We start from the raw sequence: 72,089 nt of genomic DNA, 5'->3' as shown, positions 1-72,089 counted from the left end.
CTACATTAAAAAAAACAGAATTGACCCTCAGTCTGGAAGGCAAATAGGAGAGAAAATATACAAGTAACTTAAAAAAAGCAGTGAGTGGGGTTCTATTTAAGAAAGACGTCCTTCCCCCCAGTCCCCTAAAACCGTATTGGGCTTCATGGTTAATGCTTTGAAAATGTAATGTTCTGTGGGAACTGTTATCCTCAACTCTGTGCAGGGGCTAAAGACCCCTTTAGGGCTGGGGCCTCCCAGCTCCCCCTCTAGCCCACCCTACTCACTATTTTCCCTTGGATGTGGCCCACGACATCATGATTCCGCCACCATTTGTGTCCCAACCAGGGTCGGACTAGCGCCCCACCAACCCCCCCCCCGCAGGGTCCCCCACCCTATGTCCTCCCCTGAGCGAGCATAATTGAACACGTCAGGGGAGGAACGGTAAGCAGGGGGAGCGCTGCCAAGGGTCGGGGCCCACCGGGGTTTTTCCCGGTATGACCCTGGTCACAACTCCTTCCCTGATGTCTTGGACCCATCCCCACCCTGGCCGTAAGAAGGGAGCCAAAGGGTGGCAGCCCTAATGCTGGGTGGCTTATACGTTAATGGAGACATACGGCATCAATGAAAATCCCCCAAATCTTGTAGGCCACAATAAATACTATATGGTGCTGGTTTCACTCTGGGCTAACATCGATCATTATCTGCAAAAACTGCCCCTTTATTGGACGCCTGGAAAGCCTGGGAAAGGAGGCAGCAGGAAGTGGAACACGTGGGCGGGACAAGTAGGGTTTTTGGAGAAATTCTCAATAAATCAGCCCAAAACAGTTCTCAGCACGTTCCTTCTATATTTAGAGGAGAATAATGAATGGGCACATTCTTGTTTTTTAAATATTATTTCTACTTAAAAACATAGGCAAGTATTCCACCATTTTTTACCTCTAGACCAAGGGTCCCCAACCTTTTTTTTACCCATTAGCCACATTCAAATGTCAAGCGAGTTGGGGAGCAACACCAGTAGGAAAAACGTTCCTTGGTGGTCCCAAAAAAGGACTGTAATCAACTATTTGGTAGCCCCTATATGGACCGACTGCCTACAGGAGGCTCTGATTGGTAGTTTTAATGCAACCAAAACTGGCCTTCAAGCCAGCAACATCCAAGAGGTGGGGGAGCAACGCGTTGGGGGTCACTGCTCTGGGCTATACTGGATCTTCTACCTCTCCCAGTGTAGGATAGTGTCCCCCTTTATAATTATATATATATACACTGTATATAATAGAAAGTTAACCCTTGTCATAAACAGGCTGTATAACTAACGACCCCCCCATTATCCCGTTACCCCACTAGGCCCATAGGAGCTAAGTGTACAGCATGGTGTTTATGGTGTGTTTGGGTGATGGAGTCCCCAAATAGTATTCCCAGCAGTGAGTGCGAGGCTCCCATGCAAACGGCACGTTCTCTAATAAAGTCTCTTCCAAGAATATCGTTATTGTCGCTGTAAGGGATTCGTTGCGGTTCTTTTAATAGAAACGTGAACGGCAACTGCTCATTGGGGGAAACAGAAATATGAAGTTCAGGAAAAGAATTCTAACGCTAATATCCAACGTGAACTCCCTCTGCAGCACAGAGAAGCTCTAGGGCCGTGTGTGTAACATATAAATGCACAATATCCAAGGCTAATGGGAAATTAAAGGGGAACTCCACCCAAACACAACATCATTTCAAGCAACTTTGCAATATACATTGATTAACAAATATGCAGCCTTTTCTGATGTTTAATGTAATAATCTGGTTTAGAACAGTTCCCTAAGCCCCGCCCCCTGTTCCCCTGCTGGTCTGGCTGGCTACTTTGTGACTCAAATAAAATGTAACAGTAGCCGCCTGTCCCTCAGCCTGCCTCCTCCCAATCCCACAATTCCCTGCTGCACACGTGATGTCAATAAGGAAAGGAACATCCCAGTGCAATGCATTGTGGGTTATGTAGTTCCTGCATGCTATCTGTAAGCTGTGGAGAAGTTGTTACAATATGTAACATCAGTGTTTTAGTCCCTCCTCCCCTGCCAGGATTTCAAATGATGTAGAAAGAAAAAAACTTTTTTGCAGCTGGATTTCAGCATATAAAAATATAACATATTTATTAATACTTTTGGAAGGAACAGATTGCAGGGATAGGGATATTAGGGGTTTCTGTGTGGGGCTCTTTAACACATTTTGCTTTGGAAGCTGGAGTTCCCCTGTACAATTAGTATAGATATTGGTATAAACAGTTATATATGTAAGTGTATAGATACAGTAGGTCTGTATAGGTGTGTGAATATATGTACATTGGGGGTCATTTGAAGGGGTTGAACTTGATGGACTTTGGTCGTTTTTCAACCCAATGTAACCATTGAATGATATTCTTTGTAAGTAATTACACATTGTAAAGGATTCAGGAGCCGTCAGCACCAGCAATGTGACTCCCAGGAACATGAATGTTCTCTATAACATACTATACTATATTAACATACTATACAGGTATGGGATCCCTTATCCGGAAACCCATTATCCAGAAAGCTCCGAATTACGGAAAGACCATCTCCTATAGACTCCATTATAAGCAAATAATTCTAGTTTTTAAAAAGTACTTCCTTTTTCTCAGTAATAATAAAACAGTACCTGTACTTGATCCCAACTAAGATATAATTACCCCTTATTGGGGGCAGAACAGCCCTATTGGGTTTATTTCATGGTTAAATGATTCCCTTTTCTCTGTAATAATAAAACAGTACCTGTACTTGATCCCAACTAAGATATAATTACCCCTTATTGGGGGCAGAACAGCCCTATTGGGTTTATTTAATGGTTAAATGATTCCCTTTTCTCTGTAATAATAAAACAGTACCTGTACTTGATCCCAACTAAGATATAATTACCCCTTATTGGGGGAGAACAGCCCTATTGGGTTTATTTAATGGTTAAATGATTCCCTTTTCTCTGTAATAATAAAACAGTACCTGTACTTGATCCCAACTAAGATATAATTACCCCTTATTGGGGCAGAACAGCCCTATTGGGTTTATTTAATGGTTAAATGATTCCCTTTTCTCTGTAATAATAAAACAGTACCTGTACTTGATCCCAACTAAGATATAATTACCCCTTATTGGAGGCAAAACAATCCTATTGGGTTTATTTAATATTTAAATGATTTTTAGCAGACTTAAGTTATGGAGATTCAATTTACAGAAGGATCCCTTATCTGGAAAACCCCAGGTCCCGAGCATTCTGGATAACAGGTCCCATACCTGTACTATACTAACATACTATACTGTAGCTCTGTGTGGGGATGAATCACTGAAGTATTTAGAGAGTATTTAATGAGTGCCCTGTATTCCAGAACCTGCTTGTTTTCATTGGTCCATAATGTTCAGCTCCGGGAAACCCTAAATCCCTTCATCCAGTCTCATAGTTGTGTTTACGGCTGAATAAACAGGAGTCTTAAATGTGAAGGGAATCTCATCGACAGGACTAAATAGAGCAAGGGAGCATTCTGTTGTATGTTTAATAGAGGAACATTTTGTTGCCTGTCTGTTACAACACAAACTGGCTGTCAGCGCGTTGAAGTAATAAAGTAAATGAATAGTCTTCCCAAACATGTCACCCAGGACTTTGCCCAATGTTCCTGTAAGTTTCTACCCCATAGACATTACCCCACTATCCCTATGCCCATGGGCGTCCGCAGAAAATTTTCCAAGGGGGGGCAAGTAAGCTAGCATCATCCTGCAACAGATAAATATATATATATATATTTTTTTTTTTTTTGCAGGATGATACTAGGGGAGGCTAAATATGGCCCATACACAGACTGACCTACAGCTAATGTGACACTTAGTGGATTCGCTGCTGACGTAAAAAGATAACCTCCCAACTACCTCTTGCCGTTCCCACTGACTCCCAGGGATACTGTACAAAAGTGCGGGTGGGGGTGCTTTTTTTTTTTACCCTAAAATGTTTAGTATTAGTAGTAAAAGTATTCATACGCGCACTTCTGTTAGGGGATCTGCAAACATTTGTGTTTGGGATCAGTTAGCTTAAAGGGGTAGTTCGCATTCGAATTCACTTTTATTTTTAATGGTTTTTCAGTTATTTAGCTTTTTGTTCAGCAGCTCTCCATTTGGTATTTCAGCAGCTATCTGGTTGCTAGGGTCTTATTTACCCTAGCAACCAGGTAGTGATTTAAACAAGAGATGGGAATATGAATAGTTAAGGGGCCTACTTGGAAAAATAAGTAATACAAAATTATATTTTTTGGCCCCCATTTGAAATCTGTATAGAGGCAGAAGAGAAAGGCAAATTATTCAAAAAAATTAATTAGGAAGACCAATTGCAAAGTTGCTAGGAATAGGCCATTTTATAACATACTAAAGGTTAACTTAAAAGTGAACCACCCCTTTAGATGTGTTTATGTTAGTTTTATAGCAAGAAAGGCAGTGGGTACTGACTCCCCATTATATACAGTGAGACGCAGTCCGTAGTTACAAACCCAGCACATTATATGCCATGAGGAGCAGTGGGTACTGATGGCAGATATTCAGGCCCTGGCACTATAACACTGGCACTGATACACAACATTGGCCCCACTGTAACTTACTATAAATGAACAAAACAATGACAAAAAAAAAAAAAAAATAGTGCAAAAAACAACAACACATATATAAACTCACAATGAGCTTTTTCAGAGGGAAAGAGTTAACTTACCCTCCATGTGTTAGGGTAGGGGATAGATTATAAATTAAACAATTTAATGTCAGCTAGTGATTCTTTAGAACTGTATAGTACCTGTGGGATGAAAACTGCAGCAAAAGTTGAGAGTTGGTTCTCAGGTAAAGTTACAGCTGCAGATTCATCTTTTCAGTCTTTATTTCTATTTCCAGTTTGCAAAATCTCCCGATCCCTGTGTGCATCTGTGCTCTGATTGGTCAATTTTACTGTCTGTCAAGGAAGCTGTGCTCTGATTGGTGAATCCAGAAGAAGAAAGATCCAATCGGAGCACAGCAAAAACGGGCTTGAGGGGAAAGTGCAGAAATGGAGTAAGATTTTTGTTTTTTTTGCTACTTTTCCAGGGGGGGGCAAGTGCCCCCTCTTGCCCCCTTCTGTGGACGCCCATGCCTATGCCCCATACAGGGACACAAAAGCCGGCCAAGCATTGGCTAAATACAACTCGTTTAAGCCTTTGGCCCTGTATCCTCTGTCATTGACCAATAAGGGCTTGAGTTGGCTGGATGTTCTACTTCATTATCTCTAAAACTTTAAGCAGTTATTTAATAGTATTGAGTCAATCTGTCCCAATTTAATTTGCCGAAAAATTTTACCAAATGCATTGAAGCCAATAGTCTTTTTTTTATGGCTACTGTATCAATTCAGTACAAGGCAGTGGGGCTCATTTAAGAAGGGCTTAAGTACTATGTAGGTTATTGCCTCCGATGTGCTTCTGTATGATCTGGCTGGCTACGTGAGACTTAAATAAAATGTAACAGTAGTCGTCCCAATCCCACAATTCCCTGCTGCACACGTGATGCCAATAAGGAAAGGAACATCCCAGTGCAATGCATTGTGGGTTATGTAGTTCCTGCATGCTGTCTGTAAGCTGTGGGGAAGTTGTTACAATTTGTAACATCAGTGTTTTAGTCCCTCCTCCCCTGCCAGGATTCCAAATGATGCAGAAAGAGAAGAACAATTTTGCAGCTGGATTTCAGCATATAAAAATGGTATTTATTCCTACTGTTTGAAGGAACAGATTACAGGGATAGGGATATTAGGGGTTTCTGTGTTGTGTGGGCTCTTTAACATATTTTGTATCAGAAGCCGGAGTTCCCCTTTAAAGAAGGGGGTGAATTGGTGTAAATAACCATGTGCTTGATTTCCATTTGTAGCACCCAGTGCTATTAAGTGACTCTGGGACCAACCTGTACTTGCTGTGTATGCCTTAGACATAGAGGCAGGGCAGGCAGTTACTTTAACTTTCCTTTCAGAACTTCTTAGATGTCACTGCCCTCCTCACATCCCCCCCCCCCCCCCACTTACCACCTAATTGGGAAGCCAATTCATGGGCATCAGTTCCCCCCATACTGGCACAAAAACATTATTTTGGCAGGATGCACAGTTTGCCTTAATAACAGTATCCACAAAATGGCGCCGCCCTGCTTGCTGCAGTTGTGAATTCCAAGGCTGAAGGGAACAAGATTAAGATAATTTATACAGTGTAAAGGTGGCCATACATGGGGCGATTGTAGCTGCCGATATGGGTCCCTTAGACTGATTCAGCAGCTAATCAGCCTGTGTAGGGGCACTACCGACGGGCCTGCCCGACCGATACCTGGCCTGAAATAGGCCATATCTCGATCGGGCAGGTTTAAAAATCTAGTCGGCCCCTGGACCGACTTTGCCTATGCCCGTCGTGATAAGTCGATAGTTTGGCCCCAGGGCCAAATGACCTAATTAGCCTGGATTCTCCCGATATCGCGCACCCGTAGGTGGGGGATATCGGGAGAAGATCCGATCGCTTGGCAACCTTGCCAAGCGAGCAGATCTGAAGGTGTATGGGCACCTTAAGTGAGGTTTATTTTGCTTGACAAACTCAATGGAAATCAATATGGAATTATTTCTTAGGGTGACAGGTCCCCTTTAATTAAAAAGCCCTAGGCACGGGCGCACAACCCTGCTGAGCAACAATGGCTGAACCAATTTGCAAGAGATCATTTCTCTTTCCTCCACTTTATTCAACTTTTTGTTCGTCTAGAGATTTGGTTCTCAAGGTCATGGTTCTACAGTCACTGATCTATGTTGGGGAATATTATTGAAAGAAGAAGAAACCCATGAAATCATTTATCCATAACTTGTGCTTCATGTAACCCCGCTGTTTGTCTCTGACTCCTTTATTGATCAGGAGATATTCCCGTATTCAGCCTCTTAATGGCCTTTCAGTGAGCTGCTCCCTATAGATGTCGGGCATCTTGGCCAGTAAATCCCCAGGATTGATTTAATACAATTTGGGACTTTAACACCACATCTATCAGACAGTAAGGGCTTGGTATCCAACCTCAGTGCCTGAAACATTACGGAATGCCGTATAGTTACCCGATCCCATAAATAATTCATTTCATTGATAGTGTTTATTGTATTCCCCAAAAGTATTACTCAGGGAAATGTCATAAAAATACGTGCAAAGGAAACATGGTAGGCATTGTGGGTAATTTTATTACATGTTCCCTATGAATGAATCAGCCCCGGAGAATGAAAACAATAACGGGAAGGTTTTTATTCTATGTATGAAGGGCAGCTGCTTCTCAGCCGATATATAATAACCCTATAGAAATAGGGGCAAAATGGGCCCAATAGCCACACTGGACCCGGCGTGCCAACTTCCATGGCTACAACGGAGCTGGTTTCTATAGACTATTTCAGAGCTGCTGAATTAAATACTATACAATTTATACAAGTTTGGTAAATGATACAGTATTTTTAAAAGAAAATGAAGCTGTTTGTTGTATTTTCAGTTCAAGGTTTATCTTAAATATGATAGAAACTGAGTGGGAAAAAATTTGCAATCGTGTTTATTCAAATTTTGATTGGATTTTTTTCGGCTTCTTTTTCTAGTTTCCCTGGTACTCTGGTCCAACAATAAACTGGAGAGGCCAGACACTAACTTATATTTAACTTATATATATCTTTACTTTTATTTTTGGTGCATAAATATATATATGTATATATATATACAGGTCCTTCTAAAAAAATTAGCATATTGTGATAAAGTTCATTATTTTCTGTAATGTACTGATAAACATTAGACTTTCATGTACTTTAGATTCATTACACACAACTGAAGTAGTTCAAGCCTTTTAGTGTTTTAATATTGATGACTTTGGCATACAGCTCATGAAAACCCAAAACTCCTATCTCAAAAAATTAGCATGTATCAAGGCACCTCAGTGGGAAGTCTGTGGGAAGGAAAAAGTGTGGCAGAAAACGCTGCACAACGAGAAGAGGTGACTGGAGCCTGAGGAAGATTGTGGAGAAGGACCGATTCCAGACCTTGGGGGACCTGCGGAAGCAGTGGACTGAGTCTGGAGTAGAAACATCCAGAGCCACCGTGTACAGGCGCGTGCAGGAAATGGGCTACAGGTGTTGCATTCCCCAGGTCAAGCCACTTTTGAACCAGAAACAGCGGCAGAAGCGCCTGACCTGGGCTACAGAGAAGCAGCACTGGACTGTTGCTCAGTGGTCCAAAGTATGTCATTCGGAAATCAAGGTGCCAGAGTCTGGAGGAAGACTGGGGAGAGGGAAATGCCAAAATGCCTGAAGTCCAGTGTCAAGTACCCACAGTCAGTGATGATCTGGGGTGCCATGTCAGCTGCTGGTGTTGGTCCACTGTGTTTTATCAAGGGCAGGGTCAATGCAGCGACCTGGCACCTGCTCACAGTGCCAAAACCACTGGTAAATGGTTTACTGACCATGGTATTACTGTGCTCAATTGGCCTGCCAACTCGCCTGACCTGAACCCCATAGAGAATCTGTGGGATATTCTGAAGAGAAAGTTGAGAGACGCAAGAGCCAACACTCTGGATGAGCTTAAGGCCGCTATTGAAGCATCCTGGGCCTCCATAACACCTCAGCAGTGCCACAGGCCTCCATGCCACGCCGCATTGAAGCAGTCATTTCTGCAAAAGGATTCCCGACCAAGTATTGAGTGCATAACTGAACATAATTATTTGAAGGTTGACTTTTTTTGTATTAAAAACACTTTTCTTTTATTGGTCGGATGAAATATGCTAATTTTTTGAGATAAGAATTTTGGGTTTTCATGAGCTGTATGCCACAATCATCAATATTAAAACAATAAAAGGCTTGAACTACTTCAGTTGTGTGTAATGAATCTAAAATACATGAAGGTCTAATGTTTATCAGTACATTACAGAAAATAATGAACTTTAACACAATATGCTAATTTTTTGAGAAGGACCTGTATATACAGGTGTGGGATCCCTTATCCAGAAACCTGATATCCAGAAAACTCTGAATAACGGAAAGCCTGTCTCCCATAGACTCCATTTTAATAAAATAATTCAGATTTTTGAAATTGATTTCCTTTTTCTCTGTAACAATATAACAGTACCTGTACTTGATCCCAACTAAGATATAATTACCCCTTATTGGGGCAGAACAGCCCTATTGGGTTTATTTAATGGTTAAATGATTCCCTTTTCTCTGTAATAATAAAACAGTACCTGTACTTGATCCCAACTAAGATATAATTACCCCTTATTGGGGGCAGAACAGCCCTATTGGGTTTATTTCATGGTTAAATGATTCCCTTTTCTCTGTAATAATAAAACAGTACCTGTACTTGATCCCAACTAAGATATAATTACCCCTTATTGGGGGCAGAACAGCCCTATTGGGTTTATTTAATGGTTAAATGATTCCCTTTTCTCTGTAATAATAAAACAGTACCTGTACTTGATCCCAACTAAGATATAATTACCCCTTATTGGGGCAGAACAGCCCTATTGGGTTTATTTAATGGTTAAATGATTCCCTTTTCTCTGTAATAATAAAACAGTACCTGTACTTGATCCCAACTAAGATATAATTACCCCTTATTGGGGCAGAACAGCCCTATTGGGTTTATTTAATGGTTAAATGATTCCCTTTTCTCTGTAATAATAAAGCAGGGGTAATTATATCTTAGTTGGGATCAAGTACAGGTACTGTTTTATTATTACAGAGAAAAGGGAATCATTTAACCATTAAATAAACCCAATAGGGCTGTTCTGCCCCCAATAAGGGGTAATTATATCTTAGTTGGGATCAAGTACAGGTACTGTTTTATTATTACAGGGAAAAAATAAATCAGTTTTAAAATTCTGAATTATTTTATTAAAATTGAGTCTATGGGAGACGGCCTTTCTGGAATTTGGAGCTTTCTGGATAATGGGTTTCTAGATAAGGGGTCCCATACCTATATTAGAGGAAGAGCTGTGTCCCCTGTAGACCATGAGTTACAAGAGGAGTCCTTGCCAAACAGATGTAAGAGAGGAATAACTGCCCAACAAATGTTGGGCCCCATTGGATCTCAAATATTCCTTCTATTTAACAGCCAGTCAAATCAATCTGTCAACAACATTTAATATCAAAAGTCAACAGAGCATTGGCTTTCTCCAACACTCCTGGGTCTTATTAAAGGGAAACTATACCCCCCAGAATGAATGTTTATCCAACAGACAGTTTATATCATATTAAGTGGCCTATTAAAGAATCTCCCCAAACTGGAATATATATATCAGTAAATATTGCCCTTTTACACCCTTTCCCTTGAGCCGCCATTTAGTGATGGGCTGTGTGCTCCCTCAGAGAAGGACAGATTTTGAAAGAATGCATATTTGATCTCCTTGATACTCTAAGAAGCCCATCTTGGAAGTCAGTTAGAGCAAGGTTTTGGGTGTACACTTCTGCGATGTCACAGTTATTTTTGGAACTATAGCTGAAGGGTTCATACAGCGATGCTTTGATATCTGTAACCCTGTTATGAGCTAAGGGGGACCCTGGACGGACCTTGCCTACAACTGAATAAGTTCCGCAACCACTGATTTAAGGGAAGTTGCTCTACCCCCCCCCAAACTCATCCTTTGGGTACCTGTACTGGTGATTATAACAGGGGTATGAGATAGAAGCTGGAAATCACCAAAGTGTAGGAATGTAGAGTAGTACAGGTATGGGGCATTCCATATTTCTGTAATTTGGATCTCCATACCATAAGTCTACTAAAAATCAATAAAACATTAATCAAACCCAATAGGGCTGTTCTGCCCCCAATAAGGGGTAATTATATCTTAGTTGGGATCAAGTACAGGTACTGTTTTATTATTACAGAGAAAAGGGAATCATTTAACCATGAAATAAACCCAATAGGGCTGTTCTGCCCCAATAAGGGGTAATTATATCTTAGTTGGGATCAAGTACAGGTACTGTTTTATTATTACAGAGAAAAGGGAATCATTTAACCATGAAATAAACCCAATAGGGCTGTTCTGCCCCAATAAGGGGTAATTATATCTTAGTTGGGATCAAGTACAGGTACTGTTTTATTATTACAGAGAAAAGGGAATCATTTAACCATTAAATAAACCCAATAGGGCTGTTCTGCCCCCAATAAGGGGTAATTATATCTGATGGATGAATTGAATTTTCACACAATAAACCATGAGATAACTTTTTCTCACTGAATCGAATCTGGCCCATTATACCTTTTAATAATAAAATGTGATTTTTCATATTAACCTCCCTGTACATAGAAAGACCACGGATTTGATTTAAGTGAGAGTAACACCGACGTGAAACAAGAGAGGCCTTGTAGACATATTACAAAAGCCGTGACCTTCACTCCAGCCTCAGACTTCCATCTAACATGTAGAGCTGACAATGTGTCAAAGTCGCCCGGTGAAGCAAGATGCCGAGGACAGATCTCTCGATGACAGATGGACGTACATGATCCCCAGAATAGAAGCAATGCGGGGGGCGACTAAAACTCCATTTGGCTCTTTTACTAGTGACTTTGCCGGGCAGAGAAAAGCAATAAAATGGCATCCCAACACTGCCGGTCACAATTAACATGCAATATTTTCAGACAACCTATGAACTAAGGATCAGGCAGCCGAAGGCCCACCTGTGTCTCGTATATCTTTCACCAACGGAGACTTCTGTAAATTGAGTAAAGGGCATTCATTTAATCCCCATGTTAGATTATCACTTTGGGATTGGATCTCCTCTACTGATACGTACGCTATGAAATGTAAGCAATGCTTTCTGGTGATGGAGTAACGCGGCTGAACATGTGTTATATCCAGCTCTTCCTCAGGTGGGACCGTAGCATTGGAGGCATTTCGTGCCGAGTTCTCACACGCGTTTCACATGACTTCGATAACTTGGACACCGGCAGTTCTTAAAAAAAGCAGCGCGGCTTAATTGGTGCTTAATTGATTGTCAGGAGTTTTTTCACAAAGTGCAGTCAACAGAAGTACTTACACAGATGTCCTAGAGAGCTATGCCCTTGGGAATTAAAGGGGTTTCTATTTACCCTGAAACTATTAGATTGAATCCCTGCACTGGGAGGTGACACTAAATTGTGCCAAACTATAAGTTCCATGCAGGATGCTGCCGCTTTGCAGATTTGACAAAATTAGAAAACTGGGCAGCAAACTGGGAAATGAGGTTCAATGTTGATAAGTGCAAAGTTATGGCCTTTGGTAGAAATAAACAGTAAATATTTGCATCCTGGCTGGCTGGTATTTAACAAGCCCAGCAGGTAAATCAGCACCTATGGCCGGCACCAGTATTATAAACTTACCGCCAATATACTTGCCAGTATATTTGTAATACCCTAAAAATACCCCCTCTTTCCTCACCTTCTACTCTGATGATCAGCCTTTATATTCACATTCCCACCCCTGCCCCGCCCAGTCTGTCCATTTCCCCTCCCATTTAGCTGTCACATTCACTCTTTCCCTGCCATTTTCCGCCCCTGACATCATAGCCCGCCCCCAAATTATGTCACGTTGTTGAGTCATCACCTGTGAGTCCTACCCGAAGGCATGGGCTCCGATGCTCATGTGTCCAAGGCTTTTGCCAATGAACAGCATGTGCGGGCAGATCCAACTTCGCCGAAGCTAGGGTGAAAACCACCAAGTCTTGGCCTAGGGTCAAACCCAGAGGACTATGACACCTATCCAGGGTGCAAAAATCAAACACAAAAAGGGTACAGATGTGTACGGGTGCAATGCCATTAATCACCTTGGTATGGCTCCAGCTGGCAGCTGGAAGGAATAAAAAAATATACCTCCCGCCCGCCTAATGGCTATGGCAAGGAAGTGAAGCATGATTAGGCATAATGAGCATGTGCAAAGCCCCCGACAAAAAATAAGCCAACAGCTCTTCCCTAATGGGAACACAGCCCCTCCACTTTCATCAAGCTTCAGCTTCATCACAATTAGCAATAATCACGCCTCGGTCTGACCTCTTTGGCTATGATACCGCCACTGCGCAAAGCTCCTAAATTATGTCACGGCCCACCCCCAAATTACATCATGGCCTGCCCCCTGACCCAAAGGCCGGTATCATGGAAAAAGGTGGCAACCCTAGCAATGAGCTCACAGCAGGGGGTTATATAGGGAGAGAACTGTGGCCGGATTCATATCATCTGAGCAAACCTACCTGAAAACCCAAGCATAACAATCCATTGAACCAGAATCCCAATAATCTGTGTATTCAGTTATTTAATAATAGCAACCTGCGGGTCTCTGGTTCAAAACCGGGCAGGATTAAGTTTAAACAGTGTAAGTTTTAATACAGTTCAGTTTATCAGAGAGTCTAGTGGCCCCTGATCCACATCTGTTATCATTTAACCTATGGGCCATTTATGTGTATGAAGCCGTTTGAGCTATATATGAACGTGCCAATCAGAACACGCCATTTTACCGGGTATCCAATGGATATTAAATGAGCATTTATTTGAAAGGTTTGAATAGTATAAACATATGTCTCTCTCTGTATTATCGGCGTGTAATAAATGGTGATATAGCATGCTGGGTAATAAACAGTGCCAGTTTTATGGATGGAGCCCTTAGTGTTCCCACCGACATATAAACGCTAGAGGTTTGTCTTTGCCTTGAATATATCAATATAGGAAATTAACTATTTGTGTAAAATCCATAGTTATTTACCTTTAGTCTGTCCGTGTGCTTTTACTTTCTATATTAATAAGATTTGGAGATCCGTCGGTTTATTTTCCACCTCCGTCAGGCTGCCTATGTCTGCTCTGTGTAACCTGCCTTTATATACAATGGAAAAAGGGCACGTGAGCTGCTCTGAGCCGAGCGACACATGGCCAGGAAAGCAATACTGCAATTATCCACCTTTCCCCTTTAGTACAGAATAGAAATGGTTTCTCTGAGGTTTTCCGCTTGGTGTATCTGTTATTTGACGAATGAAAAGCATGGAAACAAATTAGAAAACATTAGGAATTATTTTTTTATCTATTATCCTTCAAAAAAGTAGGAATAAATACCATTTTTATATGCCGAAATCCAGCTGCAAAACAGTTCTTCTCTTTCGGCATCATTTGAAATCCTGGCAGGGAAGGAGGGACTAAAGCACTGATGTTACTAATTGTAACAACTTCTCCACAGCTTACAGACAGCATGCAGGAACTACATAACCCACAATGCATTGCACTGGGATGTTCCTTTCCTTTGCCTCTTTAAAGAAGACATTCTCTCTGACTCTCATCCTCCCTATTCATCATCTTCCTAGCAATTTGGGGGAATCTCCTCAAATAGACTTGGACCAGACACAACATCATCCGTCCTCCCTGGAAATTGCTATTTTATTATCTGCAACCAGTTTCTTCTATGTAACTGTCCACAATGATTTTCATCAATTCAGCGCTGAGAGTGGGAAGCCAGGGGTCAGTTCTTATCATTCCCTGCTGTGGATTGCAATATCTTCCCATTGCTGAATGGGTTAATGTCCAGGCTGCTCTCTAATATAGGTCCTTCAGCAATACAGGTATGGGATCCCTTATCCGGAAACCTGATATCCAGAAACCTCTGAATTACGGAAAGCCTGTCTCCCATAGACTCCATTTTAATCAAATAATTCAGATTTTGAAAATTGATTTCCTTTTTCTCTGTAATAATAAAACAGTACTTGTACTTGATCCCAACTAAGATATAATTACCCCTTATTGGGGGCAGAACAGCCCTATTGGGTTTATTTAATGGTTAAATAATTCCCTTTTCTCTGTAATAATAAAACAGTACCTGTACTTGATCCCAACTAAGATATAATTACCCCTTATTGGGGCAGAACAGCCCTATTGGGTTTATTTCATGGTTAAATGATTCCCTTTTCTCTGTAATAATAAAACAGTACCTGTACTTGATCCCAACTAAGATATAATTACCCCTTATTGGGGGCAGAACAGCCCTATTGGGTTTATTTAATGGTTAAATGATTCCCTTTTCTCTGTAATAATAAAACAGTACCTGTACTTGATCCCAACTAAGATATAATTACCCCTTATTGGGGCAGAACAGCCCTATTGGGTTTATTTAATGGTTAAATGATTCCCTTTTCTCTGTAATAATAAAACAGTACCTGTACTTGATCCCAACTAAGATATAATTACCCCTTATTGGGGGCAGAACAGCCCTATTGGGTTTATTTAATGGTTAAATGATTCCCTTTTCTCTGTAATAATAAAACAGTACCTGTACTTGATCCCAACTAAGATATAATTACCCCTTATTGGGGGCAGAACAGCCCTATTGGGTTTATTTAATGGTTACATGATTCCCTTTTCTCTGTAATAATAAAACAGTACCTGTACTTGATCCCAACTAAGATATAATTACCCCTTATTGGGGGCAGAACAGCCCTATTGGGGTTATTTAATGGTTAAATGATTCCCTTTTCTCTGTAATAATAAAACAGTACCTGTACTTGATCCCAACTAAGATATAAATAATCCTTACTGGCTGCAAAATAATCCTATTGGGTTTAATTAATGTTTTATTGATTTTTTAGTAGACTTAAGGTATGAAGATCCAAATTACGGAAAGGCCCCTTATCCGGAATACCCTTGGTCCCAAGCATTCTGGATAACAGGTCCTATACCTGTATATGAACTAAATGGGTTGAATTAATCATTTTTCATTTGCCAACAGAAAAATAGAAGAAAAATAGAAAATAAACTGCTCATTGCCTACTGTACTGCGGAAGGATGGAGTTGCCTGCGGCAAAAACCTCCAGGAGAATATTAGTTATTTTCTTTTAATGCTCATTCAGTATTGGCAATAATAGTAGCATTAGGGCTGCAATGTATTCAGGGCCAATTGCACATTCACAAATGATTAAGGGAGTAAAGAGCAAACATATCAGCCCTCGTCCCGTCGCTCCCACTCACTAAAGCTGCAATTCCGCATAGAACTTTAATTATTCAAGAAATATCTCTATTTTTAGGAGGTTGAATTGATTGGCTGACTTCAGATAGAATTTTACTCGTCTAAGAATGTGCAGAGCTTTGTCTCTATAGAATACAAACGGTTAATAACTAAAGGAAGATTCCATCGAGGCGCCACAAGAACGCCCTTTGTTGCTGCCGGAAAGGGGGCCGAGAATGAAGAAGCGCTCGTTACGTGTTCCATGAATGAATCTGATAATCAGGGGAATAAGCCATGCAGAAAGAACTAGAAAGATAGAAAGAAAGAAAGAAAGAGTAAAAGAACAGTAAAGGAAAGATAACATGAGGAAAAGAGAGAGAATGAAGAACCGCTCGTTACATGTTCCATGAATGAATCTGATAATCAGGGGAATAAGCCATGCAGAAAGAACTAGAAAGATAGAAAGAAAGAAAGAAAGAAAGAGTAAAAGAACAGTAAAGGAAAGATAACATGAGGAAAAGAGAGAGTATGAAGAACCGCTCGTTACATGTTCCATGAATGAATCTGATAATCAGGGGAATAAGCCATGCAGAAAGAACTAGAAAGATAGAAAGGAAGAAAGAAAGAAAGAAAGAAAGAACAGTAAAGGAAAGAGAGAGAGAGAGAATGAAAGAAAGGGGCAAAAGTTAAAATTGAGTATTTTTGGAAAAAATTTAAATTTGCTACAACTGCAAAAAGAGAAGAAAAAGAAAGAATGAACAAGAAAGAAAGATGGAAAGAAAGAACAGTGACTGAAAAATAGAGCAAAGGAAAGAGAGAAAGAGAGGCATAAAGAGGCGGGGTGGGACTGGGGGTGCTTCTGCCTCAGGGCCCCTGCACCCCCTAATGGCCCCCACCACCTTCACCCCCCCCCCCTGCAGAAGCCCCCAACACCCCCGAGCACTCCTGAAAGAAACTTACCTGCAGCGCGTCGGGGGAGGGAGACGGCAGATCGCGGGAGTGACCTTGGCGGGAATGGATCTGGGCTGCTGGGGCCCACTAGGGCTGGGACCCACTGGGTTTTTTCCCAGTACCCTGGCGGCCCAGTCCCACACTGTAAAGAGGCAACATTTGAAATTGAGAGGATTTTTGGCAAAAATTTAAATTTGCCAACATATTTTCAAAAGGAGAGAGGAAGAAAGAATTAATGGGAAAAAAAGATGGAAAGAAAGAACAGTAAATGAAAGAAAGAACAAAGGAGAGAAAGAGAGAGGGGGGGCATAAAGGGGCAACAGTTGGAACTGGGAGGAGTTTTGTCAAAAATGTAAATTCGCCACAACATCTGCAATTTACTAAAAGGAAAATGTGACAAAACTTCTCGTTGGGGAAATTGAACTTTTTTGACACTGCCGCAAATCGTTCGTAGCAAAATTTTGTGCTCATTTCACAGAAAAATATGCCGGCGGAATTTCGCTACAAATCCCTGCCTGCCAAAAAGAATTGCTCATCACTACCTACGAAGAAATGTTATTTATGTGCAAATGCCACTGCGTGGGGTCCTGCTTTCTATAGATACTTCTATTTATTGATACATTTAGGGAGAGGTCACGTGGGCACATTTAATAATCCACGAACGTCCGAAAGCGCCTGAATGCGTTTTTTTCGTAATGATCGGTATTTTTGCGACTTTTTCGTCGCCGTCGCAATTTTTTCGTATTTTGCGCAACTTTTTCGTCGCCATTACGACTTTATCGTATATTTTCCGCGTCTTTTTCATCGCCGGCGCGAAAAATTCGGATTGGTTTTTCCGCCGTTTACAATTGCTCAATGCGAAAAAATCGCGACGGCGTCGAAAAAAATCGCGCAAAATACGATAAAGTCATGACGGCGACGAAAAAGTCGTGCAAAATACGAAAAACCCGCGACAGCAAGATTTTCGTTTCCAATCTGATTTTTTCCCATTCGGAATTCAGATTCGAGGAATAGTAAATGTGCCCCAAGGTGTATTTTATATTCAGTCTGTCATTTTCTTTTCCCAAAATGCTCAATCCAAGCAGGATTTCTTTTTGGTGAATTCTGCCTGTGTAAGCCTGCATTCTTCATTGCATGAACGTTACAGCGCACATGTGCTGTTTGCAGATGTAAATGTCACTGATGATTTCAGAGGGAAAATGGCCGCCGGGTGAAAGCTGCTATTTGCTTCAGGAAAATATAATGGCGCTGGCAACGTGGGGATATATGCAGTACAAATGATGCCATTTGGGTGGGGGAGACGTGCCCAACTGATATACGTTGTAGGCAAATGTAGGCTTTACATTTAAGTCACAATGTTTCCACTACGTTTAGTAACCTATAGGAACCAATCAGCAGCTACTAATTAGTGGTCATATGGTGGAAAGCAAATATCTGATTTGTTGCTATTGGTTACTAGACCTTGTGCAAATCAAACTTTGCTCCCTTTATTACATTACCCGTTAGAATTAGGGGCACATTTACTAACCCACGAATGGGCCGAATGCGTCCGATTGCGTTTTTTTCGTAATGATCGTAATTTTGCGATTTTTTCGGAAAAATGTCGCGACTTTTTCGTTACTAATACGATTAGTGCGAAAAAACACGAGTTTTTCGTAGCCATTCCGAAAGTTGTGCAAAATCTGGCGATTTTTCGTAGCGTTAAAACTTGCGCAAAAAGTTTCGATTTTTTCGTAGCGTTAAAACTTGTGCGAAACGTCGCACCTTTTAAGTTTTAACGCTACGAAAAAGGCGCAACTTTTCGAGCAAGTTTTAACGCTACAAAAAAATCGCCAGATTTTGCGCAACTTTCGGAATGGCTACGAAAAACTCGTGTTTTTTCGCGCAAATCGTATTGGTAACGAAAAAGTTGCGACAATTTCCGAAAAGTCGTAAAGACGCCGGAAAATTCGCAAAAAATACGAAAAAGTCGCAAAATATTCGTTTTCAAATCGGAATTTTTCCAATTCGGTTCAGATTCGTGTCTTAGTAAATGTGCCCCTTAGTGATGAGCGAATCTGTCCCATTTCGTTTTGCAGAAATTGGCGGAACATGACTTTTGATGTGTCAGCGCCTATTTTGACGCGACTGCACCCAAATTGACTCGACCGCGCCCATTTTTACACAACCGCACCTAGTTTGACAAGACCACCCCCCCGCACTCAATTTGATGCGACAGCAACTTTTTTTGACGGCGCTGCTTTTTTTTAGACTCGATGAATTTTTGTGCCCATTTTGGAAATTTGCCGCAAATGGATTTGTGGTGAGACCACAAAGGCCTGGGGGGGGGGGGGTGTAAAGGGGGTGGGGAATGAGGACCGCTGGGTGCCATTATTAGAAATTCAGCGTTGGTGGTGGGGTTGGCAAATAAAATAGAAAATGGTTGGGTAAAGCTAAAGGAGAGGATTGTTTATATATTTACTTTCCGAGTTTGCCCGAGCAGCAGATGGGCTCATGTATTACCGTTTGGCAAGACAAATTCTTTCTGCAATGGGTGTCACCGTGACTTCCCATTAAGGTGATTAATACTTTGCCGGCACTCACATTCATCAGCTCCAACTTTGCTTTTATAAAGACTAAAGAAAGAGGCGCGAGTCTGTTTGGGTTCTCAATTTATTATTTTTATTATGGGAGGAGTTTAGAGATTGTGAACAAAATTATTTGCAAATTAAGTTAGAAAAAAAGGAATATAAAGGGGCCCTGAATTCTGTATCTTTTGCTTGTGCTAAGCAATTAGTCTTATCTACATAGGCAGAGAATAAGGAAAGTTTAGGGAAGCTTAGCCACTATATACAGGTATACGATTCATTATCCAGAAACCTGTGATCCAGAAAGCTCCGAATTACCAGAAGGCCATCTCCCTTAGGGCTCTGGCACACGGGGGAGATTAGTCGCCCGCGATTTAACTCCCTGTTCGCGGGCGACTAATCTCCCCGAGTTGCCTACCCCTGCCATCCCGCCGGCGACTTACATGTTCGCCGGTGGGATGGCAGGGGTAGGCAACTCGGGGAGATTAGTCGCCCGCGAACAGGGAGTTAAATCGCGGGCGACTAATCTCCCCCGTGTGCCAGAGCCCTTAGACGACGTATTAATCATATAATTACCCCTTATTGGGGGCAGAACAGCCCTATTGGGTTTATTTAATGGTTAAATGATTCCCTTTTCTCTGTAATAATAAAACAGTACCTGTACTTGATCCCAACTAAGATATAATTACCCCTTATTGGGGCAGAACAGCCCTATTGGGTTTATTTCATGGTTAAATGATTCCCTTTTCTCTGTAATAATAAAACAGTACCTGTACTTGATCCCAACTAAGATATAATTACCCCTTATTGGGGCAGAACAGCCCTATTGGGTTTATTTCATGGTTAAATGATTCCCTTGTACTTGATCCCAAAAAGTAAAGGCAAAGCCCGGCCATGATGATGTCAGCATATAGGAAGTTTTCAGTGTGTCAGGTTTAAAATAGGCCCCTCCCATCCCTTCAGAAAACTGATCAGAGGGACAGAAGGACTGATTTAACAGGTATGAAAAGATAAGTTCTGGACGTTGAAGGTTAAAGGGAAACTATACCCCCAGAATGAATACGTAACCAACAGACAGTTTATATTATGTTAAGTGACCTATTAAAGAATCTCCCCAAACTGGAATATATATATCAGTAAATATTGCCCTTTTACATCCTTTCCCTTGAGCCGCCATTTAGTGATGGGCTGGGTGCTCCCTCAGAGATCAGCTGACAGGAAGTGATGCAGCTCTTACTGTAACAGGAAGTAGTGTGGGAGCAAAAGGCAGAACTCTGCCCATTCATTGGCTGATGGGGCCTAGCATGTATGTGTGCCTTGGCTTGTTTGTGTGCACTGTGACTCCTATGACCCCAGGGGGCGGCCCTTAGTACATAAAATGGCAGTTTCCTATTTAGGATTACCCAATGGCACATACTACTAAATAAGTATATTTATATGAAAATGGTTTATTTAGATGAAGCAGAGTTTTACATAGGAGCTGTTTATGCAGTATATTCTTATAGAGACCGACAGTGTTCGGGCATAAAGATCCAGTGTAGAGTAGAAACCAGAACTTTCCCAGGGGGAGTAACAATATAAATAGCTGACATTGTATAGATATTTCCCTGTACATTTATAGTTAGTGCCTGTATATAGCTACACCCGCCATTAAACTGCCTCTCCATACAAAGATATTAGGCCGTGTGACATTGTTGACATATGTCCCTCTAGCCTCAAGGGGAATATATACCTTCAACATAGATCCAAAAACAGAGCTAGTCCTGAATAGGTGCTCTACCTCCTGGGGTTTGGGTTTCAAAAAAAAGGAGGGACTAAAACTTGTGCTTCAATAAGACTTTCCCCTTTCCACCCACAGTGACCCTGCAGGTTTAGGTACAAAGGAGTATAATAAAGATAGAGAACTCAGGGCAGCCATGGAAAATGATAAAACCATCTCCTTTCCTATCTGGGGTACATACCTAGAGAATGGAAAAGGTTTGCAATGGGAAAATGTTTTTTTTCAAAACCCATCAGTTAATAGAGCTTCCCCAGCAGAATCCTGCATTGTAATCTGTTTTTCCCATGGGGCTAGCCATATTCTTCATTTCCCAGGGTGCCACAGCCATGTGACCTGTGCTCTGATAAACTTCAGTCTCACTTTACTGCTGCGCTGCAAGTTGGAGTGATATCCCCCCCCCCCCCCCCCCAGCAGCCGATCAGCAGAACAATGGGAAGGGAGCAAGATAGCAGCTCCCAGTAGGTATCAGAATAGCACTCAATAGTAAGAAATCCAAGTCCGGCTTGGGACTCCTCCAGTTACACAGGAGTAGGAGAAACAATAGGTTAGCTGAAAGCAGTTCTAATGTGTAGCGCTGGGTCCTTCTGAAAGCTCAGACTCAGGCACACTTTACTGCTGCGCTGCAAGTTGGAGTGATATCCACCCCCCCTCCCCCCCAGCAGCCGATCAGCAGAACAATGGGAAGGGAGCAAGATAGCAGCTCCCAGTAGGTATCAGAATAGCACTCAATGGTAAGAAATCCAAGTCCGGCTTGGGACTCCTCCAGTTACATGGGAGTAGGAGAAACAATAGGTTAGCTGAAAGAAGTTCTAATGTGTAGCGCCGGCTCCTTCTGAAAGCTCAGACTCAGGGATGTCCCTCCCAGCCTGTGACCTTCTCTGCCTAGCTTCCGCCTCCTACAGCCTGTATTTATAGGTACACACCTACCTGTTACATCTCCAGTAAAACTTAAAATAATATTAATATCTTTAGTGGCAAGAGTTTTCTTATGGTGTCAGCATTTTGTCATTATGGTTTATCCAATCCCATGGCTGCTGGCTCAGTTAGCACAGCCCATTTCTTTATTCCCTGCCTTATTATAGTCAAGTTTACCTGCATGAAGGTAGCACTATCACAAATCTTGGGGTGGCAGTGAGGGGGGCCCACCAATGGGATGTTTGGCCTGGACCTGGTCCCTGCCTTGGCTTTAGATTTAGGAGAATTCATTAGTAATTGGATATACATCTCCTTCTGGTTTTATATTTGTATTACTAGATATAAGGGCTCGTGTATATCCACAAGGGCTTGCGTCAAAAGGTGCTCCTTGCACCTCCCTTTATTCAGCACCACGCAACGTCTTCCTGCCTTCAGTTCCCTGCTAAGCATTTCTGCGCCCATTGCTGCGCTCATTGCTGCACCCATTGCTGCACCCATTGATGCAATGGAACCCAGGAGCTGTTGTCATCTCCATACCAGGTGGAAGCTCTAGGGTTCCCTGTGTCAATCCCCACAGTTCAGTTGGGCTAGAACAATAGGGCACACATCAAACACCAGAAATTCTGCCAGAAAGACTTCAAAAATATTTGCCGCAGCTGTGCCTGATTTGCAGTGAAGCACACATGCAATTGGCCCTTTGCGACCGCAATGCTGCCAGAATTTTGGGGAAAAAACATGGCGATTGTACTTGAAATTGCACTTGGGAAAATACATAACAGCACAACACTTTTCAGAATTCAGAATAAGAAATTCCATTGGTTTATCTGGGCCACCAAACTAGGGTTGACACTTTTCTGGCTACTTCTTACTGGCCAGGGCAGGGGGCGGATCCATGATGTCAGGGGCAGAGAGAGTAATGATGTTAAAGGAAAAGTAACACTAAAATCTATTCTACCCTGCCCCAATAATTGCCCTATCCTGCACACTATTTATTAGTTTGAATGCTTTTTTAGAAAATACCTGCTAAAACTCGGCTTCCGGTCATTTGAAATAGGGCGATGCAGGGCAGGATCCACTATGCGACGATAGATTGATCGATCCTAGCCCGACTCCTTCCTATACAGAAGGAAGGCTAGGAGGAGAAGTTGATCGTCACATAGTGGATTCTGCTTCTGCTGCATCGCCGTATCACCCTATTTCAAATGACCGGAAGCCGAGTTTTAGCAGGTATTTTCTAATAAAGCATTCAAACTAATAAATGGTTTGCAGGATAGGGCAATTATTGGGGCAGGGTAGAATAGATTTTTTTACTTAAATAATTTGTGTTACTTTTCCTTTAATGTGGGCAGGGCATAAAGTCAGTAGGCCGCATTAGAGGGGAAATAGTTTGAGGGCGGGCTAGAAAGGGAGCTGGGATAGGAAGCGGGCTGGGGTCAGATCGGAGGCAAGCCAAGGGTGGCACGGAGATGGGACAGGGGCAGAGGACTTTGTAATACCGGCCCTGGCTGTATTTTACCACCCCGGTGACACCCCTACAGACCCAAGAACACCTTGTCCCATTTCGTGGATAACCCTAAACAACCTCTAAGCCAGTGGTTCCTAATGTCGTGACCCTTTAATACAGTTCCTCATGTTGTGGTGACCCCCAACCATAAACCATCGGAAATATGTGTTTTCCGATGGTCTTAGGTGACCCCCTGTGAAAGGGTTGTTCGACCCCCAAAGGGGCCCCGACCCACAGGTTGAGAAGCGCTGCTCTAAGCAAACAAATAAACACAGCACAGACATTATCAAAATAACTTTTTTTTTTTTTTTTTTACCAGTTTTATAGTCAAAAAGACAATTTACACAGATAACCGGAACACACCTATAGTTTTGTGCAAAAAATAGTTAAAATAAAACTTTTTTTTTTTTTTTACATTCTGATATACATATTTAACAAGGTTTATGGCACCGTTACCAGTTCCAAAACAAAGAAAGAATTGCTTTTGTTTGTACCTTCTATCCTTCCGCATTATTTCCCACGTATCCATCCAAACTGCGCTAACAAATCTCACACTCAGAAATAAAATTATTGCACAATAAGCCGCTGAGGGCAAGTAATGGTCAATTTCCTTGCTGATGAATTTCTTATCAATCCCCCCCCCCCACCCACCCAACCAAAAAAAAAGTATATCAGAGCACACCCAAGATACAGAGTTTCCATATTGTTTTCTATTATGTGAATATATTTCCGGTAAGGTCAGCCGCGAATGGTCTCCTTTCCATTGCACTGGTACTTGGTGGAGTTGTCGGATGGTAGTTGGACGCTTCCCACAGTCTATGAACCTGCACAGACTTCTTCATAGGACATTGGCTTTGCTTTCCATACAATGATTTCCTTCGTTAAACCTCAAGGGCCTCGACGTTCCCTTCCGAGAGAAGAAAGCAATCCAAGAAAGTGAAGTTCTTCTCGATGTACCTCAAGCATCTGTTTCTAGAACCGGTTCTTCTTCATCCACCTTCTTTCCCCATAACATATTAAAACGCTTTTGTATAAACTGCTCTTCATTAAAAAAAAAAAAAAACTTTGAAAGATAGACTGCATATTTACCCTATATATATATATAGATATTTGTTCAGCTAGACCACAGTCTCCACCCCGACCAGCTTTGGCGTAAGGATCCGAGGTGTAATTCCATTGTTTAGGTCTTCCTCAAATTCCAGTAACTGCCCCATGAAGTTTAGGTTCGGAGAAATGATTGGTCGCTTTCCCTTAACAAACTTGTAGGCGTCCGTCATTGTCATCCGCGTGTGCTTCATCAGGTACGCGATCACGATGGTGGCCGAACGGGAGACGCCTGCTTGGCAATGGATGAGAAGAGCTTTTCCACACTGGTGGGCTTCGTCTGAAAAATACAAAGTGCAAGGGTTTATGTTGGGAGTCTCTCTAATCAACAAATCTCACACACAACAACAACCCATCGTTGGTGGAAAGATCTCCATGTTGGTGGTTTCAATTCCAGCAATGACTCCAAGTTTGGGTTTTTTGATGGAGAAAAGGAGGAGGAAGGCAACCTGCACTGTTTGACCCATAGCCTTGCCCCACCGCCCAACATATATTGTTTTACTTTTTTGGATTAACCTGCGTTCTCGAGGGGCAATACTCAAATTTCAGCCTAAATATCCTACGTTTAAGGGAGCGGGAATTCGGAATCCCAGGTGCCTAGAGCATCGCACAGCTGGGCTGGTCACACTTGCTGACTTAGTCAACTATGAGCAGCTGCAAAGAAATTCTTAGATTATGTTTTATAGATGTCCATAGCCCAGGCCCAGCTGTTTCCATCTGTAATATGATATTTCCATTTATTTATGGAAAGTATTCAGCGATGAATTCAAAATGCAAAAGCAAGATTGTATGAAGGTCGTTAGTTTAGCCTACAACAATCTACGGATTTCGGTATAATTGCCCATCGGTGGGTTTGGGGTGGGTCAGTTGGACTGGTTTAATTGAAGAACTTGTTCAAAGAAAATATAGAATATAACATTTTGGTGCACAAATGCAATCACAATTTTGTTTATATGTTTCAACCACGGATCTCAGTGCATAGTAACATAATCAGGCTGTGTAAGGAAGACAGTGATCGCTCTTACTATATATTATGCAGCATTACTTCAACCATTGTAGAATAGGCAAATACAGTAAAACACTTGAGTAACGATTACTGCATGATACTTGGAAATGGATCCACCTCTTGTGAGACATGACCTAGGGGGCAGGATGCATAGCAATGTTTCATTATCAAAACCATTATCATATCCACAGCTACATATTCTTCTTCCTCCAGTTTATCTGTAAACAATCTTAAGGTGCCCATACACCTTCAGATCCGATCACTTGGCGATGTCGCCAAGCAAGCGGATCTTGTCCTGATATCCCCCACGGGTGGGGGATATCGCGAGAATCCAGGCTAATTCAGGGCCAAACAATCGAATTATAACGACGGGTATAGGAAAAGTCTATCCGGAGACCGCATCGACGAGCCTAGGCAGTCCCCGATCCGACTAGATTTTTTAACCTGCCCGATCGAGATCTGGCCGATTTCAGTCCCGTCGGTAGTGCCCCTACACGGGCAGATAAACTGCCGAATCGGTCTAAGGGACCCATATCAGCAGCTAGAATCGGCCCGTGTATGGGGGCCTTTAGAACAGACCTGAACTGGGATTTAAAATAGACCCTGGCATTGCAAGTATGCAGAGGCCCAAATAGCCCACCACCAGCCCAATAAATAGTGACTGTTTATGGAATCTTACAGTAGCCCTTCAGGTCTGTGCCAGAACCCACAGATTGCCAGTCCAGGCCTGCCCTAGTGTATGGTTTGAAGTCTTTTCAGTTGTAGAAAGGCTACAGCTCCTACTGTACCATGCATTTGGGTTGAAGAGAGACATTTTTGATAACCAGAACCATCTACTGATCAACGACAATGTCACAAGGAAGGATAAGAGAGCAGGAAAAATAATTTAATGTATATGCCTGGTGCATTTGTGTTTTGTAGATGTTATTAAGATTTCTCAATAATATACAGTCAGCATCAGTAATTGGTATATAACCCTAAAGACTTGCTTATTAAATAAGAGATATAAAGTCCTATTGGGGTACCATGACCACTTATATCCATGAGAATTAATAATGTTAATAATGAGGTCATGGGACCTCTTAAGGTGCCCATACACCTTCAGATCCGCTCGCTTGGCGACATTGCCAAGCGAGCGGATCTGAAGGTGTTTGGCCTATGGGTGGGCGATATCGGGAGAATGCGGGAGAATATCGGGAGAATTCGGTCGTTTGGCAAATTATAACGGCTGGTATAGGCAAAGTCGGTTCGGGGACCACATCAACGAGCCAATGCGGTCCCCGATCTGACTAGATTTTTTAACCTGCCCGATCGATATCTGCCCAATTTCAGGCCAGATATCGATCAGGCAGGCCAGTCGGTAGTGCCCATACACGTGCCGATTAGCTGCTGAATTGATCTTAAGGTCCCCATATATGGGTGGGCGATATTGGGAGAATCCAGGACAATTCGATCGTTTGGCCCCAGGGCAGGGACGGGCGTTGCAAAAGTCGGTCCGGAGACTGCATCTACGAGCCGATGCGGTCCCTGATCCGACTGGATTTTCTAACCTGCCGATCGAGATCTGGTTGATTTCAGGCCAGATATCGGTCGGACAGGCCCGTCGGTAGTGCCCATACACGGGCCGATTAGCTGCCGAATCAGTCTAAGGGACCCATATTGGCAGCTAGAATCGGCCCGTGTAAGGGGACATTTAGTTACAATTAGGGGTGCAATAACAATGATTCTTAGGGCCTCCAAGTAGCTGGCCTATCTGCAATGTTATTTGAAGGCCCCAAAGGGCAGTTGGTCTGTTTTGCATGAATATAGAGGTAGCTCATCATTCAAGGCTCCTGTTGGGTCATATATACCCCTGAGCCCCTGGCTCTTCTGTCTCTTGTTATACCCTTTCACCTTGCAAAATGCATATATGATAGTGTACAGGCCATAGGGCTTATTTATGAACATCGGGGCTAACCTGCACAAATGCAATTGCCAGTAGCAGCCAATTAGGTCTTTGCTTTTATTTTCCAACCTCTAGTAGATTGCCAAAAGCCTTTGCTGATTAGTTGCTATTGGCAACTGCCCTTGCGCAGTTTGGCACCTATGTTTGTAACTCAGGAGATGCTTGTATACAGAAAACCAAAAGCGCCACCTACCGATAAACTCAAATGCCTCTTCGAAGTACTGCCTGAGATTCTGCTTGTTGCTGTCGGTGGCGGGAAGACGCTTGTAGTTGAAGACCCCTTTCTCATAGTGGTAGAGCGGGAGGTGGGTGGTGACGTTGACAATATAACTTATGTTCCGTGTTTGCATTGTTTCCAAGTCCTGGGCATCGTGCTCGTTTCCGAGGTAAAGGAAGGGCAAGATGGGGGTCAACTCTGCGTTCTCGATGTCGGGGGTGGTAGGGATGGACTGAGGTAGAGTGATTGACACGGCGGACGCTCCTCCCCCATCGGAACAATCTTGAAGTTGGAGGGAATTGTCACAGAGGCTTTCGTGGTTCTGCTTGAAACTGCTGAGCCCACCTGAAAAACATCATCACAGCCGAGTTAGGGACCCTACAAGAAAAGACTGTGGGTTGGACAGTCCCAAAGATCCATCACATCAATAAAAAGCAAGAAAGGAAATCTAATGTGGAGACTGCAATACTTTCTCCATATAACCATCCCTCCGGGTAGAGCAGTTCAGGAATAAGATCCCATTGAACTCACTAATCATGAAACTGTCGATCATTAATTTAAAAACTGCCACTGTTAAAGGACAAGAAAAGTCACTGAGGGGGTGCCAATTTGGCAACACAATCTTCTCTTTTCTTCCCAGCCATAGCGTGCACCAAACCAGGCTTAAGGTCCCTATACATGGGCCGATTATAGCTGCCGATATGGGTCCCTTAGACCGATTCGGCAGCTTATCGGCCCATGTAGGGGCAGAAACGAGGGGCCTGCCCAACCGATATCTGGCCTGAAATTGGCCAGATATCAATTGGGCAGGTTAAAAGATTTAGTCAGATCGGGGACCACATCAGCTCGTTGATGCAGTCCCCGAACCATCTGCACTCATTGCTAGCCTACATTTTCCCGATATCGCCCACCCGTAGGTGGGGATATCGGGAGAAGATCCACTCGTTTGGCGACCTCCCCAAGCGAGCGGATCTTAACGTGTATGGCCAGCTTGAGTCTCAAGCTCCATGTGCCCAGTCTGACCTAGTGCAAGGTACGCCTGGGAAGAAAAAAAAGATGGCAGCTGGCAGCTGGAATCAGCTCTGGACATTGGGTAAGCAATTAAAGTCTCTGGGGGTGCCAAACAAATATCCCATTCAGTTATTCCCCGCTTGCACTGTCCATATTGTAACAATTGTGTCCCAACGGTTCAGTCTAGTCCACCTACGATTTGGTAAAACTACTAATAGGATGAGAATAATGCCGTCTCCACATTAGAGTCTCTATTTTTCTTTTGTTGATAGTGGAGATTTAGATGCCATGGTCTAGGCTGTACTTAAGCAGGGATAGCACCCAGACCTCCTACAAGGTATCTCATTGGTGGCTTTTGCAACTCTCTGGTTCTATGGAAATACTGAGAATTGATGGTGCTTCATCTTAGTAAATATTGAGTTAGGCATAAAGTAAATCTGCCATAAAATAACAAAAGGAAAAGTACATTGTCTCATTAAAAATGCAGTACAAATGGTGCAACTCACCAACGGATGTAGAGCATTCATAGGGCAGCCAAGGAACAAACAGTACTTCTCATTATTATTATTATAATACAATACATTTATAGCCGGACCTGTCACCAACCACAACAACTCATTGTCTGTTTGTTGGGTTTTCATTTCCCTGTCTATATATATATATATATATATATATATATACATACATTCATTGTCCCTTCTTGCTCCCTGGTTCTCAGACACTTGAAACACTGAAGCATAAGTCAGTTCTCCTCTATAGGGGTGATTTAGAAACAACACCACAACTGTGGGGGCAATAGCGCCAGGGTTCCTACAGTTGGCTGAGTAGATAGGTGTAGCCTCCTGCATCCGATTCACATAGAAACCTAAGCGCAAATGCATGCATTTTGATGCATCAGACACCATTACCCACTCACAGCCACAATTATACTGGAATTCTGGTAACCTATAGTTTCTCCTACTCCCATGTAACTGGAGGAGTCCCAAGCCGGACTTGGATTCTGATACCTACTGGGAGCTGCTATCTTGCTCCCTTCCCATTGTTCTGCTGATCAGCTGCTGGGGGTGAGGGGAGGGGGGATATCACTCCAACTTGCAGCGCAGCAGTAAAGTGTGCCTGAGTCTGAGCTTTCAGCCAGCGCTACACATTAGAACTGCTTTCAGCTAACTTATTGTTTCTCCTACTCCCATGTAACTGGAGGAGTCCCAAGCCGGACTTGGATTTCTTACCATTGAGTGCTATTCTGATACCTACTGGGAGCTGCTATCTTGCTCCCTTCCCATTGTTCTGCTGATCGGCTGCTGGGGGGGAGGGGGGGGATATCACTCCAACTTGCAGCGCAGCAGTAAAGTGTGACTGAGTCTAAGCTTTCAGAAGGAGCCAGCGCTACACATTAGAACTGCTTTCAGCTAACCTATTGTTTCTCCTACTCCCATGTAACTGGAACCAAGCCGGACTTGGATTTCTTACTATTGAGTGCTATTCTGATACCTACTGGGAGCTGCTAGCTTGCTCCCTTCCCATTGTTCTGCTGATCGGCTGCTGGGGGTGAGGGGGGGGATATCACTCCAACTTGCAGCGCAGCAGTAAAGTGTGCCTGAGTCTGAGCTTTCAGCCAGGGCTACACATTAGAACTGCTTTCAGCTAACTTATTGTTTCTCCTACTCCCATGTAACTGGAGGAGTCCCAAGCCGGACTTGGATTTCTTACCATTGAGTGCTATTCTGATACCTACTGGGAGCTGCTATCTTGCTCCCTTCCCATTGTTCTGCTGATCGGCTGCTGGGGGGGAGGGGGGGGATATCACTCCAACTTGCAGCGCAGCAGTAAAGTGTGCCTGAGTCTGAGCTTTCAGAAGGAGCCAGCGCTACACATTAGAACTGCTTTCAGCTAACCTATTGTTTCTCCTACTCCCATGTAACTGGAGGAGTCCCAAGCCGGACTTGGATTTCTTACTATTGAGTGCTATTCTGATACCTACTGGGAGCTGCTATCTTGCTCCCTTCTCATTGTTCTGCTGATCGGCTGCTGGGGGGAGGGGTATCACTCCAACTTGCAGCGCAGCAGTAAAGTGAGACTGAAGTTTATCAGAACACAGGTCACATGGCTGTGGCACCCTGGGAAATGAAGAATATGGCTAGCCCCATGGGAAAAACAGAATACAATGCAGGATTCTGCTGGAGAAGCTCTATTAACTGATGGTTTTGGAATTTTTTTTTTTTCCCATTTCAGTTTTCCTTTAATGACCCTTTAGTGCAGGGGTGGGCAAACTTTTTGGCTCAGGGGCCACATTGACTTACAGACGGGCCGGGCCGGACCAGCGCTACGCCCAGGGCCGCCATTAGAAATCACAGGGCCTCTCAGCTCCCACCCAGCATCCTGCAGCTCCCCACCCCAGCATCCTCCAGCTCCCCCCCAGCATCCCACCCAGCCTCCTGCAGTTCCCCCCAGCGTCCTTCCCATCCTCCTCCTCAACATTCTCCCACCAGCTCCCCCCCCCCCCCACAGCGACCTACAGCTTCCTTTGGCTCCATCCTCCAGCGACCGCCTGCCTCCTTCGGCTGTGTCAGTCCCTTGGTTCCCGCTGAATCTGAAGTTTTATACGGTTGCGCCCGTGCATTCTGACGTCACGCGCACGCACGGGGCGCAACCAATCAGGCGTCGGCAGGCCGGATTTAAAAGGCAAACGGGCCGGATGTGGCCCGCGGGCCGTAGTTTGCCCACCCCTGCTTTAGTGGGTATCAGTTATGGTTCCCCTGGAATAGGAGGTGGCATTTCTGTATTTGCACATGAGCGTAATACTAAATGAATATTAATTACCACATTAATAATAAGCACCTAAAGCATTTTAAAAACAAATGACCCCGGAAGTAGGGGCAGTTAGAGCGGGGGGGGGGGAATAGTTAAACACAATAGTTTCTCCCACCCTGCCCAATCCCCTGCTGTTGTTATTATCCGTGGGCACATAAAGCCCAATGCAGCCTCGGCGCCGCAGCTAAATTTCGCTCCTTGCGGTTTCTGCTGAGGCTGATCAGATAAGCGACCCCCCATTAATAAAAGTTCTGCAGAGATGGCGAGCCATACGGAGATCTGATCAATTGGCGGGAGTAGTGGGGACGGAGAAAGCTTCCCGAATCAAACACAGATTTTCCCTTATTTTTGTTCCAACGGCCACAGAAATGGTTTTTGTTCTTTTTAACAGCGTAACTGTCAGTTCCGCTAAATGTTTGAGGCGGCCAGGCAAACAAAAGTGTCATTTGCCGCTACGTGGCGCGCGTCTAAGGAAAAAGAAGGCTGCAATACTGACGCACACACATTCGGTTTGCAATTTGCAGTCGCCCAGCTACTAACTTCTAGTATGTTGTAGAGAGTGCTATTCTGAAACAACTTGCAATTGGTCTTCATTTTTCATTACTTGTGGTTTTTGAACTATTTAGATTTTTATTCAGCAACTTTCCAGTAAGGAATTTTAGCAGTTATATGGTTTCCAGGGTCTAAATTACCCTAGCAACCAAGCAGTGGCTTAAATGAGAAACTAGAATACGAACAGTAGTAGGGGTGCTACCTATCCGGTTTTGACCCGGACAGCCCAGTTTTTCGAAAGGGCTGTCTGGGTCCTGCCTGATTTCTGAAATTAGGAAAACCGGGCAGGACTCACTGACATTGTGGCAATCGGGCAATCACCATAGCCCCGTCCAGTGATGTTATGGTCCTGCCTCTTCCCCGCCCCTGAGATGTCAAGACCCGCCTCTTCCCCGCCCCTGTGACTTCACTGCCCACCCCCTGCCCAGAAAAAAATACTGGCAGAGGTGGCAACCCTAAATAGGAGTCAGTCCGAATAGAAAGATAAGTAATACAAAGTAACAATACCAATAAAATTTTAGTTTTTTTGGCTGCCGGGGTCGGTGACCCCAATTTGAAAGCTGGAAGGAGTCAGAAGAGGAAGGCTAATAACTAGGGATGCACGAATCCAGGATTCAGTTCAGTATTTGGCCAGGATTGGGCCTTTTTTGGCAGCGCTGCGTATCCTTGTGGCATACATACAAGTGAACCAATCCTTCAACTATATGGACTATAATTCTTTGTATCCCCCCCAGGAATGTCCCTCTTTCTGTAAGTAAGCCTATGTTTGGGTAAATGATACTAAAGACTGTAGGCCTCATTTATTAACAATGTACCAGTGCAGTTACCCATAGCAACCAATCAGATATTTGCTTCTTTAGTAGTTGCTACTGGTATCTGCACTTGTACAATTCGGCACGTAGGTTAATAACCAAGCCCTACAATTCCTTCGTAAATCTGTATATAATGCGCCATAAAGCAGCCCAGGGAAAGAAATGCAATTGGCTCCTCGTGGCGAATATCATTACAGCTCGTACTGACAGATCTGTAGGCTTACCCCGAGTCAATTACAAGCAAATCTTTCATTATTAAGAGATGACTTGATCCCTACAGATGCTGTTTTTAAATGCGCTGACAGACAAAGCCTGTAGGGTATAAAGTGTCTCCGCTCAAAAGGTGAAAGGGAAGCGATTATGGTTTGTTTTATGCTAAAAAGACACCGGCATTTGGGATTTCCAGTACGGGCCAAACACGGGAACGCCCAGAGATTAAAGGGTGAACTTTCCTGAATGTCTAAGATGAGGGCGTTGGTTGCAAACTATGAGGAAGAGCAGTCAGATGTAACTAATAAAAATGATTTATTACTGGGTGTAATAAATAAGAGAAATAAACAAGGAGCAAGTATAAGCCATATGGTGAGAGAAAAGAATAGCTCTAAGCAGCCACCTACTTATATGGTGTAGGGACACATATATGTAACATGTATTCCCTTTTCTCTGTAATAATAAAACAGTACCTGTACTTGATCCCAACTAAGATATAATTACCCCTTATTGGGGGCAGAACAGCCCTATTGGGTTTATTTAATGGTTAAATGATTCCCTTTTCTCTGTAATAATAAAACAGTACCTGTACTTGATCCCAACTAAGATATAATTACCCCTTATTGGGGGCAGAACAGCCCTATTGGGTTTATTTAATGGTTAAATGATTCCCTTTTCTCTGTAATAATAAAACAGTACCTGTACTTGATCCCAACTAAGATATAATTACCCCTTATTGGGGGCAGAACAGCCCTATTGGGTTTATTTCATGGTTAAATGATTCCCTTTTCTCTGTAATAATAAAACAGTACCTGTACTTGATCCCAACTAAGATATAATTACCCCTTATTGGGGGCAGAACAGCCCTATTGGGTTTATTTAATGGTTAAATGATTCCCTTTTCTCTGTAATAATAAAACAGTACCTGTACTTGATCCCAACTAAGATATAATTACCCCTTATTGGGGGCAGAACAATCCTATTGGGTTTATTTAATGGTTAAATGATTCCCTTTTCTCTGTAATAATAAAACAGTACCTGTACTTGATCCCAACTAAGATATAATTACCCCTTATTGGGGGCAGAACAATCCTATTGGGTTTATTTAATGGTTAAATGATTCCCTTTTCTCTGTAATAATAAAACAGTACCTGTACTTGATCCCAACTAAGATATAATTACCCCTTATTGGGGGCAGAGCAGCCCTATTGGGTTTATTTCATGGTTAAATGATTCCCTTTTCTCTGTAATAATAAAACAGTACCTGTACTTGATCCCAACTAAGATATAATTACCCCTTATTGGGGGCAGAACAGCCCTATTGGGTTTATTTCATGGTTAAATGATTCCCTTTTCTCTGTAATAATAAAACAGTACCTGTACTTGATCCCAACTAAGATATAATTACCCCTTATTAGGTCAGAACAATCCTATTGGGTTTATATCATGTTTAAATGTTTAACCCCGTGGTCATGAGGGGGGGGGGGCAGGCGTCTATATTTCTATGTTTCTATATTTTTCATAGTAAAGGCCTGAGAAATGCTGTTAGAAACATTAGGGATTTTACGATACAAACTTGTAATATTAACCAAGAGGCACAAACTTTCCAATACAGTACGTGCCCAGGGCTCCCTGACCCGACGGCTTTACATTCGCTTACATTACTTACATCTCTTGCTTACCATGACATCAGCGCCGGGCTTTCCACCTGCCAGTTACTACAGCGACAGCACAAAAGCACACAATGACATCAGCTGGCATGACATCAGCTCCGAGCAAACAATACAAAAACGACAACTTTGTTTAATGGTTCCTGGGAAGGAATGAGCTAATGCGAACAGGTGGCTCGGGATTTTGTTTACCCAACTGAAAGGGAAAGGAAAAAAAAAAAAAGTCTGACAATGATAGTGCTTCTGCAAATCTGCCCGGCCAACTGCCCGATGCCAAGTGTGCGGCGAGGTCGGATAGGTTGGTATTGATTCATAGAGTTCATTATAACAAATGTGCATTGTGAGAGGCTTGGAACAGAATCAGAAAAAACATCCCGGGGGTGGGGGGGGGGGAATGTAATAAATGTCCCGAAATTTGCACTGGGAAGGATGTAATAAAAGTTTTTGTGAATATGGCACTTTAAATGCTTTGGCAAATCTGTCAGAACAATACAGCTATTGAAGGTTCATGTATGATTGTGCCTGCATTAAAGGGAAACTATACCCAAAGAATGAATACTTAACTAGAAGATATAAACTATCATATTAAGTGGCCTATTAAAGAATTTCCCCAAACTGGAATATATATATCAGTAAATATTGCCCTTTTACATCCTTTCCCTTGAGCCGCCATTTAGTGATGGGCTGTGTGCTCCCTCAGAGATCAGCTGACAGGAAGTGATGCAGCTCTAACTGTAACAGGAAGTAGTGTGGGAGCAAAAGGCAGAACTCTGTCCATTCATTGGCTGATGGTGCCTAGCATGTATGTGTGCCTTGGCTTGTTTGTGTGCACTGTGACTCCTATGATCCCAGGGGGCGGCCCTTAGTACTTAAAATGGCAGTTTCCTATTTAGGATTACCCAATGGCACCTACTACTAAAACAGTATATTTTCATGATAATGGTTTATTTATATATGTTACCTACTTTGTTTGAGGGTATAGTTTTCCTTTAGTAGCATCAAATTCACGAAGATGTAGATAAATGAGCAAAACGGCCTTGCCATTAACCAATAAACAGCATAGGGCAGCGTAAGTGAAAAACTGGAGGTCGAACAATTCTGCCATTTCTGACACAAAGGGCGTTTATTGTAGGGTCCACGCACTCCAAACGCATTTATTCATTTTCTCCATTTAATGGAGAATTTCCCCTTTCTATTAAGGTGCAGTCAGTTCTCTCTCTTGGCAGCGGATCATCAGTTATTTTTAATTTCATGATCCATTATAAGTATTAGTGAAATGGACCAGGTTGCCATTCTCATTATCGTCTGTGAAGGTCGGGATGAAAGGGAACTATCACTAGTTTTGCAGTCCAGGAACAGGGCCGGGCACCAAAGCCAATACTATTGGCTCGGCTCCCTGTCTGAACACCCCAACCCGCTCTTCCAACCCAAGTCCTGCGGACAGTTAAGCACGACGACCTCCCCCAAGCCCTCCCTCCATCTAAACACCAAACCCCCACTGCTTGGATCTATGCGGCTGCTACTTGCTCCACACTGGCAGTCTATGCTTGCCCCCCTAACGCAGGGGTCCCCAACCTCTCTTACTCGTGAGCCACAGTCAAATGTAAAAAGACTTGGGGAGCAACACAAGCACCATAAAAGTTCATGGAGGAGCCAAATAAGGGCTGTGATTGGCTATTAGGCAGCCTCTATGCACCCTATCAGCTTACAGGGGCTTTATTTGGTAGGAAATCTTGTTTTTATTCCCCCAAAACTTGCCCCCAAGTCAGGAATTCAAAAATAACTCCCTGGTTTGGAACTCGAGGAGTGCGTGCTGAATCGTTTGGATTTTTGTCAATCGTCTTGTCAATTTTTGGGAGTCCTGTCCGGTTTTCCAAATTGTGAAAACTGTGCAGGCAGACAGCCCTTCCGAAATCCAGGCTATCCGGGTCAAAACCGTAAAGGTGACAACCATATACAAGGCTATCGATTGACTCACTAGGGGGTTCCCAACAATTTAGCCCCCACCAGTGTTTTTACCTTTACTTCTCCTTTAAACAGGGAGAAAGGAGTAGCAACCAGTCTATTATCTGTACCCGGAGGACAAGAGCTCAGCACATTCCCTACGCACGGAACCCATTTCTCCCGATGGAGTTAGATCATTTATTTACATGGAAACAAAAAGCCTGGCAAAGAAATCCTGTTATCAAACACAGAGCCTGTGACAGATGGCATCCCCCTTGGATCAGTTACAACTCGATTGCCATTGATCCGCCACAGGAATCTGCAACTGTTTGCTCACCGTAGCTGGCACAACCCTCAGGGGGCACAATGGACGGTGGGAGCGGTAGTTCAGCCATAGTTGAAGCTGTACATCCCTGAAGCGATTTATAAAGGCATCCGAATGGGTGCAATGTTTGCTCGAGGGCAGATCCTGTAGCAAAAGGACGCGGACTTGTTTACACAACAAAGACAGATTCTATACAGCAGCAGTGGAAGATTTTGGAAGATTAAAGTTGGCACCTCATCTGGGTTTTGGTCATTACTGAACAAGGTGAGGGTTGGGCAAATAAAAGCCCTGAGGGTGTATCCAGCTGTCACCGGGCATTTAGGGGTATGGGGCATCTGTCAGACGCAGCTCTGCAAAGCTGAGAAGGGGCAGATGGGGTAACTCCAGAAGCACACAGGGGGCTATAGCAGTGCTGCTCCCGTACCTCCAGAGGGCGCCTCTATGACTGATCACCTTTGAAACTGACAAAAATGCACTTAGGTGCATTCATAAAAACACATATAAACACAATATATACATTTGTTTGTGCAGGTATCCTATTGGGTTTATTTAATGGTTAAATGATTCCCTTTTCTCTGTAATAATAAAACAGTACCTGTACTTGATCCCAACTAAGATATAATTACCCCTTATTGGGGGCAGAACAGCCCTATTGGGTTTATTTCATGGTTAAATGATTCCCTTTTCTCTGTAATAATAAAACAGTACCTGTACTTGATCCCAACTAAGATATAATTACCCCTTATTGGGGGCAGAACAGCCCTATTGGGTTTATTTAATGGTTAAATGATTCCCTTTTCTCTGTAATAATAAAACAGTACCTGTACTTGATCCCAACTAAGATATAATTACCCCTTATTGGGGCAGAACAGCCCTATTGGGTTTATTTAATGGTCAAATGATTCCCTTTTCTCTGTAATAATAAAACAGTACCTGTACTTGATCCCAACTAAGATATAATTACCCCTTATTGGGGGCAGAACAGCCCTATTGGGTTTATTTAATGGTTAAATGATTCCCTTTTCTCTGTAATAATAAAACAGTACCTGTACTTGATCCCAACTAAGATATAATTACCCCTTATTGGGGCAGAACAGCCCTATTGGGTTTATTTAATGGTTAAATGATTCCCTTTTCTCTGTAATAATAAAACAGTACCTGTACTTGATCCCAACTAAGAAATAATTAATCCTTATTGGAGCCAAAACAATCCTAGTGGGTTTAATTACGGTTTAAATATTTTTTTTTAGCAAACTTAAGGTAGGAGATCCGAATTAGGGAAAGGCCCCTTATCCGGAAAACCCCAGGTCCCGAGCATTCTGGATAATAGGTCCCATACCTGTACTCAGTGTGCTCAGCAGGTGTTAAACTCCCAATAAGATATTCTGACCAGGGCAAATTGTACCCTGTGTTACCGACCAATAAAATCTGCTGACTGATCACATTTTGATTCTGTCCTCGCCCAATGAGTATTCATAGGCCCATATTAGGATCCATTCATTGGCCTTGGGGCCAGCACATGGGTGGGCAAACAGGGCAATCTGTTCTTCAAAGAGTTCTTCTTATATAATCCTCTTATTTTTGCAGCTTCCCTGCATTCAGAGGAAATGAAATTATGATGTTATATTTGGGAATCTTCCCTCAAATCCAGGGTTGGGTGTGGAATTTGATCCAATTTGGTCCAATCCCAGTACTTTTGGATTTATATAAATCTGAACTGAGCCCACACCCCTAAAGCCATTGGGTGCACCCAAGCTGGGGTGCAGGGCTGTGTATAAATACAACAGCACACAAGCTTAATGACCTTTAATCACATGTTCAATAGAATATTTCTTATTTATATTTGTCCAGTCCGTATACAACCCGACCTTATTTATCAGACTGTTTTGTTACGTTACACACCTAGACGTCCGAGCTTTTGCTTTATTTTCTGCAGCTCAAGTGAATGTAAATAGAGGCTGAAGTGGAATTGTTTTCCTTTTCATGGGAGACTTGAGCTGTAGCTCGTCGGCCAGAGCCGCACAATGTTACACAAACACAACTGATCCCCTGTACACACTCTCTCCGCACTCCTGTACCAGCCACTGCGTCTCTTACTGCTCAGCACTTAAAGGTCATTTTTACATTGCTGGGAAGTACAACATACACAGCGGGAATCCACCCCCCCCCTCGTAGACAGTGGGTAATACAGGGCACCACTGCCCAACACAGCCCAGGACTTTATGGTCCTGCCTTCAGCCTGCATCCTCCCAATCCCACAATTCCCTGCTGCACACGAGGAAAGGAAATTCACAGTGCAATGCATTGTGGGTTATGTAGTTCCTGCATGCTGTCTGTGAGCTGTGGAGAAGTTGCTACTATTAGTAACATCAGTGTTTTAGTCCCTACTCCCCTGCCAGGATTTCGAATGATGCAGAAAGAGAAGAACTGTTTTGCAGCTGGATTTTATCATATAAAACTGGTATTTATTCCTACTTTTTGAAGGAACAGATTACAGTGATAGGTATATTAGGGGTTTCTGTGTTGTGAGGGGCTCATTGACGAATTTTGGTTCAGAAGTTTCCCTTTAATATGTTAGACTACATTTAGAACAAGGTTTGGATCTCCGTATCAAAACAGGAGCGTTCGGGTCCGGTCTCCATGCAGTCATCTCTGCCTTAGGGGTGTTGAAGCCTTGCTAAGAAAAAAAAAATCCCTTAAAAATAAACCAGACATGCCAACAATATCAGCAGCACCGGGGAGGGTAAGGGCGCCGAAAATAGACTTGAAATCATTCAGCAGAAAATATAACATGAACGTCGCTGCCCTGTAACCCTTGGTGGCCTGCGCCGGGCATTCTGCTTTGCTTTCTCCGGCTGCCCTTTGCCTCCTTTTGTTCTTCAAGGGGTGGTTTACCTTCAAATTAACTTCAATTGGTCTTTATTTTTGATAGTTTTTGAATTATTTGCTTTCTTCTTCCAACTTCCAACTTTTAAATGGAGGGGTCACTGACCCCAGAAGCAAAAAAACTATTGCTCTGTGAGGCTACACAACCTTTCTATTCAGGCTATTCATGTCTCACTCACACCATGGCTTGGTTACTATGGTAATTTGGACCAGCCACTGCGTCTCTTACTGCTCAGCACTTAAAGGTCATTTTTACATTGCTGGGAAGTACAACATACACAGCGGGAATCCACCCCCCCCCTCGTAGACAGTGGGTAATACAGGGCACCACTGCCCAACACAGCCCAGGACTTTATGGTCCTGCCTTCAGCCTGCATCCTCCCAATCCCACAATTCCCTGCTGCACACGAGGAAAGGAAATTCACAGTGCAATGCATTGTGGGTTATGTAGTTCCTGCATGCTGTCTGTGAGCTGTGGAGAAGTTGCTACTATTAGTAACATCAGTGTTTTAGTCCCTACTCCCCTGCCAGGATTTCGAATGATGCAGAAAGAGAAGAACTGTTTTGCAGCTGGATTTTATCATATAAAACTGGTATTTATTCCTACTTTTTGAAGGAACAGATTACAGTGATAGGTATATTAGGGGTTTCTGTGTTGTGAGGGGCTCATTGACGAATTTTGGTTCAGAAGTTTCCCTTTAATATGTTAGACTACATTTAGAACAAGGTTTGGATCTCCGTATCAAAACAGGAGCGTTCGGGTCCGGTCTCCATGCAGTCATCTCTGCCTTAGGGGTGTTGAAGCCTTGCTAAGAAAAAAAAAATCCCTTAAAAATAAACCAGACATGCCAACAATATCAGCAGCACCGGGGAGGGTAAGGGCGCCGAAAATAGACTTGAAATCATTCAGCAGAAAATATAACATGAACGTCGCTGCCCTGTAACCCTTGGTGGCCTGCGCCGGGCATTCTGCTTTGCTTTCTCCGGCTGCCCTTTGCCTCCTTTTGTTCTTCAAGGGGTGGTTTACCTTCAAATTAACTTCAATTGGTCTTTATTTTTGATAGTTTTTGAATTATTTGCTTTCTTCTTCCAACTTCCAACTTTTAAATGGAGGGGTCACTGACCCCAGAAGCAAAAAAACTATTGCTCTGTGAGGCTACACAACCTTTCTATTCAGGCTATTCATGTCTCACTCACACCATGGCTTGGTTACTATGGTAATTTGGACCCTAGCAACCAGATAGCTGCTAAAATTCCAGATTCAAGAACTGCTGAACAAAAAGTTGAATCATTCAGAAACCACACAATAAAAAATGAAGACCAACTGCAAATTGTCTCAGAATATCACTTTCTACATCATACTAAAAGTAAATGTAAAGGTGAACAACCCCTTTGAATGTATTTGCTATTTGCTCGAGGGGCCGGGGGTATTAATTATGTTTTGCCCATGGATTCGTGAGAATACATGTGATGGCCAGTAAAGGCATAGCTGGGCACAGACTTCTAATTTAATGCTGGCCACACCGGGGCTACTGATACATGGGAGGGTCATTGTTGTTGCATGTAAAAGTCCAAATTACACCTAAAGATCATAACCAGTCAGCTCACAACCAGGCAATGGGGCCCATAAAGTCCACCCTACCAATTTGGTCACTGACCGACCTGGTGTTGGTTGCTATGGGTTAGTAGACCTGATACAAACTCTGTCACACTATCTATGGGTGGTTAGTGGATCATTGCCCCCTATATGTGAGTGTAGACGTAACAAGTACCAAAATCTGACCCGCAGAATTATTAGCCCCGAGGGTAAAGCCAAAGTCTGCTGAGTGTGGAACATTTTCCCTGGAAATTCTAGAGCACCACTACGTTATTCTTTTATGTTCCGGTGATGACTGCATGCATAATAAATACTACAAGATATCATTCTCATTCCGTGCACAGCCCCACTGCTGTAGTCTGCTGGGACAGTGCCCAACTAATGAACAAACAGCACCCTACTGAGCAGCCAATATTGACTCTGCATATAGCAACCAAGGACCCACAACCCAGTCCCAGCATCGAATACAGAAAACCAATCTAACCGGTATCATGCAAAATAGTAAAGATGGCGGTTATACAGACTAGGGTTCCCAATTTATAAGACCTTGAAATTAGCCAGAGACTGCTGGGAATTGTAGTCTAACAACAGCTGGTGGGTCATTGGTTGGACATCCTGGGTCAACTGTTCCACTGTTAAGTAATATAAAAGAAAATATTATTGGGGTTACTTGTTCATATGATGCTCTCTCAATATGTATTTCAGACGCTAGAGGGTTGACAGTTTGAGACTGTTTAATGTTTAGACTGCCCAACACTGCCCAGGACTTTATGGCCGGTAGAAGAGCATCAGATACACAATGGCAGCCAAATACACCTTCTTTGGCTAACCCGATCAGCAACTTAATGCCAAGGTTCCCAGATGGTAGGACCACCCTACTAGTGGGCCCAAAGCAGTGCATAGGGGTCTAATGGTCATTTAGGTTGCAATTTGGGAAAAATGATTAATATTTCTTCAAGCCAAGTCTGAAGGTTATTTGGGGTGGCATTTATCCTAGATATTCTTGGAACTATGGCTAAATGGCCAGTCCAGCACTGTGTTCATATATATATAACCTTACTCTGACCTGGTTGCTGTGTAGCCAAGGGGACACCCATTCAAGCTGAAATAAGGCAACAGGGCACACGTTACCATGGCTGATAACAGATAAGCTGTGTAGAATACAATGGATTTAGTTCTAACATAATAAGAAAACACCATTGGTGTTCTCTATAGAACTATACAATGAAAACCCTCGTATAAAACAGGACATTTGTTAGTTTAATCTTGGGTGTTGGGTACTACCCGCTTGAATGCATAATGCCAATGGTATGGTTTGGCTGAGTAGAAATAATAGTTTGGGCCCATGGTTCTGCTGAGAGCAAACCTTACAGCTTCATTATATAATGACATTCGTGAGAATCCCATGCTTCCTACATTGTGGAACAGTTTGCGGATGGCCCATTCAACCAATACTTGTGAGTCACAGTCAAATGTAAAAAGACTTGGGGAGCAACACAAGCACCATAAACGTTCATGGAGAAGCCAAATAAGGGCTGTGATTGGCTATTAGGCAGCCTCTATGCACCCTATCAGCTTACAGGGGCTTTATTTGGTAGGAAATCTTGTTTTTATTCAACCAAAACTTGCCCCCAAGTCAGGATTTCAAAAATAACTCCCTGGTTTGGGGGCACTGAGAGCAACACCCAAGGGGTTGGTGAGCAACATGTTACCCCCAATGTTGCTCTCAGTGCCCCCAAACCAGGGAGTTATTTTTGAAATCCTGACTTGGGGGCAAGTTTTGGTTGAATAAAAACAAGATTTCCTACCAAATAAAGCCCCTGTAAGCTGATAGGGTGCATAGAGGCCCCTAATAGCCAATCACAGCCCTTATTTGGCTTCTCCATGAACTTTTATGGTGCTTGTGTTGCTCCCCAAGTCTTTTTACATTTGACTGTGGCTCACAGGTAAGAAAGGTTGGGGACCCCTGCTTTATACCATACTAAAAGTTATAGTTAAGAAGAACAACCCCTTGGGTTTGGAAATGTTGGACAGACAGGTGCCCAGATACGTTTGGTATGGTCCAACGCAATGTCCAACCCTACACCCAGAAGGCTTATTAGTTCACATGTGAGGGGATTTACGCCCTGTGTATTTATGTTAATGGCTCCAAAAGAGAAATGTTTCATAATATTTTAGTGCCGTCTCGGGATCGCCAGCAAGTAGAGCTATAAACTGCGCTGGTAATTTAATCTCAATACTCCCGAGATCCTCCGATCAATTTTATCCCCAGTGATTATGCACTAACTGAGACAGCGAGGGAGCTGCCGGCCTGCTGAGCACCACCAAAGAAGGTATGTGCGCTGTCCCACGGGGGTGGGATGTTTAATCTGGGAACTGGCACGTTAGCAACCGGTGTTTACAAACATAAAAACAAGGGATCAGTTGTCCCGGCAATAAATTAGGACCGAATTACAGTGGGTGAAAAATACACGTCCAAAAATACAGCAGCCGGGCAATACCATTCTGCTGATATCACGGGGGAGAGCGGCGGCTTCTTTGTTTTGTTTATAAGACCCTGGGTAAGGATAAAATAATATAGGTATGGGACCTGTTATCCAGAATGCTCGGGACCTGGGGTTTTCCGAGATCTTTCCATAATTTGGATCTCTATAACTTAAGTCTGCTAAAAATCATTTAAATATTGAATAAACCCAAAAGGCTTGTATTGCCTCCAATTAGGATGAATTATATCTTAGTTGGGATCAAGTACGGGTACTGTTTTATTATTACAGAGAAAAGGGAATCATTTAACCATTAAATAAACCCAATAGGGCTGTTCTGCCCCCAATAAGGGGTAATTATATCTTAGTTGGGATCAAGTACAGGTACTGTTTTATTATTACAGAGAAAAGGGAATCATTTAACCATTAAATAAACCCAATAGGGCTGTTCTGCCCCAATAAGGGGTAATTATATCTTAGTTGGGATCAAGTACAGGTACTGTTTTATTATTACAGAGAAAAGGGAATCATTTAACCATTAAATAAACCCAATAGGGCTGTTCTGCCCCAATAAGGGGTAATTATATCTTAGTTGGGATCAAGTACAGGTACTGTTTTATTATTACAGAGAAAAGGGAATCATTTAACCATTAAATAAACCCAATAGGGCTGTTCTGCCCCAATAAGGGGTAATTATATCTTAGTTGGGATCAAGTACAGGTACTGTTTTATTATTACAGAGAAAAGGGAATCATTTAACCATTAAATAAACCCAATAGGGCTGTTCTGCCCCAATAAGGGGTAATTATATCTTAGTTGGGAAAACCAAACCTTAGTTAGAAAACCAAAGCAAAGGATCTAATGTAATGTTTTACTCCACTTTTTACACAGTATGATAAATATACCCCTTAGTTTAATTGTAGTTTAACTGTATTCTTATTTTTAATCACTTTCTTTCCAATTGATCTTCCATTCTAGCTTCTGGTTGCTAGGGGGAATTAAGCTCTAGCAACCGAAGTTAAACTTCCATACAGGGGAGTTTCGGAACAGACTATTTGCAACTACTACTGCTTAATCACTAATCAGATTAATAATTCATCTGAAGGTGAACTTCCCCTGTGATGCCAATAAGGAAAGGAACATCCCAGTGCAATGCATTGTGGGTTATGTAGTTCCTGCATGCTGTCTGTAAGCTGTGGAGAAGTTGTTACAATTTGTAACATTAGAGTTTTAGTCCCTCCTCCCCTGCCAGGATTTCAAATGATGCAGAAAGAGAAGAACTGTTTTGCAGCCCTATTTCAGCATATAAAAATATTTTTTCCCACTTTTTGAAGGAACAGATTACTGCGATAGTTTTGTTAAGGGTTTCTATGCTGTTCTATTCTATTACCATCCTGCTTGCCTCGGTGGAGGTATTTTATATAAATATCAGTAGAACATTAATACCAGGGCCACTAAAGCCAAGAAATATATAATGACTGACATCATTTTTTAACCACTTAATTCTTTTTTTCACATCAGCTGATTTTACAGCGCTAGTTTCCCTTTAAACTCCCATTCCGTCTATATATATATATATATATATATATATATATGGCTCAGTCTGCTGACAGCTTGGGAAACTTTTCAGAAGCTTCTAGAACCCACCGTGACCTTCAACGAGTTCCAGCCCTATCTCCGGTGGGAGCCAACAGTGACACTGTGTGGCACGGCCAAGTCCTCTGTGACACGCTAATGACAAGCTTTGATTGGCTTAACGAGAACGATGGCGCTGAAAATGACAGCGTGCCATAAAGCGAAGAAATGTATATTTAAATCCCCAAGGAACAAATAAGGAAAGTGAGGAAGAGGCCAATGAATTAGTGATCTCTCAGCCTTTATCAATGCACGGGGGCTTTATTCAAATAATAACTGGAATATAAAGACCCCGCCCCCCCCAGAAAGATAAAACAAGGACATTTCAAGAACAAATCGACAGAATGCGTGTCTGTTATTTCAATCAATGCAGAAAAAGGGCAGATTTCATACAGACCCCTATTATCTTACGTCCCAGCGCAGATAATGTTTATGAGCCGTTAAGCAAGGAATTAATGGCCAAGTGAAGCTCAGAAGCAAAAATGAAAATAAAACAAAAATACAAATGTGATGATTTCTTTTTAATTAAAGAAAAGAATTTGGCTACCAAATTAAAGGGGAAATCCAACCAAACGACAACTGTCCTCAGCCTGCCTTCCGCCTGCATCCTTCAAATCCCACAATTCCCTGCACATGTTAAGGAACATCACAGTGCAATGCATGGTGGGTTATGTAGTTCCAGCATGCTGCCTGTAAGCTGTGAAGTCTTTATAGTTTGTAACATCAATGTTTTAGTCCCTCCTCCCCTTCAGGATTTTCAAGGAGACATTTCATATAAAAATTAAGAATGTACCAGTGAATTATACTCCTCTAAATATAGAAGGATAGTGCTTAAAAAAGTAGTGTTTCGGACTGATTTATTGAGAAATTCCACTAAAACCCCACTAGTCCCGCCCATCTGTTCCACTTCCTGCTGGCTGAATTCTCTGGATGTGCAGAGGGGCCGGCGGCACTCAGTACACTGCACTGTAGGATAGGAACCAATCAGCAGCCATGCTGACTGGATAGGGAACTGAAGCCTGTCTTTGCTTGTGTGACTGCAGGGCTGTGATTGGGTATCCCCTCCTGCTGTGCTTCTGGCAGTGACCGTTAGGACACGCCCACCCTTCATTTTAAACAGGAACAGAGACCTGAGAGGATCTATAGGGAGTGCCAATAAAGGGGCCATATTTAGGATTAATTTTTAGCCCAAAGTGAAACCAGCACCTTATATTATTCATAATTGCCTACAGGATTAGGGGTTTTTCCATTTATCCAACATGTCTGGATTTCAGCATATAAAAATGGTATTTAATTACACTGATAGGTATATTAGGGGTTTCTGTGTTGTGTGGGGCTCTTTAACAAATTTTGGTTCAGAAGCCGGAGTTCCCCTTGAAAAGAGATGCCATGGAAGATGTAACAGAGAAACCTGCGATTCCAGCAAAAGGAGAACAATGCTCTTTTGAGCACTTTTGCAATTTACATTGTTTTGCTTTTAGTTTTCAAGATTTGAGAGGTTTTATACTGTGCATATAATATATTTTTAACAGAAGTGCCCCTTGCTGTTCTGCTGTTACTGATGCAGGTGGTGTCTCCTGATGCTACTCTGCTCAGGCGTCCCTACCCCTTACCCATCCCTCACTTCCAGGGCAGATTTCAGACCATTTTTGCCCACGTCCCCATCACCATCGACCACATCCTTTGAGTCCATGGCTCAGCCTGTTTATGTCTAGGCCACATTCTCTAATGCCACAGTCATGCATTTCCTCCACCCAAGCCCAGGGTATAAATTCAGTGTTAGCAGCTCTGAAATTGGTAAAAAAATCTGTGAAGGGGGGGTACATTACAATTATCCATTGGCATTCCATACACAGAACAAAGCACAAAAACAATAACCCTTTTTGCCTTTGACTAGTCTAGTAGAGTGTTAGTGAAAAATCACCCAGAAAGTCTCTAAACACAAGACTCGAGTCTCTGATAAATATTGGGGAGTTGATATTTTACTCCATGGTCCTTACTGAATAAAGAAGATGGGATATCTCAGGCCAAGGGGTACCAGATATTTCTGCATCGTTCCTTACTACACACAGAACAGAAGATAATCCTTTACACTTATCCATACTCAGCACAGGATATCTCATTCCCTAACAAAAGAGAGAAGATATCCCAGTCCTCAAGGTGACATACAGCGGCCAACAAAAACTCCAGGCCTATATATCAGATAAAATTAGAAAAAATAATAAATGCCCCCAGCCTCTGCCACAGATTTCCTTAGTTAATTCGGCAACAGAGCTGGGGGGTGAGGGGTTAAGTAGAGTGGCAGAAGTGCCGTGGCACCTCGGGTGGCACCGGATCTAAATATAGCCTTGGATCTGCCCCCCCCCCCAGTCCAAGTCAGTAGATTATCAGCCACTAAATGAATGGTCTCCCAATGGGCTGCCCTATAGTTATCTGGATGAAAACCTGGATTTGGAAATCACTTTGGGTGAAAATCACATTGCATTGTTGATTTGTTCCTTGCCCGACAGGCCATTAAATCACCAGCTAGGGCCAGCGCCCGTATTACAAATTTACCAGTAATGTACTTTCCAGTAAATTTCTAATACCCTATAAATGTTCCCCTTTCCTCACCTTCTTCACTGCTGATTAGCATTTATAAGCACAGGCCCACGTCTGCCCCACTCAGGTCCCTGCCCAGTCTGTCCATTTCCCTGCCCATTTACCAGTCACATTCACCTTTCCTTGCCTGGCCCGCCCATTTCCCCACCCCTTACATCATAGGCCCACCCCCAAAATGATGTCATGGCCCACCCCCAACCCAAAGGCCCCTATTATGGGAAGAAAAAGGGGGGCAACCCAACTGTAGGCCCATAATCTGATTTTTGGCTACTGGGTGTGGGTAGCCAAACTGGAAAAAGACCCACTTGTTTGGAGACCTTGCCAAATGAGCCAATCTATATATGTATGGCCGGCTTTACTAACCATTGAACAGAAGATATCACTAATACTTAAAAAAAAGGACAGAAAGATATTTTTCAAATAATATTGGACCCAATAATAAAAAGCTTTCTATACAAAATGTACAGGAAATTATTTAGGCAGTCTCATTGCGAGGGGATGATAAGTCTGTTGGGCGTCACATACAAATATATGTAATTTAGGCAAAATGAGGGGAAGATCAAGTCGAACAGTATTACTCTGGGCTGTAATATACTTCATCTCTGCTGAATTTAAATGAAGGCATTTGGTTTTGTAATTCAGCAAATAAAAACAGCAGCTGGAAAGATGATATAATAGCAAGGTGTGCGAACTGGCCGATCTACCCGTGGGAATTGGGTGTGCACGAGTCAGGGGTAAAAGGTGTGAACTGCACACACCCAAACCAGCGCGTATGGGAAGAACAATATGTGAGCGTTTGTGCTGTGATCTAATCCAAAGGGACCTGACATCCGACATGTGACATTTTGTGTTGTAATCAATCCTAAAATCAGTGCAAACTGACATTTTCAGTTTCAAGTCCACCTATAAATCTGTAATAAGGTTATAGATATATAGAAACATTGGGGTAACCGTCACCCTGCTATAGTTCCAGGGGTACCCAGGGCACAAATAAGCACTCACCCCAAATCCCCCCCTAACTGGCCTTCAGGCTGGGCCCCCTTAGCCCATAACAAGGTTACAGATATATAGAAACATTGGGGTAACAGTCACCCTGCTATAGTTCCAGGGGTACCCAGGGCACAAATAAGCACTCACCCCAAATCCCCCCCTAACTGGCCTTCAGGCTGGGCCCCCTTAGCCCATAACAAGGTTACAGATATATAGAAACATTGGGGTAACAGTCACCCTGCTATAGTTCCAGGGGTACCCAGGGAACAAATAAGCACTCACCCCAAATCTCCCCCTAACTGGCCTTCAGGCTGGGCCCCCTTAGCCCATAACAAGGTTACAGATATATAGAAACATTGGGGTAACAGTCACCCCGCTATAGTTCCAGGGGTACCCAGGGCACAAATAAGCACTCACCCCAAATCCCCCCCTAACTGGCCTTCAGGCTGGGCCCCCTTAGCCCATAACAAGGTTACAGATATATAGAAACATTGGGGTAACAGTCACCCCGCTATAGTTCCAGGGGTACCCAGGGCACAAATAAGCACTCACCCCAAATCCCCCCCTAACTGGCCTTCAGGCTGGCCCCCCTTAGCCCATAACAAGGTTACAGATATATAGAAACATTGGGGTAACAGTCACACTGCTATAGTTCCAGGGGTACTCAGGGCACAAATAAGCACTCACCCCAAATCCCCCCCTAACTGGCCTTCAGGCTGGGCCCCCTTAGCCCATAACAAGGTTACAGATATATAGAAACATTGGGGTAACAGTCACCCTGCTATAGTTCCAGGGGTACCCAGGGCACAAACAAGCACTCACCCCAAATCCCCCCCTAACTGGCCTTCAGGCTGGGCCCCTTAGCTCATAACAAGGTTACAGATATATAGAAACATTGGGGTAACAGTCACCCCGCTATAGTTCCAGGGGTACCCAGGGCACAAATAAGCACTCACCCCAAATCCCCCCCTAACTGGCCTTCAGGCTGGGCCTCCTTAGCCCATAACAAGGTTACAGATATATAGAAACATTTGGGTAACAGTCACCCCGCTATAGTTCCAGGGGTACCCAGGGCACAAATAAGCACTCACCCCAAATCCCCCCCTAACTGGCCTTCAGGCTGGGCCCCCTTAGCTCATAACAAGGTTACAGATATATAGAAACATTTGGGTAACAGTCACCCCGCTATAGTTCCAGGGGTACCCAGGGCACAAATAAGCACTTGCCCCAAATCTCCAACTCATATGTAGAAATACAAATATACATAAAATAAATGTTTTTTTTGCACACAACAAGCTGTTCTATCCCCTCATGTTATTGCATGTTCCGTGCCCACAATAAGCTTCATAATGTACAAAGGAAACAATATGGCAGCTCCCACACACATGTAAAATATAACTGAAAAGAAAAGTTATGGACACACAATGAACGCTTTGTTTAAGGTATATTTCCTAAAGGGAATCCGTGGCCAAGTACAAATATGTCAATCAAGGCGAATAAACCACAAAGGGAAACCAACCCTGCTCTGTGCAATGTAGATCAGTTAAGGGAAAACTTGGGCAGAAAATGCAGATTTCCTATTCCTTGCGTAAGCTGAGACGGGGGGTATAGGAGGTAGCCCCCCGGAGCAGCGAGTGCCACTCAGTATGAGGTCATTGGATTTAAAACGAGTAAGAGGATCGTCCTTCCGGGCATCGCAAAAAGAAAAAGCTGGGTACTTTCCAAGCCTGCGCCAAGCCAAGCAACCCAAACACTCAATGTTTTAAAGATATCCCAACAGTGAGCGGGCAGGGAGGTTATATCTCTCGGTGCCAATGGGAGGGCAGCCAGAAGGCACAAAGCTGCAGACTGACTTTGCTGTGTTAAGGGCACAGTGTTCCTCGTTTGTGATGCCAGGATGAGCAATTAACTAAAAATGCCATTAGGGGATATGTGCCAATCACTATTATATCAACTTGAAAACTACACAGGGCTGCATTTGCCGCCATATTACTTTGTTGTGTGAAGTTCCAAGTTTTCATCCCACAAAACTTGATCTTTAGTGTAAATAAGGCTTTAAGGTTGCCACACCCACCCATGCCCAGACCACTATGTATGGGGCAATATTTACAGCCTCCCTGATTGATACTTGGTCAAGGCTTGGCCACATCTAGGGGGCTGCACTGGCCACGGATGCAGTTTGCTCTTGTCCACTCTACACAGGCCCCCAATTGTGGGCCCATCCATTCCCACTTTCAAGTAAGGAGCATTGCTGCCCAGGGAGAAAGTAAGAATTGGCTGTGCCATCATCTGACCCCGCAACATCACAAGCTTGCAGACCCCTTGCAATTGGCATGGGCAAAATACTTCCTTTAGGCCAGTGGGGTAGTGCTGGGCGGTATACCGGTTTAACCGGTATACCGTTTTTTTTTAAAAAAACGGTATGAGTTTTAAACATACCGCTATACCGGTATGCGCGCCTCCTGCTGTTTTTCTCCAATCACATCCGGGTTGCGCCCGTGCGTACGTGACGGCGCGCATGTGACGTCAGCGCGCACGCAACGCCGCTAGGACGCATCGCTGGAGGAACCACAAGTTGGGTAAGTTCTGCTGGGGGGTTGTGGCTGGGGTTGGGGGGGTTGGGGTTGGGGGGGTTGGGGCTGGGGGGGTTGGGGTTGGGGGGTTGTGGTTGGGGGGGCTGGGGGGGTTGTGGCTGGGGTTGGGGGGGCTGGGGGGGGCTGGCTGGGGGGGTTGTGGCTGGGGTTGGGGGGGCTGGGGTTGGTGTTGGGGGGGGCTGGGGTTGTTGTTGGGGTTGTTGGGGGGGGGCACCGATATTTATTATTTATCTTTTATTTATATACTGTCAAATACCGTGATACCGATATAATTTTGAAAAATACCGTGATATAAATTTTTGGTCATACCGCCCAGCTCTACAGTGGGGCACACAGCGTTATCTCCGTTGGTGTAGATATGACAGCAGAGACAATATTGTGTGAGCCAGGGGCCTTAAAGTCCCCACTAGGTGCCAACACTTGGTATGAGGGAGAGTGTTGAGGCCCCACATCAATAGTGGCACAGACAGTCCGCATAACAAGTTCAGGAAGGAGAATGGCAGTAAGGGAGAGGCAAACACAAGATGCCCAAGCATTAAAAGGTGGGACATTCACTAAGATGTGGATCTTTACACACATACTTGTATTCATGGCCATTGTGCAACATTCTCTTTTCAGTAATAGCAATTTCATAGTAGATTTACTGCCCATTAATGAAGCATCATGGTCACCGTAAAACTGATATAACGAGCTATTGATACCATATTGCCCTACTGAACCCATCTTGTTCTACTTATGCCATCTTACCGCTAACACCATCTTGCCCTACTGATGCCATCTTACCATAATATTTTCATCTTGTCCTACTGATGTTATCTTAACCTACTGTTTCCATCTTCACCTACTGGTGCTATTTTACCCTACTGTTTCCATCTAGCCTTAATGACACCATCTTGCCCTACTGTTTTTATTTTGCCCTACTGATGCCATCTTATCCTACTGATTCCATCTTCAGCAAGTGTTGCCATCATACCATACTGTTTCCATCTAGCCCTACTGACATCCTCTTGCCCTACTGTTCTCCATCTTCCTCTACTGTCCCCATCTTGCCCTACTGTTTCCATCTTGCCCTACTGTTTCCATCTTGCCCTACTGTCCCCATCTTGCCCTACTGTTTCCATCTTGCCCTACTGTTTCCATCATGCCCTACTGTCCCCATCTTGCCCTACTGTTTCCATCTTGCCCTACTGTTTCCATCATGCCCTAGTGTGTCCATTGTGCCCTATTGGTGCAAAAAAATAGCCCTACTGTATCAGCCTTGTCCTACTGATGCCATCTAGTCCTACTGCTTCTATCTTTCCATACTATTTCTAGCTTGTCCCACTGTATCCATTCTTTGCTAGTGAAGCCATCTTGCTCTACTGTCTCCATCTTGTTCTACCTTAGTTATCGTCTTACTATTTCTTCACATCTTCCAACTACTGCTCTGCTACACACCCTTTATTTGCCGTACCACACATGGGTGCCCTTATTTGAACACCCTGTATACAAGACACAACAGTATCAATAATTTTGGTACCTTTCAAAACAAGGGGTTCCTTGCCTTCTCTTTTCAGTGACTCCAGCACCGTGTGGAGCGGCTGGGTTGGCATTACCCTGCTCGGTTCATTGGTGTTATCATCATAAACTATAATTTCTTTGGAGAAGATCCTCTTGAAAGAGTCCTTGCCTTCCCTGCAGGATATTAAATCCAGTACCGTTATCTTTCCCTGCTGAAGTCGCCTCCGGCTGATTTTATCGGAACAATTAATATGCACGGCTCCTTGTATGTGGCTTTTATTGTATTCCATGAAAGGCCTGCAGTCAATGATAACCGGCCCTTGATTTGGGAGGTGTGTCTTTGTACATTTGCTGATCTTCTTAGCCAGATCATTGGGATAAATGATTTTTATGTTGGAAAACTGTTTGGTTGCACCAGAGATGGGGCTTCCGGATGAACTTAAAGCACCACTGTTCTCATTATTGTTGACCATTTGGTTGGCAGAGCTAGAGGCTGACGGTCCAGAAACGCCACTTGTGATGGTCGTGCTGCTCACTGCCTGGCTTTGGCTATCCTTGTCATACGAGGCTACAGTACAACAGCTGGCACTGCTACATCCACAACCAAGAGAGCGTGCCGAGCTGGTGGATGAGGGCATATACGTCAGGTTAGCAGCGTTGAGACACACTACACTCGTGCTGAGAAGGGACTTATGGCTGTCGCTGAGAATGGAAGAGCTTTCAAAATAGGAAGAGTCTAAACAAAGGTTAAGAACCTGAGGTCGAACTGGCCTGGAAAGTGCCACTATAACCCTGTCGTCTAATGGGGAAGGAGGCATTAGGAAGCTGGCACAGCTGCCAAGTCAAGTAGAACTCACAATCGCCGTCTAGGAAAGAGACAGGAATATACAAAATGAGCAAGTCAAGCAACAACCCGCATTATTTATAGCATCAAAACAGTGACCATCGTTGACTCTTATTTAAAACCCTTAACTAATGATTTCTCAAAGCACGTGGTAAAATCTATATTTATATACCTTTATGTAGAATGTAACAAGCTGAAAGCCACGGGTAGGTAATAAAGCCAACCCAGGAATGGTTTAGTTTATGTCAGTGATCCCCAACCAGTGACTTGGGGGCAACATGTTGCTCCCCAATCCCTTGGATGTTGCTCTCAGTGCCCCCAAACCAGGGAGTTATTTTTGAATTCCTGACTTGGGGGGAAGTTTTGGTTGAATAAAAACAAGATTTCCTACCAAATAAAGCCCCCTGTAAGCTGATAGGGTGCATAGAGGCTGCCTAATAGCCAATCACAGCCCTTATTTGGCTCCTCCATGAACTTTTATGGTGCATGTGTTGCTCCCCAAGTATATTTGACTGTAGCTCACAAGTAAGAAAGGTTGGGGATCCCTGGTTTATGAAGTACTTTATATACTGTTAGCAGCAGGCAGCCAATGAGAGAGGGATGGGGGCACACAGGGAACAGTAGGCAACTCCTGCTGATTTGTAGTGAAGGGGTGATGGGTCCTGGTAGTTCATCATAACCCCCTTCCCTCGTCTACTCAATAAACAGGTTAAAAATGTTAGCAAAACTTAATACTATATATATATATATATAAGGGATGCACGGAATCCAGGATTTGGTTTATATGAACACAGATGTTTTTAACGCTTATCCGTATCCTCATTTACAATGTAAATTGGGATGTAAGCTCTACGGGGCAGGGACCTCCTTCCTACTGTGTCTCCTACCACATGGCACTTATTCCCTCTGTATTTATATATATTATTTTTGGATTTATTATAACTCTTTCTGTCTCCCAGTTTAGCACAATGGTTACATGTGAACCCAACCACGGAATAAAACCCAATCATACAAGTGCTTCCACTCAGAGACGCATGTAGCATTGTCTGCCTGACACGGCATTCCGTTCCCTCTCTAACTATGAGAGAGAAAGATAACTAATGGGACGGCTTGTTTTATGGCTGGGATCTACAGCAGCTAAAAATACCGAGAGAGGACGTGCGGCGTAGCTATGTTTAAACAGAATTACCCTTTGTACAAACTTCATCTGTTCCGGTAAAATTACAGCCCGACAACCCACAACAGTAAGCTCACGCGTGTATAAAACCAACACGCAGGATCCCTCGGCCCGGCTTTAGCCCTGTGCAAGGGAAGCTATTGCCCTTTTAAAGGCCCATCATCCAAAATGCCAAACGGATCCAGGAGATTTCAGCTAATGCTGAGCACACGTCTTGCACACTTAGAAACCCACGGGCTGCGATACTAAGCCACGGTCTGTCTGGCCACTTGGGCACCCTATTACTATTATTTACATTTATTTATAAAGCGCCAACATATCCCGCAGCGCTGTACAATAAGTGGGGTACATACATTGGACATACAGAGTAACATATAAAGCAATCAGTAACCGATACAAGAGGTGAAGAGACCCCTGCCCAAAAGAGCTTACAATCAACCCTATTCTCTGATTTATGTAATCTGCACCACCCTCTACGTATTTGTTAAACTACAAGTCCCATAACCCCCCAATAGCCAACAGTGAAAGGTCTGCAGGCTGGACTGGCAATAAGATGATTACGCAGGTTACTAGATAACTATAAATATATACAATAACAACATTTCTGCAGTGCTGCAGCAAACTAAGAGGGGGAATTAGCCCAACTGTGCAGCAATGGTACAAATGGAAATGTCAAAGGGGCAACACTGGTAACAACAGGTCTGTATTCCACAGAAGGCTGGCTTGGGATGCTGGGAAATGTAGTTCCAGCTGAAGTTATGCATTCTGGGAAGCGAAGCTTACTAGGGTTTCCTGAGATGCATCCAACCATGTGCTGAATGTGATTATCTGCTCGGCAGGTAGAGTGGAACAGACAGGCAGTCGCTCGGACACGCAGCGAGTTAAAGAGACGTTTCTCCCCGGTGCAAAAGGCTCCGGCACCCAAGGGATAAATGTCTGTGCAGTGTCTGGCTAACAGCTACAAATGCCTATTTCATATTGATTCCTGTCATAAGTGAGTCTAATAGCATCCGCATCCCTGCAGCAGCAGCAGCAGCAGCTCCATTACTGGGGATACGTCCAGCCAGGCAGCTGATGGACAGGCACAGAGATAAAGGCTTTAGCAGAACCTGTGGGTCAGGGTTCTTATTTTTTGGGTGGGGGGGGGGATAATCTCTGGGCTGCACATCTCCCTGTAGGAGGTTATTCTCATATATAAACTCACCTATAGATTGTATGAAGGGGCTGCTGGAATACTTTGACTTACTCCTAATATAGTAGATATTCTGCAGATATTTGCACTAGTAATGGTGCATTGAAGAGGGGGGAGAAATGAGTTTAGCTAGCCTGCACCTATGTCACCCCCAGCACCCTGCACCCCCCCTTTCTAGAATGCAAAGGCAGCTATAAAGGAATGGTAGGTACCCACCTCAAGCAATGCAGCAATCTCCTAGCATCAGCCCGGCCAGCCTCTCACTCCCATAATAAACCCCTGCACCTTAGTAATAAAGTCACAGGGTAATACCATGACTCCTTGGGAAGGGGGTGTAAATTGCAATCATCAGGTGCTTGCCACCCCCTCACATCCCAGCAACCCCCCTGGCACCCCCACTTACTTTGCTGAATAAACCATTCTGTGAGGTGCACCGCTACACACTAGTAATAAAGTCAAAGGGACATACCATGACTTTTTTTGGGGGGGGTTAATACATTGTAATTATGAGGTGCATTAAGCCCGACTGTCTTTCTTTTACACCCTCCCCCCCGGGCATCCCCACTTACTTTGCTCAGATGATTTCTACCTCCGGCATTTGGCGCTCTTCCTGCAGCTATTGATTCCTATAGGAATGTCCCATTCACTTGGCTCCATTCATCTCCAGCTGCAACAATATTACTTTCTCTTTCGCGCAGTGTATGGGGGACAGATTAGAATGGGCGGGGCTGGAAGGCGATGACTGACAGTTGGCCTCAAGCACCGAGGGGCGTGGCCGAGCGGAGTTCCTCGCTTCCTCCTGATAGGTCGGGTTTGGCGGTAGGCGGAGAAAGCGGAACGGTTCAGGCTGGCGCTTTAGCTGTGAGAAGCTAGTGGCTGATGTCATTGGCAGCCAATCACAAGGCTCCGGCAGCCAGACTAAGCCGGCGTGAAGCAGCTGCTGGGTATTTGTATGTAGTGAGGGGTCGGGGTGCGCTGCCCGCTGGCAGTGTGTGCAAAGGGCTTGTGCTCCTCATGTGGCAGGGCTGTGCTGACTGATACACGTCTCAGTACAAGTGCAACCGGGCATGGCGGCTCCGGTGTCACAGCTTCCTTTTATTTAACACCTCAAATCACCTCAAGTAGCCAAGCCTGGTTCTTTCTTAGAGCAGATAGTGCACTGTGCAAAGGGGCCCCCAGGAGAAAAAAAAGTTGGCTCTTCATGCTTTTTAAAGGGGACCTGCCGCCCAAACAGTCATGGGACCTCTTATCTGGAAACCCATTATCCAGAAAGTTCTGAATTACGGAAAGGCCATCTCCCATAGACTCCATCTTAAATAATTCACATTTTTAAAGATTTCCCTTTTCTCTGTAATAATAAAACAGTACGTGTACTTGATCCCAACTAAGATATAATTACCCCTTATTGGGGGCAGAACAGTCCTATTGGGTTTATTTAATGGTTAAATGATTCCCTTTTCTCTGTAATAATAAAACAGTACCTGTACTTGATCCCAACTAAGATATAATTACCCCTTATTGGGGCAGAACAGCCCTATTGGGTTTATTTCATGGTTAAATGATTCCCTTTTCTCTGTAATAATAAAACAGTACCTGTACTTGATCCCAACTAAGATATAATTACCCCTTATTGGGGCAGAACAGCCCTATTGGGTTTATTTCATGGTTAAATGATTCCCTTTTCTCTGTAATAATAAAACAGTACCTGTACTTGATCCCAACTAAGATATAATTACCCCTTATTGGGGCAGAACAGCCCTATTGGGTTTATTTCATGGTTAAATGATTCCCTTTTCTCTGTAATAATAAAACAGTACCTGTACTTGATCCCAACTAAGATATAATTACCCCTTATTGGGGGCAGAACAGCCCTATTGGGTTTATTTCATGGTTAAATGATTCCCTTTTCTCTGTAATAATAAAACAGTAGCTGTACTTGATCCCAACTAAGATATAATTACCCCTTATTGGGGGCAGAACAGCCCTATTGGGTTTATTTAATGGTTAAATGATTCCCTTTTCTCTGTAATAATAAAACAGTACCTGTACTTATTGCCTGCCTTGCCTCTATGCCTGTCTGCTGTAGGATGTGGCCTGCCTCATTGGATTTACACGATTTCTAAAATGGCCCCCCAAATTGCCTGATACTGGAGCTTTAGATATAATACCCCATGTTTCTATGGGATATATCATTTACTTAACCACATTTTAACTCAAATTTGAAAGGCTCTACAGGGTCGGAAAACCATTTAGATATAGTATAAATAAAGAAGGGCAGTTTCCCATTGATTTCATTGAGGTGCTTAACCAATGGTGAGTATAGCGCTATAGATAGATATCTTGCATTTATTTATATATCAAAAATAACACAAAAAAGAGGGAATACAGGGTTATGGGAGATAGCTCTCAGTACAAGTGAGGGAATACAGGGGTATGGGAGATAGCTCTCAGTACAAGTGAGGGAATACAGGGGTATGGGAGATAGCTCTCAGTACAAGTGAGGGAATACAGGGGTAGGGGAGATAGCTCTCAGTACAAGTGAGGGAATACAGGGTTATGGGAGATAGCTCTCAGTACAAGTGAGGGAATACAGGGGTAGGGGAGATAGCTCTCAGTACAAGTGAGGGAATACAGGGGTAGGGGAGATAGCTCTCAGTACAAGTGAGGGAATACAGGGGTAGGGGAGATAGCTCTCAGTACAAGTGAGGGAATACAGGGGTAGGGGAGATAGCTCTCAGTACAAGTGAGGGAATACAGGGGTAGGGGGGATAGCTCTCAGTACAAGTGAGGGAATACAGGGGTATGGGAGATAGCTCTTAGTACAAGTGAGGGAATACAGGGGTAGGGGAGATAGCTCTAAGTACAAGTGAGGGAATACAGGGGTAGGGGAGATAGCTCTCAGTACAAGTGAGGGAATACAGGGGTAGGGGAGATAGCTCTCAGTACAAGTGAGGGAATACAGGGGTATGGGAGATAGCTCTCAGTACAAGTGAGGGAATACAGGGGTAGGGGGATAGCTCTCAGTACAAGTGAGGGAATACAGGGGTAGGGGAGATAGCTCTCAGTACAAGTGAGGGAATACAGGGTTATGGGAGATAGCTCTCAGTACAAGTGAGGGAATACAGGGGTAGGGGAGATAGCTCTCAGTACAAGTGAGGGAATACAGGGGTAGGGGAGATAGCTCTCAGTACAAGTGAGGGAATACAGGGGTAGGGGAGATAGCTCTCAGTACAAGTGAGGGAATACAGGGGTAGGGGAGATAGCTCTCAGTACAAGTGAGGGAATACAGGGGTAGGGGGGATAGCTCTCAGTACAAGTGAGGGAATACAGGGGTATGGGAGATAGCTCTTAGTACAAGTGAGGGAATACAGGGGTAGGGGAGATAGCTCTAAGTACAAGTGAGGGAATACAGGGGTAGGGGAGATAGCTCTCAGTACAAGTGAGGGAATACAGGGGTAGGGGAGATAGCTCTCAGTACAAGTGAGGGAATACAGGGGTATGGGAGATAGCTCTCTTGTACTGAGAGCTATCTCCCCTACCCCTGTATTCCCTCACTTGTACTGAGAGCTATCTCCCCTACCCCTGTATTCCCTCACTTGTACTAAGAGCTATCTCCCATACCCCTGTATTCCCTCACTTGTACTGAGAGCTATCCCCCCTACCCCTGTATTCCCTCACTTGTACTGAGAGCTATCTCCCCTACCCCTGTATTCCCTCACTTGTACTGAGAGCTATCTCCCCTACCCCTGTATTCCCTCACTTGTACTGAGAGCTATCTCCCCTACCCCTGTATTCCCTCACTTGTACTGAGAGCTATCCCCCCACAGTAATTTTGATTCCACAGTGTTTGCATCTGACAAGGTGCACCAGAAGGTGAAAAAATGAGTAAAATATAATATTTGTTCTCTAATGGGCCAAAACTCCTGTATCAGAAAATCAGAATGCTTTCTGTTATATAAATGCAGTGGAGCAGCACAGCCGGAAATAATAGTCAATATTGGCACATAGGATTACAAGGGTATAATTTTCAGCCGCCTTCAGCGCATCCAAATACAACCTGAAAGCAGATGAAAGAGAAACTGTCGCCGAGGGCTCATACCAAGCTGCCATTCTTACCTTGAGGCTAAACCCATGATGAACTGAAAAAGAGCTGAACAAAGAGTAAAACAGAAGAAGGAACAGGATTATAAATACATGGCTGCATTGTAATGTCAGTTATCCTGCTCTAACACCAGAAACATCTAGGATTGAAAGCAGGTCTTTAGCCCAAATACTGCAGTAATTGGCTTCCAGGAATACCTATGGCAAGTAAGCATTCAGACTTGTATGTGAATGTAGATTAAGCGACTGCTAAAATTGAAAATATTATGTAACAAGGGAAAGTGTATCCAATCACACAGAGATTACATTTGACTTTACTGCAGGTCAGTTGACATGATATCTAAGTGCCCCTGCAAGCCCTTATTGGTAGATGTGCCTAAGCCATTAACATCACTTCAAGTGGTCTTCACGCAAGGAAGAGGGGATCACAGCTTGGAAACATTTGGACTAAGTCATCTAATTTCAGTATACAAGCATTACATTGGATATATTGCTTGGAAAAGCTTTTTTCTCTTACGGTCTTCCAATGGAAGCTGCATCTTGCGGGGGTCAGGCTGTCTTCCACTATCCATGGGGCACTTCCGACTGACAAACTCCACCAGTCACTCTTCACAGGTGATCCTGTGTTGGCAGGGTCCAGACAATACAAGAAGGTTTCGTCATTTTCCCCCATGTGGTTAAAAGACCCAGTCCCCAACTCTGTTTCTTTATTATTATCACATATTTATAAAGTGACAACATATTCCTCAGCACTTTACTATAAATTATGAAACCTCGTTTCGTACGTTATTCGCTGCATGTATGGCATGTCGGTGAGTCGACCGATATCGCAGGAAGCTGCTGATATTGGTCGACTTGCCGACTGGTTAAAAGATTTTGATCGGACGCCATAGAAGGCGCCTGACCAAAATCTGCTGTCAGGGCTGAATCGGCTGAAGGAGGTAGAAATCCTATTGTTTCTACCTTGTTATCTGCTGTTTCAGCCCTGACGGTGTGAGGCGGATCTGACGATGTTTCGTGCGACCGATGGTCTCACGAAACATCGTCAGATCGCCACGTGTGTGGCCACCTTAAGGTGTATGACCACCTTAACCCTAAACCTTAGTTTCTCAGCAGCAGTCCAGAGCACACTGAGCATGTGTAGTCCTCCGACACTCAAAAATGGACTTACAAGATCCAAGATAGGGAGCTCATGTGGACATATATAAAGGCCTGGATCGTTACTGTTATATAGAGATTGTTGGTCCATATATTACAATATACTTAAAGCTGGCCAACTACGTCAAAATCACCCCCGGTCTGGCCAGTCCTACACTCACTTGCATCTGATTAATTAAGAATTCTGCTGCTTCATTATACATTTAACAAAGGGGCTGAGTTTTACCTGCAACTTGCTTGCTTTCAAGGTTAAAACCCCCAAATGGCTGCCCTTTTATTGGCTCCACTGGGATCACCTGACTGTAGTTGGGAAGGGTGGGAGCTACAACATGGGGCTGGCCACTGCTCCTGTATAAACTATAGCAAAAAAGGGAAAGTTGTGCTTACCACCAAGTTTGGTGCAATGAGGCTGTGACCACAGAATTCATATAGACAGAGACAAGAGGCTTTAAACTCAAAAGCAAGCAAGTTGTGATATAGTTGGCCAGCTTGAATATATTGCAATATATGGACGAACAATTCCCGTTTTGTTTAAAGGCAAGGGTGTTTCCAATTAGCTTATTGTGGTCACAGCCTCATTGCACCCCCGCCTAATGGTTTAAAATGTAGTGGTGAGCACAAGTTCCCCTTGTATATATATATATGGACTATGCAACCTGTAGCCCCTGAAGTAAATATTCAGCTGTCACGAAGAGCTGAGACTTGGGTCACATTGTTGCTCTCTTGTCACCTATCTATACCCATTAATTTGAAATCATAATCCCTTCTCAGAATCTATCTCATCGAGGGGGTGCTGCTGTACACGCTTCTGGCGCTAATGAGAAGTTCTGTTCTGGGGAGTCATTTGGTCCTTTGCAAAGGGAGTAGGGGTTATGTAAACGATAGACTAAGGATGATAGTGAATTAATGACTCATTGGTCTATCTAGTCTTTCCTAGCAAGCCCTGTTCTGAGAGAATAAGTTATATCTTCATTCATGCTTAACCCCATTTTCATTCAAAGCACAGCCCAGTCATTCATGTATTCTATTACTGAATAAACCTCTGTGTCACCACTTATTGCTTGAAACCAGTACGAGTAAATCAGACTGGGAGGTGTCTGGCCACATAGCTGTAGTGCTTGAAATAACTCAGCCGGTTCCTATATGTAACCAAACCTTCTCATCATGTGTCTGTAAAACCATAACGCTTCAACTGTCAAAAAGAAGTGGGGGATTTTTCTACTCAAGGGGATTAAAAATGTAGTATAATTTTAGAATATGTATAGTACTATCAGTTCTGCACAATATACACTGTAAATTATAGATATCAAGCGATTGCTGTAGAACGATGCACTTTGGAGTGATATTGGTCTCTGTAATTTCCCTATAAACAGTAGTTTCCAATATATACGGCTGACCCCCTTGTGGGGCCTAAAGCATTGGGGGTGGGCCTGAAGGTCAAGTAGGGTGAGATTTGGTGAGAGTGTGTATTTCCTTTCCTAAATCCACCTGATAGCCCAGTTAGTAGGTCAGTTAGAGTGGGATTTGGGGGTGAACACTTTTTGCTTTCTATTCAATCAAGGGGGTGATCTTGGATCTAGGGCTGAATGGCTGATACGCCATTGTGGGAGCTAAGGTTGGTTCAAGGTGGGCTTGAACCATAAAGATAACCATTAGTATTTCTCCAACTGTGAAGCCAGTCTCAACTGAGAGGCATGCTTACTAAGAAGTACGTTATAGAATGGCCAGTTCTAAGCAACTTTTCAACTGGTCTTCATTATTTATTTTGTTTGGTTTTTAAATTATTTTCCTTCTTCTTTTAAATCTTTGCAGCTTTCAATACCCCCAGCAGCCAAAAAATGATTGCCCCGTGGGGCTACAATGTTATTGTTACAGGTATGGGACCTGTTATCCAGAATGCTCGGGACCTGGGATTTTCCGGATAAGGGATAATTTTGATCTCCACAACTCCATAACTTAAGTCTGTTAAAAATCATTTAAGTATTGAATAAACCCAAAAGGCTTGTTTTGCCTCCATAAGGATTAATTATATCTTAGTTGGGATCAAGTACAGATACTGTTTTATTATTACAGAGAAAAGGGAATCATTTAACCATTAAATAAGCCCAATAGGGCTGTTCTGCCCCAATAAGGGGTAATTATATCTTAGTTGGGATCAAGTACAGGTACTGTTTTATTATTACAGAGAAAAGGGAATCATTTAACCATTAAATAAACCCAATAGGGCTGTTCTGCCCCAATAAGGGGTAATTATATCTTAGTTGGGATCAAGTACAGGTACTGTTTTATTATTACAGAGAAAAGGGAATCATTTAACCATTAAATAAACCCAATAGGGCTGTTCTGCCCCAATAAGGGGTAATTATATCTTAGTTGGGATCAAGTACAGGTACTGTTTTATTATTACAGAGAAAAGGGAATCATTTAACCATTAAATAAACCCAATAGGGCTGTTCTGCCCCAATAAGGGGTAATTATATCTTAGTTGGGATCAAGTACAGGTACTGTTTTATTATTACAGAGAAAAGGGAATCATTTAACCATTAAATAAACCCAATAGGGCTGTTCTGCCCCAATAAGGGCTAATTATATACTAGTTGGGATCAAGTACAAGTTTCTGATTTATCATAACAGAGAAAAAGGAAATCATTTTTTAAAATTATAATTATTTGCTTATAATGGAGTCTATGGAAGATGGCCTTTCCGTAATTCGGAACTTTCTGGAAAACGGGTTTCGAGATAAGGGATCCCATACCTGTACTTTTTATAACTTTCTGTTCAGGTACTCTCCTATTCATATTCCCATCTCTCATTCAAGCCACTTCTTGGTTGATAAGGTAGTTTTTACCCTAGCCACCAGATAGCCGCTGAAACTCCAGCTGGAAAGCTTCCGGACAAAATAACTAAAAAAACACAAATAATAAAAAATGCAGACCAACCGCAGATTGTTTTAGAATATTACTCTCTACATTGCGCTAAAAGTTATCTCAAAGGAGAACTACTTATTAATAGGACCCATTGCAGCGCAGGGTGGCTGCTCCCAATTGAATGAAGAAGACAATGTAGATCAGTACGGCTTCTTGGGCACAAAGCCCAATGCCAATAAGGTTTAACTAAAAATGTATTAAAAAATGAAGTCAATGTTAACACATATTTTATCCTTTAACCACTTACCTGATATAAATCCTAAGATCTATGGTGCGGGCTGTCGAGTGCCTGTCAGTGCTGTAATGCTATAGACATACGGCGTTTTATCTTATCCCATTACCTGGCAGTGGGCACAAGTCCAGCCCAATTATAATTTTATTCTAAGTAATTAAAATTACTTTTAAGTAGGGATTTTCCATTTTTCACATTAAAATATGCATATTATCCCTACAGGGAGTCATTAAAGTTGTGAGTACCAATGTTGGGCTTGTTCATGAACAGGGACCGCCAATTTAACACTTTAATTACCAGAAAACCTTTATATTTTTCTCTGGTTTTCTCAGCCACCATCTACTTACCTGCCCTTTAGCCCTTACATATGAATATGCTAGTCATGTCCATAGCTAAGAACAACAACTGAAGGTATTAAAGATATTCTATGTATGTTCTGTCTTGTGTTAATCAATGGAAGTCCTGCATTGCCTAATGCCATGGGAGCTGTCGGGTTTCCACCTGGCTGGTACTTTAGTGGCCTGACATGTAAAAATAATCCTTGATGCCAATAGGGAAGAAAGCTTAAACTACGGGACTACTAAGTGACAACCCTAGCCTGCCAGCAGGTAAAGAGTTACAGTTGCAGTGCAGAATGCTCTGTTATAAAGATGATAGCTAGAATCTCAGCCATAAAGCAGGGCAGGACTGCTGCTTACAATGGGGGGATCAGATAGGATCTGTGCCACTGTGACAGAATGCTCTGTTATACAGATAGCTAGAATCTCAGCCATAAAGCAGGGCAGGACTGCTGCTTACAATGGAGGGATCAGATAGGATCTGTGCCACTGTGACAGAATGCTCTGTTATACAGATAGCTAGAATCTCAGCCATAAAGCAGGGCAGGACTGCTGCTTACAATGGGGGGATCAGATAGGATCTGTGCCACTGTGACAGAATGCTCTGTTATACAGATGATAGCTAGAATCTCAGCCATAAAGCAGGGCAGGACTGCTGCTTACAATGGGGGGATCAGATAGGATCTGTGCCACTGTGACAGAATGCTCTGTTATACAGATGATAGCTAGAATCTCAGCCATAAAGCAGGGCAGGACTGCTGCTTACAATGGGGGGGATCAGATAGGATCTGTGCCACTGTGACAGAATGCTCTGTTATACAGATAGCTAGAATCTCAGCCATAAAGCAGGGCAGGACTGCTGCTTACAATGGGGGGGATCAGATAGGATCTGTGCCACTGTGACAGAATGCTCTGTTATACAGATAGCTAGAATCTCAGACATAAAGCAGGGCAGGACTGCTGCTTACAATGGGGGGGGGGGGGATAGGATCTGTGCCATTGTGACAGAATGCTCTGTTATACAGATAGCTAGAATCTCAGACATAAAGCAGGGCAGGACTGCTGCTTACAATGGGGGGGATCAGATAGGATCTGTGCCACTGTGACAGAATGCTCTGTTATACAGATAGCTAGAATCTCAGACATAAAGCAGGGCAGGACTGCTGCTTACAATGGGGGGGGGGGGGGATAGGATCTGTGCCACTGTGACAGAATGCTCTGTTATACAGATAGCTAGAATCTCAGCCATAAAGCAGGGCAGGACTGCTGCTTACAATGGGGGGATCAGATAGGATCTGTGCCACTGTGACAGAATGCTCTGTTATACAGATAGCTAGAATCTCAGCCATAAAGCAGGGCAGGACTGCTGCTTACAATGGGGGGATCAGATAGGATCTGTGCCACTGTGACAGAATGCTCTGTTATACAGATAGCTAGAATCTCAGCCATAAAGCAGGGCAGGACTTGGGCTTTTGTTCAGACTTAAGCATTTAATTATATTTTCCTGTGGAAGCACAAAAAATCTGCTCTGCTTTACTGAAAATTAAATTGTTTTTTGATGCAAATAGAAAGTTTCTTTTTTACCTCTAGTGTCCTGTTAAAGCTCAAATAAAAATCAGGATATAAATAATAGATTATATGAAGTACAGAATTCTTTATTACTGGGTCTAGTGTGACCTATTTTATTAGGTTATAGCACTCGGCACCTTTATAATAAATGATGGTTATGTAACTAATGCAACCCTCAAGACTAGAGATAATGTGTTCCTCATATACTATGGAAAGATGTAAGTAGAATGATAGTTCATTTGTCTGTTTGTATGATGGGGACCTCATATTTTGGTGTGTTTTATCTTAACAGATTCAGTTTATGTAGCACTATAAAATAGAATGATTTATAATTAGACAAGGCCTGCTCTATAAGAATGTACAGATATTCTTCACAAGGGCAACTTACAGCACCGTAAAGATATGTCTAAGAACAGTTAAAACCATATGTGTTTAACTTTAGCCACTTATTATCTACCTGTCTGCAAACACTTATACATGATATGTTACAGGCAGTAAGTTAAAGGGAAACTTAAATATGTCACAGGAAACAGCATTTATTTACCACTTTTGTACTTAGATAAAGCCCCTTATGAAATATGGTTTTGTAATACAGATATGGGGCCCATTATCTGGGTTTATTTAATGGTTAAATGATTCCTTTATTGCCCCCTTACTGGGGGCAGAACAGTCCTATTGGGTTTATTTCATGGTTAAATGATTCCCTTTTCTCTGTAATAATAAAACAGTACCTGTACTTGATCCCAACTAAGATATAATTACCCCTTATTGGGGGCAGAACAGTCCTATTGGGTTTATTTCATGGTTAAATTATTCCCTTTTTCTCTGTAATAATAAAACAGTACCTGTACTTGATCCCAACTAAGATATAATTACCCCTTATTGGGGGCAGAACAGTCCTATTGGGTTTATTTCATGGTTAAATGATTCCCTTTTCTCTGTAATAATAAAACAGTACCTGTACTTGATCCCAACTAAGATATAATTACCCCTTATTGGGGGCAGAACAGCCCTATTGGGTTTATTTCATGGTTAAATGATTCCCTTTTCTCTGTAATAATAAAACAGTACCTGTACTTGTACCTGTATTGGGTTTATATAATGTTTAAATTATCTTTTTTTTTAGACTTAAGGTCCAAATTACAGAAAGGTCCCTTATCCAGAAAACCTTAGGTTCCAAGCATTTGAGGTTAATACATTTGAATTACTTCCGACTACGTGTCTTTTCAGAACCTGTAGTTACCCTTTACTTTGTTAAACTGGTATCCATGGAATGTACCGAATCAATATTCATTTATTGTAATGTTGGGCAGTTTGGGGCTTTCTCATGTCCGTACCAAGACCTAAACCTGTAATTTGACTTTAATGGTGGTTGCTATGGTTATATCAAACAACTAGTTAAGTAATTACTAACAGGTAATTTAGACACAATGAAAGGCAATTGTTTTTCTTGATTGTCAAATCTTATGCCTCAGTGTGCCCAAGTCACAAGCAAAGAACAGAAGGTGCTAATTAGGAACTATGCTTGTTTTGTTATTACAGTTTATCTGCCATTCTTTATTCACTTAGTGCTCCTTGAAAGATGCTGAAAAGGAATTTACTGTCAAAGACTGGCCTGTTACCCTATTTTGTTATTGGAACAACCCCTCCAACACCATTCCCTGTTTACTGCAGGGAAGAGGAATAGATTGAATCTTTTTACTGTTACGGTGAAGACACACAAAGTTACTAGTAGCAGCTACTTGTCGTGGCTACTAAAATAGACAATGCTGATCATTTACTGATAATTGTCTCTACATGTGTTTTAGCAGAGGCAATTCTCAGTATTGTCTATGGCAGGGGATTTTCTGGAGTTTAGTAGCCGTGACAAGTAGCTGCTACTAACTAGTTCTGTGTGTCTTCACCCTTATGGTTCTAAGGGCTAGACCTTAGACCTATGGTTAGGTGTTTAGATAAGACATTTAGGGCTATGGCACTTGATTGTTGCAGCCATAAATCAGTAGAAAGCTGTAGCTATCTCATAAAATGTGATCATTTTTTTGGAGCACTAAATGCCATCTTGTGTAGGGGGCATCCCCAAAAGTTTAGGATTATCTACTTTAGGGTGAAGACACACTGAGTCACTAGTAGCAGCTACTTTTGCATGGCTACTAAACTCCAGAAAATCCCCTGCCATAGACAATACTGAGAATTAACTCTGCTAAAACACACGTAGAGAAAATTATCAGTAAATGATCAGCATTGTCTGTTTTAGTAGCCACTACAAGTAGCTGCTACTAGTAGCTCTGTGTGTCTTCACCCTTACAGTGAGAAAATTGTTAAACCTAAGCCAACAGTAAAACCTTAGTGATAAAACATTCTAAGTTAAAGATCCTACTGTAACTAGAAAAGCAGCTGGCAGATCCATATATATTGATCAGGCTTTAAATTCAGCACCAAATCATTGGGGGTACGTGCACAAATGGAAAAAAAAAAGAGCCAATGGACAGGTACTAATCCTCCGGCATGTGTTGTCATATTCCACTGGGACCTCGGACTCAAAAGGTGGCCATACACATTAAGACCTACGGGGGGGCGATATCGGGTGAATTTAGGCTAATTCAGTTGTTTGGCCCTGGGGCCAAATGATCAAATTATAATTTGGAATAGGTGCAGTCGGTTTGGGGACAGCATCAACGAGCCGATGTGGTTCCCGATCCGACTTAATTTTTTTAACCTGCCCAATTGATATCTGGACGATTTCAGGCCAGATGTCGGTCGGACAGGCCCGCCGTTTGTGCCCCTACACGGGCCGAATTGGTCTACGCTTATACAGAGTAAGATTTGCTCGTTTGTTGAGGTCCCCTGATATTGTTTGGTTTGAGTCCAGTGAAGGGGATAGGAGAAGTCAGAGCAAGGATGCATTAATGTGCTTATGTGGCCCCCGATCCAACAAAAAATCAAGCTTGTCTGATCAACGCATGTCCAATTTTTGCACAGATATCGGACGGAGAGGCCTGTCAGAGGGTCCCATACACAGGCAGATAGTCTGCTGAGTCCAAGAACCCAAACAGGCAGTTGAAACCTGTCTGTGAATGGCCACCTTAAGGACCCTAGGTCTGCACGTTGCCAGTCTGTGTACCTAAGACGGCTAAGAACAAGTAAACACCATTTAAACTGCCCCACCCTGGTGTAAGGGAGGAATTCCCAGTTATCAAACATTCTATAAATGTAAAATAGTGGCGGTAAGGTTTCCATAATCTGTGCAATACAATTCCAGGTTCTGAGCTTCTAGTGATGATAGGGGGATGGTTGGAGGTTATAGAATGGATGTTGAGTCCTTCAAGCAAAATTGATTAAAATGAGTATGCCCACAGTTGCATGAAACCTCTCTCTGATAATGAAACTAGCGGCTCAGATCAGCAAGACAGCTCAGAAATTAATTTTCTTGTACTTAATTACAACATTCAGTGTGATACAAGAGAAACCTCTTGCTCCGTTGAGTAACAATGGGGTTCTTCAATCTTAAATGAACCCAAGGCTGATGATGGGAAGAACCGTACCAGCATACAAATCTGAGGTACATTGATGATGTTCAACGTATGACGTACAATGTAATGGTGAGTTCACAATTATCTATGGTTTCAATAATCATTTTTTCTTTGGTGAATTTCAGTTGGAAATCAATTTGTTTTGTGTAATCTTTTCCACGTTTTGTTGAGCGGACACTAAACATAAGCATCAGGCACAATCCTTCCAGCCTCGTGGAACTGTTTCGTTTTCATTAGACACATTTGCCACAGATTTGTGAACTGGCTGACAGATGGGCCTTTTTTATTTTGCAATGTGGTCATCATACTGCCTAAAATAGAGATGATGAGATCTCTCTTCCCTTTCCTGTTTCGTTAAATCAGCAGCTGAGGCTGCTAAATTCACTCGGAGTTTATTACTTTCTGTAAAGGAAAAAGGTTGTGGACCCAGTGGAGTTTAAACCCACATTAGCTGCACAATTCAGTTTTATGTGCTCCACTGAACAGCAACTTAAAGGGGAAACTTCGGCTTCCAAAGCAACATTTTTTTAAAGAGCCCCAAACAACCCGGAAACCTCTAATATTCTTATGACTGTAATCTGTTCCTTCAAAAAGTAGGAATAAATACCATTTTTATATGCTGAAATCCAGCTGCAAAACAGTTATTCTACTTTTGCATCATTTGAAATCCTGGCAGGGGAGGAGGGACTAAAACACCAATGTTACAGTAAAGTAACAACTTCTCCACGGCTTACAGAGAACATGCAGGAACTACATAACCCACAATGCATTGCATTTGGACGTTCCTTTCCTTATTGACATCACGTGTGCAGCAGGGGATTGTGGGATTGGGAGGAGGCAGGCTGAAGGCAGGCTGGGGACAGGCGACTACTGTTACATTTTATTTGAGTCACAAAGTAGTCAGCCCGATCAGCAGGGGAACAGGGGGCGGGGCTTAGGGAACTGGTCCAAACCATATTATTACATTAAACATCATGCAAAGGCTGTGTACCTGATGTATATTACAAAGTTGCTTAAAATTATGTTTACTTTTTAAAAAGCTTAAGTTGTGTTTGAGCGAAGTTCCCCTTTAAGGGTAATTGATTTTTTTTCTGGAGGGTTCACCCCTAAAGATGTTTTTCAGGGAAAAAATATTAAATTGATTTTAGTAGTGAGCCAAGGAAATAGGCAAAAGTTCCATTAACATCGCAAATGGACCACTCAGCTATACAAGAAGCCTAGTGGTGCCAACATATAGGTTACAATGACTGTTATATAAAGGAATATATATGATATTGTTACATTGGGCTCTAAAAGAAACTAAAACAAGGGGGATGTCTTTGTGGCAGAAACCCAGTCTCAATGCAAACAGTGCTCCTATATAAACTAAACTCAGGCCGTAAATACTGCAAGGTATCAGTGCTAGCGCATTTTGTCTTTATTCCCCGTATGTAGGCTCAAAAGTCCGTCACTTCA

General features: G+C 43.0%; 1 protein-coding gene across 2 annotated transcripts; it reads right to left on the bottom strand.

Annotated features, from left to right (window-relative positions):
- Positions 1 to 24,718: 24,718 nt before the first annotated feature.
- Positions 24,719 to 57,541, bottom strand: dusp10 (dual specificity phosphatase 10). 2 transcript variants are annotated; one of them, XM_031902516.1, is made up of 4 exons: positions 57,349 to 57,541; positions 53,586 to 54,432; positions 27,922 to 28,290; positions 24,719 to 25,057 (listed from the first exon to the last, which is right to left on the bottom strand). In XM_031902516.1, exons 2-4 carry the CDS (start codon positions 54,382 to 54,384, stop codon positions 24,792 to 24,794), a joined length of 1,434 nt encoding a protein of 477 aa, XP_031758376.1. In that variant the 5' UTR covers positions 54,385 to 54,432; positions 57,349 to 57,541; the 3' UTR covers positions 24,719 to 24,791. The 2 variants fall into 2 exon arrangements, with proteins under 2 accessions (XP_031758376.1, XP_031758377.1); XM_031902517.1 differs by lacking the exon at positions 57,349 to 57,541 and adding an exon at positions 56,996 to 57,161.
- Between the last annotated feature and the right edge of the window lie 14,548 nt (positions 57,542 to 72,089).

Source organism: Xenopus tropicalis, chromosome 5 (assembly GCF_000004195.4).
Source record: "Xenopus tropicalis strain Nigerian chromosome 5, UCB_Xtro_10.0, whole genome shotgun sequence".
NCBI classification, from domain to species: domain Eukaryota; kingdom Metazoa; phylum Chordata; class Amphibia; order Anura; family Pipidae; genus Xenopus; species Xenopus tropicalis.
The sequence above is the reverse complement of the archived record's forward strand: the minus strand, read 5'-3'. Positions and strand labels throughout refer to the sequence as shown.

Bases quoted from the DNA above. Each gene is read 5' to 3' on its own strand.
- dusp10 (XM_031902516.1), bottom strand. From the start codon at position 54,384: ATGCCTCCTTCCCCATTAGACGACAGGGTTATAGTGGCACTTTCCAGG. The intron at 28,291-53,585 runs GTACCAAAATTA...GATGTTTTTCAG, and splicing joins GGAACCCCTTGTTTTGAAAG to GTGGGCTCAGCAGTTTCAAG. The intron at 25,058-27,921 runs GTAGGTGGCGCT...TGTATTTTTCAG, and splicing joins AGAGGCATTTGAGTTTATCG to ACGAAGCCCACCAGTGTGGA.